This window comes from Malaya genurostris, chromosome 3 (assembly GCF_030247185.1).
Source record: "Malaya genurostris strain Urasoe2022 chromosome 3, Malgen_1.1, whole genome shotgun sequence".
NCBI classification, from domain to species: Eukaryota; Metazoa; Arthropoda; class Insecta; order Diptera; family Culicidae; genus Malaya; species Malaya genurostris.
This window is the reverse complement of record NC_080572.1, coordinates 14,731,226-14,803,314: the sequence shown is the minus strand read 5'-3', so window position 1 is coordinate 14,803,314 and position 72,089 is coordinate 14,731,226. Positions and strand designations below refer to the sequence as shown.

Below are 72,089 nucleotides of genomic sequence, written 5' to 3'. Positions count from 1 at the left end.
CGCAAGCCATCGAAGTTGAACCGTTCCGCTAGCATCTCTTGTATTGTACTGACGAAAAAATGAGTTAATTTTTCTTGCGACCGGAGCGACCTTTCTTTGGTTTTGGTGCCTTCTTGGGGCTTGATTTAGCTGTTTCCACTTTTGACGGTTTCGTTGATTTCTGCTTAGGAGATTCATCTTTCTCAGGTGCCACCTTTTCTTTTTTAGGCATAGTAGGACGTGACCGTTTCTTAATCATAGGTAGTTCAGTGTAATCCTGCGGTGCTTGTCGTTTTTTAAGCATAGTTGGTTTAGCAGTTTTGACTTTGAACCGTCCCATAGCTCCGGTGCCGCGAGTTCGAATAATGTGACCATCGTTGACACCATTCACCAAAGCTCTTCGGATGAATGGGCTCAGTTTGGTAGAATCAACCTTAAAGTTTTCCTCCATATAACGTTTGATAGCCGGCAATGTAGTTCCCTTCCGGTCGCGTAGAACATCCAGTGCCTCAACAATCATATCGTGCACAGGTGGTGTATCCAGATTTCGCTTGACCTTTGGTTTAGCCGTGCCATCCGCCGCTGCTGGCCTTCCTCTCTTCTTCTTTGTCTTTTCTGGTAAAGGTTCGCCTACATCCTCTGGTTTGGCGGCTTCTGCTTCTTTGATAGCTTCGGTCTCTGGCATTCCGATTTTAGTTTGCTGTACTGGAAGCGTTCGAATTTACTCACAAACTAATATTCCACTGGCCAGATGGTGGTAAACGCATGAGCGAAACAGGCATAGTACAAAGGATATTCCAAAAGGAGATCTGTGTTAGGGAACTTCAGACACTGCCTAACAGGAAACGTTGAAAATTTGGGAGAAATTTAGTGGGGATATTTTTCGGAAATGGACTCTTACATAGATGAAAGTGCAATTTTCGGACCTCAAGAAATGATTTATTTTGCTATTTTAATAAATATTAGGCTGAGTTAACATTATGGCAACTCAATCAAAAGAAGATCATATTCATAACTTTCACCTTGAAATAAATACATTAGGATGCATACATGTGATGTTTCCATGTTCGGCATTCATGTTAATTGATGATTGGACAGTTTCCGTTTGAATGGAGCCACAATATTTTAAGAAGAAGGCGCGGAGAAGTTCTTTGTACATTTAAGGAAAATAATGTGATATGCTTTGTACCATTCCATTTTGTATACGGTGCATTTGTATATTTTTCGAAAACGGAGAATGCGCATTTGCGTGCATTGAAGGTGATTTTTTATCAACACTAGCTTAAATACCAGGCTTTACAATGTGAGACGAATAACAGCTTCTTGTAGTAATCAATTTGATGCAATTTTATAAGTATTTTTTTTTTCATAAATACGTTTATTTCATAGGCAATATACATAAGTTTTTCTTCGCCGTGGCATCTACAATACATAGTACTTTAAACCTAATACATTTCGAATATCCTATTAGTATGTTGGTATTCATTAGTTAATCTAAACACTGTTTTTATCAAGCGAGTTGCTATTATAAATTACATTAAATGAAATACATTTATTTTGTACATGATCTTATAACTATTTCAGGTTTGTTTGTATCAGTTCATCACTTTTATTTAATATAAGATAGCTGGCTATTGGTTGAACTCATGGAAGAGAAAACAGTCTAACATAAAATAAAATTTAAATTGGAACTCCAATGGACTTAATGAAATAATAAAGAAGTTTCATGTAAGGAACGTCACGACAAGCAAGAATGTCGCGAACTGGGACATTGGATAGTCTACCTTGGGTACGCAAGGAATTTATTAGTTGAGATCTGACATCACGATACTCCACGCATGTCCAAACAATATGGTCAATATCGCGGTAACCTTCGCCACAAGCACAATGATTAGTCTCGGAAAGTCCAATTCGAAGAAGATGTGCATCTAACGTGTAGTGATTGGACATGAGTCTGGACATCACACGAATGAAATCTCTACTCACATCCAATCCCCTGAACCATGCCTTTGTCGATATTTTAGGAATAATTGAGTGCATCCACCGACCCAGATCATCTTTATCCCAAGAAGCTTGCCAGCTGGCAAGTGTTCTTTGGCGAGACGCGCTATAGAATTCATTGAAAGCAATTGGTCTCTCATAAATTTCACCCTCAATAGCACCACGTTTGGCTAAAATATCGGCTCTTTCATTGCCTGGAATGGAGCAATGAGCCGGGACCCAAACTATTGTGATTTGATAATTATTATTCAATATGACGTTCAGGCACTGTTTTATTTTGCCCAAGAAAAAAAGGTTCATTTTTGCCAGCAGCCTTTGAGCGAATGGCTTCAATTGCACTCAGACTATCTGTGAAAAGAAAATAATGGTTTGGAGATAATGTGACGATTATACTCAAACTATAATGAACTGCTGCTAACTCTGCTATATAAACAGATGCAGGTTCTTGAAGCCTAAAGGAGACCGAAACATTATTGTTGAACATACCAAACCCTGTCGCTTCTTCTATTTTTTTTTTATAAGTATGTTAATTTGAATTTGCGAAAGTAAAAACCTTCACTTCGTAGTGAAAAGCAGGAACGTTAGCAAATTTAAATTTAAAAAATCATACAGTTACATGGGCCAAGTGTCATAAACCTATTTTCATAGTGGAATCTAAAAGGAACCTTTTATTCTTTTTTTAAGACAGTTTAGTTTCATTCCACTAACCGCTCGAAAATGAAACTCATAGATTTTTTTTGTCATAAAGAAAAGAAAAAGATTTCTTTCAAACTTCATCTTTTAAACTAATTTTTATTTCCAATTTTATCCACTTTCAAATTGTTAAATGCTTTCAACCGAAGTTGAGTCCTTTTGTCGTGGGACGATCGAATTTTTCACATACTATAATCGAGCTCATGGTATATTCATTTTCATTGTATTCAATGAAGCGGTGCTCCAGAGCCGTAGCAATTCAGTTTTTCGTGGGGGGGCAAATTTTTTAGATTAAATTTAACGTATATTAAAAAAAAGCTGCATTACATGCGTATCAAACAATCTATATAGCAATTTGAGGCACCATATGCCTGCATATTGTACGCGACGAACGTCACTCACTGACAGCGTTTTCAAGTAAACCCTCTAAGATCACTCTGAGAGTGGTTTCGGATTCATTTCTGAGCGGGTTAAGCAGCCATGAAAATGACAGATCGTTTCATAAAAAACGATGCCATTCTCACAGCTATCGATACAGCAAATGAGATGGATTTGGAAAAGCTGCAGCCTTTGACCGAGTTAGGCATCAAATTGCCAAATGAAATTGAGCTAAAAATTGCCAAAGAATACATTGATAAAATTCGTGCAAAAAATGAGAAATTGAACAATTTGAAGAGGCCGATAGATAAAAAAATTAAGACTGTAATACTGACAGAGCTGTATAAGGTGTGCCAAGGAATGGAAAACGTATACAACCTTTTTGCAACCATTGAAACTTTTCCGTCCGGAACGGCAGTATGCGAATCATCATTTTCGGCATTGACACGGATCATGCGGCCTCAACGTATTAGCATGTCCACTGATAGATTAAACAATTTATCGTTTCTGGCATTCGAGCACAAGCGACTGGATTTTTTAGACGTGGACACAGTCCTTTTAAGATTCAACGAACAAAAAAATCGCAAAGTGCAATTATATTAAAAAAGTGGTTGAATATCATTGTTCAAAATAATAAAAGAACTGTGAACGCAGTATAAACTATACAAATAGATCTCTTTATTGCTTTTTATTTTATAATTCTTTAATTTTTTTCCTTTCTACTATCAATTTCATATACGAGAAAAATACGTGGTGAGGCGGAAACCGCGTGGTGGGGCAAAGCCCCCCCTTGCCCCCTAGGTTGCTACGGCTCTGATAAGATCATAGATAAAATGAATAAATTTTTTTCTTGATAGAATTGAGAAACATGATTGAATCCACAATATTGCCAATAACATTAAATAAACTTTTGTTGACATTTAATAGAAGGTTAATTTATTTCAATAATAAAATCAGCCGAAACAAATAAGTTTTTCGTTATCCAGATCTTTGAACCAAGTGCCATTTTTTCGTTATACAAAGCCGGCAGACAGAGGTCCATTGTTGAGCCATTTTTAATATGAGGAGTTGTAGCCCCGTTGGACTAGTTTTACTGGTGAATTTCCGAAATTTGTTCCACTTAATTGTTTAAACTAACACTTCGTATTTGTACAATACTTCTACTTTACGTAGAATCGTAACAAATTTTCTTTCTCTATTAGGGTTACACCTAATTTTCACACTATATTTGTATGAGAAAAAACAACAACAAACCGTTCGAGTAAACTGAACGATTATTTCGAGCAATATGCTGTTCAACAAACGCTCCACGACCAACAAAATACAATCGCTTGCTTAGTGGGAAGTTATCGAAAGATTCCTGCTTGTTTAAGGGGGGATAGGGTCTAAATGATGAACAAACATCATTTTTGCATCACTCGAGCAACATTTTGTAATTTTTTTGTAGAAAAATATTGAGAAATAAGTCGGTGATGAGGTATTTTTGAGAGCTCTTCCTTGAAATCATGATTTGCGGTGTCCACTGTATCTCAGCGCAGACAAATCAAAAGTGAACAAATCAAAGCTGCAAAGTTAGAATAAAAGTTTTTATAGATCCCAACGTATCTGTTTGATTTTTGATATTTTATTGAAGTTTTGTTGGTAGTTTAATGTCAAAACTACGATTTTTCACGAAAAAATCCGCCATTTTGTAACTCTAAAATCTCCCTAAAGAAAAGGAAAACGTTGGGGTCTGGTATTTTACATGTAGAACGTGTGTGCAAAATTTGAAAAATAATTGGGACAGTAATTTTTGAACGATGATGGACACGGACTTTCTAAACCTGCTTTTGAGAAAAACGCGTTTAAAGTTTTAAAGTTTGCAAAAATTATACTTTTTCTTTTGTATTTCATTATAATGCAACATTTCAAGAATGTTTTTTCAAGTTTTTAAGCCAATCGGAACAGAAATCTTGGGCCTGCGCGCCGAGCTCATCCTTCTTCGCAGTATGAGATAAAGAAAGATAAAAGCCCATGACTTGCTGAGATTTGTTCCGATAGGCTTGGAAATTTCACAGAATATTCTTGAAATGAGATGATTCTATAAGAAAATACAACGAAAAAAATAACTGATTTTTCAAAAGTGATAGACCCTACCCACCCCAATGACCCTTTTCACGTCTCACCTTTCCGCTCTATATCTTCACATCATTGCTCTCCCTTGAGTACTAAAGGGTGATTTTTTAAGAGCTTGAGAACTTTTTTAAACAATAAAACGCATAAAATTTGCAAAATCTCATCGGTTCTTTATTTTAAACGTTAGATTGGTACATGTTCTCTTCACTCCAAATGCGGCAATTTTGCTTATTTACGTAGCCATTCAACCAGAAATGAGCCTCATCGCTGAACAAAATTTGTCGATAAAAAAGCGGATTTTCCGAATGGACCACCTAAGACGCAGCCGCGGTCAACATTTAAATGAAATTATCTTCAAAAAGTAAATGTCATGTACCAATCTAACGTTTAAAATAAAGAACCGATGAGATTTTGCAAATTTTATGCGTTTTATTGTTTAAAAAAGTTCTCAAGCTCTTAAAAAATCACCCTTTAATTAGTTGTATCTTTTTATTTAGCCCTGGTTTTAACCTTGAGTACTATAATTCTAAAATTTTTATTATTGGCTTTTACAAAATAGTCTAGTTAGCGGAATGCCGCAAAGGGCAACATTTTAGAAATACACAAACTTACGGAATTGAAATTAAAATTTATAATCGAATGTTGATTTAAAGATACAAATCTTAAATATCTTATTTAACTAACCAATATATATAATCAACAGATAAAATATGGTTCTAATGATTATTTCTTAGTATATTTAAAAACTAGTTTTAATTCGACTGCGCGGGACATTCAAATAGAATCCCGTCGAAACAGCATTGATGTTGATTCCATAATTAGTGCGGCGTAGAGACTTTCTGAGGAGGCGGAGAGCTCGTGCGCGAACATTTATGTTTATTTGACAAAGAAGTGCTGAACAATCAACATTGTTCAACAAAATGTCGGTGATTAGCAATGCACGGGACAGATCACATCACACCTTCAGTGTATCGAGTCCGATGATTCCGTGGCTTTCATAACTCGGCAACTGATGAGGGTTATTTCATGGTAACTGGCGAAGAGCGAAACGAACAAGTCTGCGATTCGATTCTAAGATTTCCATTATGGTAAAGCCGAACAGTATTAGAGCGTTGAACGTGGTAAAGCGGGTCCCATACCGCCGAACAATATTCGAGCGAGAAGTAGAGAGACTTCAAACAGTAGATATCTGTGAAGTGCTTAGCAGTTCTCATTACAAATCCCAGGCAACGTGAAGCTTTTGCAACAATTAACGAAATATGTTGCTTGTAGTTCAGTTGTTCGTCAAGAAAAACCCCAAGACCCTTGGGACATGTTACTCTATCTATCGTGATTCCTCGGAGACAATAGTCGAAACGTATAGGTGTTCTTTTCCGTGTGACCGCGATAATTGAGCATTTACTGATATTTAATGTCATTCGGTCGACCTCACACCATTCTGAAAAAAATTCGAGTTAACTCTGGAGGGAAATGGCATCCTTTGTTGTTTTGATAATTTTAAATAGCTTAAGGTCGTCGGCAAATGATAATCGTGGGACACTCAGTAAAAATGTTCACGTCGTTGAAATACAGGAGGGAAATTAGTGGTCCGAGATGACTGCCTTGTGGAATGCCAGAAAACAGAAAATAATTCATTAGATACATTATCATCGATCTTAACCGCCAACCGTCGATTGCAGAGATACGATTCAGTCCACTGAAGAATACAGGAACCGAAGCCCAGTCGGTCCAGTTTGACGATATCGTTGTTGAATTACTGCGCTGTAAGATTTCACGAAATGCAGAATATATGCACAGTGAATTTCTAATTCTATATCTAGAATGTGTTGGAAAAACATTGCAATTCTGAAAGGATGTCATCACATTTATTTTTATTAGTGAACACAGATAAGAGCTGTTTTTACAGATTAATGGTAAATAATTATTTCGAATGATGACTCATATTTCCATATATATTGCGGCGGGACTCTTCTGACTTTGTCTGTAATTCTGGGTTCGGTAGTCGGAATCGGATCTAATTCAAAAATAACCCATGGAAAAATAACACCTTTAATTTGAATCTAAGTTTGTGAAAATCAGTTCGGTCATCGCCGAGAAAATCAAATGCATTTTTTCTGCACACACAGACATTTTGCGATCCTAACGAACTGATTCGAATGGTATATGAAACTCGGTTCTACGGACCCCGATTTTTACAGTGAAAGCATAGTATTTCTACGTGAGAAAGGGTAAACTTTCTGTTCAAAGTTGTGTGCGTTTCATCGTTGTTCCCTAACAATGGAATGCGGGCCAATCGAAAAAATAATTTCGTAAGAACTCATTACCTTACCTTTTATTCTGGTGAAACAAATCTAATTCTATGAGGTGTTTTTTTGCTAATATTGTTTATTGTTCTTTGTTTGTTGTAAACCTACACAAATAATAACAAATTAAAATTGACAAAACAAACTATTGTTTTGGATTATTTGAATGGGCCAATAAAAACTCACATAAAGAGTTAAAAATAATAGCACAATTTTGATTTCGTTTTTTATGTAAAAAACGTGATTAATCCACCTAGCAGTGAGATGATACCTTTTTTTTATCAATACGCATGTGTTTTTGCATGGATATTCTTAGGTGTTTTAGTTCTCATGACATTATTTTAATTATCGTCGTTTTAAACGGCAAATTGAGATTTTAATCACTCATTACCCTGTAATGCCGAAACTGCAAAACATATCGAATTTCAATCTTAGCGTGTGACAATCGATTGAACATTCCATGAGATGTCGAAGTAAGTTCCACTTTAGAGTTTTTCGTCATTATTTATGGTACTTCCAGAGCCGGTATTCAGGAATTAGCATAGCCCAAAATGATTCGAATGGCCATAAATTATTACGCCAAACAATTGACATGAAATTTATAAACTCATCATCTGTAATTCCAGAATCGGATAAAATTCACCGATTTTGTATGGGACCTTAAGTCCTGTAATATTTGTTTTTGAAGTTCGATTTGGTCTTTTTTGAGAAAATGATTGAGCTTTGAGAATCGATTCGATACTGGAACCGGAATTCTAAAATCGGTGTAGCCGAAATCAGTTAAATTCACCTGGGGAGTGTGTCAACATCTTTGAGAAATTGTAGTGCGAATTAAAATTTGGGGGTACATTCCGAATCCAAAAACGAATACCGCTCAAACTGAAATAAATTTATTTGGTAATCGACTATCCAAATCTGCAAACCCGATAAACCTGATTAATTTATGTGAAATGGACATTTTTATACTAATCACCCTGCATTTTCTAAACCAGAAGTCGGATCTGACTAAAAAGTATGAGGTTTTATAGGATTTTAAGACCTCTCATTTGAATCATAGATGATTCTTAGATTTCATTTGAATCTTAGATCGGTTCAGCCATCTACGAGATAAATTAATTGCATTATTTTAATTTCGTTTCACATATCATCCTGTGGTTCCGCAATCAGAAGTCGGATCCAAACGTAATTCAGGAACCTTGTTTGGGAGTATACGACTTTTCATATGAATCTGAGTTTGTAGAGAATGGTTTAACCATCTCCGAGAAAATTGAGTGAAATTATTTGTCACACACGCATTTGCTGATCTCGACGAACTGAGTCGTATGGTATATGGAAGTCATGTTCTTCCAGCATTTATTGCTGTAAATAGTTTAAATCAATATAATTATGGAATTACTTCCAACTCGATAATGCTGGTATCATCTGGTTTACATATGCCATATTCGAAAGATTATGTTGCCAAAAATGAACCGTGCTAAAATTGGTCCGAGGCAAATTGTCATAAAAAAGGATGCTGTGTTTCATGTTGCTCCCAAGCATTGCTTTTTCATACAGCGCTCAAAATTCCTTCTACTGGAATAAGGCTTACACAAAAATATCGATATCTCCGTTAAAAATGGACGGATTTTAACAATCTATGGCTTGTTGGATAGGTATTACCGAGTGAAATCTAAGTCTGGAAACATATTCTGTTTTCAAGGTCAAATGTGACAGATACTGTCAAAAAACTGAAAATTTTGACATAAAACTTCGTATAACTCAAAAAGTAAACATCCGATCTCAAAACCATTCAATAGCGTTCTGGGTGACGGGGAGACCTTTCATTTGCGACTAGTTTGATCAAAATCGGTCCAGCCATCTCTGAGATCTCGACCTCTTAGTTGACAACACACATACAGACACACACACATACACACACACACACACAGACATTTGCTCAGTTCGTCGAGCTGAATCGATTGGTATATGACATTCGGCCCTCCGGGCCTCGGAAAATTTTTCGAAAGTTTGAGCGAATTCTATACCTATTTTTTATATATATAAAAAAAGGTAAAACTAACCATTTACAAATTTATAGATTTCAAGGCATTGTAGGTTTATTATGCGGTTTTTTCACGTATCCCACACGTGAAAAGAGACCTCAGTGTAACAGTACACAAACGAAGGTACTTTGTATGCTTACCAAAATAATTAATTAAACCAGTAGTTTAATATTTCATTGTAAAAAACCACAGTCTTCAGCGGATTGGATACCCGTATAATGAAATCGATAAAGTATCCTAGCCGAAACGACAGCTACGGACTGTACTCAACTAGTGTCATTATACACAAATATACAGTACATAATATATATATATATATATATATATATATATATATATATATATATATATATATATATATATATATATATATATATATATATATATATATATATATATATATATATATATATATATATATATATATATATATATATATATATATATATATATATATATATATATATATATATATATATATATATATATATATATATATATATATATATATATATATATATATATATATATATATATATATATATATATATATATATATATATATATATATATATATATATATATATATATATATATATATATATATATATATATATATATATATATATATATATATATATATATATATATATATATATATATATATATATATATATATATATATATATATATATATATATATATATATATATATATATATATATATATATATATATATATATATATATATATATATATATATATATATATATATATATATATATATATATATATATATATATATATATATATATATATATATATATACGGTACAGTACGTATGCAACTGATGCGACTCGGCGTTTGAAAGTTGAAAACATATTCCAAGTACACTGATAAAAACCTCGTCATAACTTACATGAATATCAACCCAATATTTTCGCGATTTGTAACATGCCCATGTACAAATCATATGACGAATCAACTTTTTGTGCAAACTATTCAAATGAGCAAACACTTAATCGAAGTTTTCTGACTAACACTATTGGGAAATCACGTTGATTTATTTCCATACCCAAATATTAGAAACATTATACATCCGAAATTTTATTCGTGTAATCAGTAGTACCGAAAGCGATCGTTTTCCCCCTTATGCTTCAAATCATCAACCCTCGTCATTCTTAAAGAAAACACACATTAATGAATACGGAGAGCTATACAAAAATTTGCACCCCAAAAATAGGAAAGGATGCATTCCAAGAGCGGCGCCTTCGACCAGAGTTCCCAGCATACATGACCTGTGCAACATTATAGTTAGTATAGTATTAGTATAGGCATCGTTATTTAAATTTTGAAATTTGAAGCATTCTGCAGGATCTTTGAGAAATAAAATGTTCCGACCGTTCTAATAAAGTACAATAGTTATTCTACATCAGGTAAAACATTTCCGTGCGGTTAACATTTATTTCGACTTCTAATTTATGCTTACCGACGTACAAACAATATTTACCTGAATAGTCATCATTTGATATAAATCCTACCTGGACCAATACTAATAACAAGGAACAGAAGCGTCTCAATAGTTGAAGAATCATTAGGACAGCTTGACTTTATATTGTTTTTTTGTCGTTGCAATCAATACAACGCTTGGAACATTATTTTTTAACGCATGCAATATCATACTTTTCCATGTCGTTTGTATGCTTTTCATAAGATTTTTCGGGTAAGAAAAAATATTGAAAACAAGAAAACAAAAGTTGTAATAAAGTAAATCGGTAGACAATTAATTTTCCATTGTTCGTAACCATTGCATATAATAGCGAAAGTATATAGGTACATATGCATCAAATGCATAATGGCAACTCTGCATTTGGTACACAAAGGATATGTACAAAAGAATGGAGGGATTAAAAGGGAAGAGTGTGTGTGTGTGTCAATATATTCATCAGCCGTTAAAATTGTCTCGAAATAAGGGTCGATGTTTTCCCGCCATTCCACTCTGGTATAAAAAGATAACTCAAAGCCCTGACCTCCATCAGTTAGTGTTTGTACATTCGAGAGGAAAATCTTCGATTCGTTCTTATTGTGGCAAATGGCTCGTACAAAGCAGACCGCACGTAAATCCACCGGAGGTAAAGCACCTAGGAAGCAGTTGGCTACCAAGGCAGCACGTAAGAGCGCTCCGTCGACAGGAGGAGTTAAGAAACCCCATCGGTATCGGCCGGGAACTGTTGCTTTGCGTGAGATCCGTCGTTATCAGAAGTCGACCGAGCTGCTGATCCGCAAATTACCGTTCCAGCGCTTGGTGCGTGAGATCGCACAGGACTTCAAAACTGATTTGCGTTTCCAGAGTGCCGCTGTTGCCGCCCTACAGGAAGCCAGTGAAGCTTACCTTGTTGGATTGTTTGAGGATACCAATTTGTGCGCCATTCACGCCAAACGCGTCACCATCATGCCAAAGGACATCCAGCTGGCCCGGCGCATACGCGGCGAGCGTGCCTAAATTGAGAGTAAAGATACGTGTATTCACCATTATATAAACAAAAGGTCCTTTTCAGGACCAGCCAATGCATCAAAGAGTTAACTGATATTTCCTGCCTGATCAAATGGTTTAATTGTTGAAGTTATATTTACACGGAAAAACTATCAACGGAAATCCAGCAATAAAATTAGTTTGTCTTACTACTTAAAATTCTGTTTAACAATTCCCTCATATATTCTCGGTTAGTTTGAATGAATTTTGAAATGAAGAATATGAACAAAATATGCCCCTCGTTCCGTTCTTTTGCGTTGAAAATGTGTCGTGTCCGGGCCTTATAGGATACACGAAACAAGAGTAAAAACGATGAAAGATAGTTTCTCTCATCGATTTGATTTTTGAAGATGATAGGTAAGGCTCGACGGAAATCAAGTAAAGCAACGGCTACTTTTTATGACATGTGAAAGTATGTGTAAGGGAACTGACTATCAAAGAAAAATGGTAGAAGTGTTCAGATAAACACATCGGTTTTATATTTTGATGGAAAATAAAATTTGCATTCTGTATTCCGATCGAGTGATTTTTGTATAGAAAACTCGAATTCGATCGTGATGCAAAATCGAAGCGAAATTTTGAAAATCATAAAATTGGTTATATTGATAGAAAATTATTAAACAATTTGAGCAATTGACGTTCCTCGAAATTCACAATAGTTTTTGAGCTCTGCTTTTTGCACTTTGAACTTACTTACCTAGCAGCTATAGTCCTGGGGTGTTCTTTGTTGTATCAAGCATACGTCTTCACATAACTTGGTTCATGGCTGCTCGTCGCCATCCACTCAGGGCACGGATACTTTATAGATCGCTCTCCACTTGATCGATCCACCTTGCTCCCTGCGCTCCGCTTTTTCGTGTCCTAGCCGGAATGAATCTACAAGAACCATTTTCACTGGACTGTCGTCCAGTATCTTTATGACATACCCAGCTCATTGTAATCGTTTTATTCGGTTTCCCCTTTGTAATTCGTGGTTCATTCACCGTATCTACGTTCCGTCTTCCATCTGCACTCCGCAATAGATGGTGCGCAGCACCTTATTTTCGAAAACACTAAGGGTGCGTTGGTCCTCAGCCATCATAGCCCAGGTCGCCATAGAGAACAACCGGTCTAATGAGCGTTTAGTAGATGGTCAATTTCATGCGGTGGCATGCTGTACTCGATCGAAGGATTTGTCTGAGTTCAAAGTACGTACGATTTTCTCCCAAAATACGTCTCTGAATCTCTCTTCTGGTATCATTATCGGCGGTCATCAGTGAGCCCAAATACTTGAACTCGTCAACGACCATATTCCTCGTGATTTGACCACTATAAAAATGTGCAAAGCCTACTATGATAAAAGTTCATTTCAACAACTTTTTTCCCTTAAGAGATAGAAAAAACTATGTATTCTACAAAGTTTTCGAACTTCTAACGAGAAAAAACTTTGCCGAAGAAGCTATAGGTCTAACGCAAAAAGTTTCGGATATATGAAGCATTTTCGTTTGAAACCACTTAAAATCAGGTTTTTGTACATATTTTTTTACAACAATTTTCAGTGTCTACTATGTTCGAGACAATTACTAAGAACGTAAAATTACACATTTTTGTTGAAGGCTGTGCACGGTTCGGCCTATTCATTAAAAAGTTATTTAACATTTAAACTTTTTTATACACTAACTTTAACTACTAATAGGAAGCAGGGTCGCAGACCAAAAGGCACATACATATACTTTTTGGAAAGTTTAAATCAAGTAATATAAAGTTACAAAGTGTGTAGCGTGGACCTTTTAAATTGTGTAAACAAGACAACGAAATATAGAGTGCGATTCGATAATCTCGTACTTAGTACGGTGGCAGCGCTACTCATGGCGGAGCTTATATTCCTTCAGCCATTTTCAACACGCCAAGCTTCTTTTCCGTTGGTAGCACTAACTCCAACTGATGCGCGATTCTCGGCAATACGAACACTACGTAACTGTTCGAGATTGAGTCTCGGTGTTCGTGTGTGACGATGATTCTGCACCGTCGATAGTTTTGAGCGCAAAAAAAACCGCGACAAGATGAAGAATCATCTGTCGATGAGAACATGGTCGTTTTGGGTTTTCCGTTTGGTGATCAGGTGATCTTCAGGTGGTTTTGTGAATATATTTGCGAGGGAAGAGGTTGTTCCCGACTACCATTCCTCGGGAGGCTGCAAAGTTCACGCATCGTTGGCCGTCATCATGTGTTGCCGTATGCAGACTCTCCAGCCTGAGCACATAACTGTACATTGCCTCTTGGCCTACTTGAGCGTTTATATCCCCGATAACAAGTTTAAAATCCAACCGTGGACATCTGTCGTAGGTTTGCTCCAGCTGCGCGTAGAATGCTTCCTTTTCGTCATCGGGTCTCGTCTCATGTGGGCAGTGCACGTTGATGATGCTGTAATTGATGAAGCGGCCCTTAATCTTCAATACGCATATCCTGTCACTGATTGGCTACCTCCCAGACACGAGCTGGCGCATCTTTCCCAACACTACAAATCCCGTTCCTTACACGCTGGTTGTATCACAGCTCTGATAGAAGGTAGCCGCTCGTTGCCCGCTTTTTCACACCATCTGTTCCGTCCAACAAAGTCCAACGACATCGAAGCCGCGAATTTGAAGCTCATCATTCAGTATTCGGTCGTATCTTGAAAAGCCAAGCGATTTGCAGTTCCATGGGCAAACCTTCCAATCGTAGTCCATTGTTCGTCGCCTACATCGTTGCCGATTTTTCCAAGTCGTGTTTTTCTTTTGATTATACGTAACGTAACGTGTTTTCCGGGCGGCTTGTTAGGCCTGCACCAACCTCCTGTCTCCTGAGGGCAATCGTGTTAGCCCTGCTTAGAGTCCCACGCTGACACTAGGACGATAATCAGTAATGGAAATTTCATCAGATTTTTGACGATGTAGCCTATATATCGATAGTGTTTTTTTTTCGATTTATATAATGCCCCTACAGGAATGTAATACCAAGGCTTTGGTTTATATTGAACTGCTGGGTTACATAACAGTTCAACAGTCACGTACCTAGTGGGGGGCCCCGAGGGGCCTTGGCCCCTCCCGAAATCAAAAACAGATATATAATTATTTAGAAGGTCTCAGACATGCGTTACAGAAATAACAAGACAGTAAACGTAAAGAAATGTAATACAATAATATTTCTAGTGGAAAAGTTTAAAGTGTGTGTTAAAACACCCGTAAGAGGCACACCGGTAATTAGGTACATCAGAATCTTCAGTAAAATTATTTTTTCTTTTTTGGGCCCTTCCCGAAACGAAATCCTGAGTACGGGTCTAGGATGTTATCGATAACTATCTTTAAATTAAAGGGCGGGTAAGGTCTAACACTTTGGAAAAATCATTAATTATTTTCTTTATTTTCTTATAGTAAAATACTTCAAGAATATTCTGTGAAATTTTCATGCCTATTGGAATGATACTCCGGATGTTATAGTCCTTTATCTATGGCTATCTCATACTGCGAAGAAGCAAGAGCTCGTTTTTTTGCATAAATATCTGTTTATTAATCTTATTTTTGTGTATTACATCAACATTTTACAGTAAAAGTGTTTTGACCCTTTGGCCTTTCATCTTTGTTGTTCATACGATTCGTTATTAATAATAGGTGTTTTAGTTACTCTTGTTTTACATACTAATGTTTAATCATAATATTTATTTTAATTATTAATAAAATATCTACCTACTTATACGTACAAATTTTGAATTATTTGTATTTCAGAGATTGAGCACCTCTCTTCAAATTTTGTGCAGTATTGTTCGAATTTTTGTTCTAGTATATCCAGGGAGGCCATCTCATGTACTTCACTAGTCCTTGTCCAAGGGGGTAGATTTAGAATCATCTTTAAGATCTTACTTTGAATGCGCTGAAGCCTAAGTTTGTGTGTTCGTGCACAGCCCCGCCAAACAGGGACTGCGTATTCAATTGCGGGGTAGATGATTTGTTTATAGACAGCCATCTGATTCTTCAGGCACAGTTTAGATGTTCTACAAATCAGCGGATACAGAGACCTAATGAGTATGCTGCATTTTTGAACGATTTTGTCAACATGTGACCTGAATATCAGATGTCTGTCAAAGGTGAGTCCTAGTCGTCGGACCATTGGATGACCTCATCACCGAATCGTATTCGGCATTCGTCTGATGGAACAAGTTTTGGAGATCTTGAATGTGGAAACAAGATGACCTGAGTTTTTGCTGCATTGATCACAATTTTCCAGTTTGTAAAATATTCAGTTAGAGCGTCCAGACCTGTCTGTAGTTTATTCTTCAGAGCATTAATGACACGACCTTTGTAAAGACCCGGAAGAGGTGGGATGTCTGATGTAAAAATGTTGTATAGAATGGGACCTAGGATACTTCCCTGGGGTACACCAGCAGGAATAGTAAATCTTTCTGAAAGTGCATTATTCAGAGAAACCTGGAAAGCTCTATCTGCAAGATATTTTTTCATAATTTTAATAAGATACATGGGAAAATTATACCGATGCAGTTTAAACACCAGGCCATCGTGCCACACATTATCGAATGCCTTTTCAATATCCAATTTTGCCATGGCAGTCGTTTTGGACACTGATTTGTTTTGCTGGATGACGTTGTTAACCCTTGTGAGTTGGTGGATGGTGGATCTTCCTTTCCGGAACCCAAACTGTTCTTCCAGAAATATATCCTGTTCATCTGCGAAAGCAAGAATTCGCCTTTGTATTGACTTTTCAAACAGCTTGGATAGGGCAGAGAGTAAGCTGATGGGCCGATAGCTCTTGGAAAGGGAAGGATCTTTCCCCGGTTTCAAAACTGGAATAACTTTAGCTAACTTCCACTTTGAAGGGAAGTAACCAAGCTCCCAGCACCTGTTAAAAATTTTAGCTAAGAAGACAAATGAGCGAATACTCAAATGTTTCAGCTCAATGTTGAATGTGTTGTCGAAACCGGGGGCCTTCATATTTTTGGATTTTTTTCACAATAGCCATCAGCTCATTCGCAGTGACTCTACTTTTCTCAGGAACTAAGCTGTCTGATTGGTCAACCTCAGCTACTCTATCTGCAACGGCTCTTTCATGTGGACTAACAATGTTGAGTCCTAAATTGTGAGAACACACAAACTGCTGGCCTAGCGCATTTGCCTTCTCTACTGGGGTGATTAAAGGTATTCCTTCAGCTGCGTCCTGGGGTGGCAGCAGAGGAGGAATAGGTTTCGGTTTTTTCTTAAGCACCTTCGTTAAGGACCAAAAGGGCTTTGAATGTGAGAGAATTTATCGAAGCTTTTGATGGAAGTTCCTGTTGCGAAGCTCAGATATCCTTTCCTGGATTATCCTAGTTAACTTGTTATAAGAAGTCTTGCTATCTAGGATGCCAGTTCGTTGATACTGCCTCCGGTAGATATTTCGAAGTCGGATGAGTTTCTTGGTGACACTGTCAATTTGAAGAGAGGAACTCGGCATATGTTGTACTGGAACCGTCCTATCATGAGCAACTGTGATTGAATGCTAGAAGGAAGATAGGGCTGCATCGATTTCCATCGGGGAAATAAGTGGCAAATCGATATTAATAAGTTGGTCGACGATTTGTTGAAATTGGACCCAGTCGGTGCGATAATAGTTCCTCCGAGGTCGAATAGGCACTGTTTCTGGTGAAGATCCCAACGTAAATATTACTGGAAAGTGGTCAGAAGAGAGCTCGTTGAAGACAACCGGAGAGCTGTCTATGGCGATGTTGCTGATGAATATATCCAAAATGGAATGAACTCCCGATCTGGAAAGTCGCGTTGGTTGATCCGGAGCGAGGATGTTGTACTGTCCAGCTTCGTAATCTTCGGCAAGTACGAATCCGTTTCGATTCTGTCTTTTGTTTCCCCACAGCTCATGCGTTCAGGTCCCCAGCAATGATGAATTTGTTCTGTCGTCGAGTTTAGCCAGATCTCGCTTCAATGATGCACACGTACCATCTCGAAGATTTGTTTGTTTGGGGCAGTACGCTGCAATGATGATGATGGGTCCCATCGTCGTTGTAATCTCAATTCCGATGACTTCTATAAGTTGCAATTTAAAGGCTGACAGAAGCCTGTGCTGAATGGATCATTTAAAGGCAATGGCAACTCTCCCTCCTCTGGTAGTTGTTCTGTCGAGCCTGTTAATCCTGTAATTGGAAATAAAAATAGAAATTTCAGGTTTAAGATGAGTTTCAGTTAAAATAGCAATATCGGCATTCTTCTCTTGAAGAAAGTCGGACAATTCAGCAGTTTTGCTCCTGAGTGAGCAAGCATTCCAATTTACTATAATCAACTCATTATATTACATATTCGATGATGAATTTGCCTAAGGCGTTGATTTGATCTAACCGCGTTCTGCAGTTTCGTAGTTTTGTTGTCATTGTTTCAAAAATGACGATCAGTTGTTCAGCAGAGAATAAATCACCAGAGTCATCCTTTGCTTGTGGATGATTATTGCCCCATCCAGGAGGGATTTTCGAGGAAGATTCTTTTTGTGATCCAGCGGCTGAATCTTTTGGATTGCTGCGAGGAAGTGGCGGCAAATTCGGAATATCTCTCTTCGGTGGGAGCCGTGGGAAATTAACTTCATCCTTCTGTGGAACATTCTTGTGCGTTGATTGTTTGCGGGACGCCTGTTGTCGAATTTTTGTGAACTCAGCACGTTTGGGACACGATTTGCTAGTAGATGGATGGTCGCCATCACAGTTCACACATTTTACAGCGATTTCATCTAGTAGGCAATCGTTGGTATTGTGTGATTCGACACATTTCCCGCACCGACTTTTCATGTGGCAATTCCTCGCTCCATGGCCGTAGTTCAAACAGTTCGTGCACTGTGTGACATCCCGATGTACCGGTTTATACTTTTGCCATTTAATCCCGATTTAATCGTTTTCAGTTGACTCATGGTGATGGAGCCCTTCTCCAGATGAATCAGGTACAGTTGACCTCTAAACTTTTTGTCCGTATTATGTCGTTTCATTTTAAACACCATCATAGGCTTTAGTCCAACCTCCGACAGTGTCTGCTTTAGTTCGGCTTCCATCATGTCGGGTAGTCCTCGAAGTACAACCTTCATAGGTTTGTTGGCGGCAATATCGTGTGTGAAGTATTCTGCTTTTGTCTGCTTCAGATAACATTCCACTCCTTTGTAGTGGTTCAAAGCCGGAACAGTTATTATGTAGCCTTCAATACATAAACGGATTTTTGCCTGTAGTCCTTTGCTGATCAGTGTGTTGAAATCCGAGCGTAGAGTTGGTGCGAAGCCCTTCAGGTAGAAAGGCGGCATTTTTTCGTTCTTCTGCAAATCCTCTTCGACATCAACTGGCAGATCAGCGTATTGCTTGTTACTCAGCAAACGGTCGTTTACCTGTACCTCACTTGGCTTCAGACGCTTAGCATCCTTTGGATCCTTCTCGGATCTATGGCGCGTTTGACCCATAGCTTGGGTTGGTAGAAACTGCGAATAAAAGATAAAACAAAATCGAAATTAGTCGTAGTAGGTTATTCGTCTATCCACATCGAGTGTTAGATGACAAATTAGCAAGAGCTCGTTGCACAGGCCCAAGATTTCTACTTCGATTGATTTCAAAACTCGACAAAATATTTTTGAAATGTTTCATTATAATAAATTATAGAAAAAAATATGATTTTTTGAAAATGTTAGACCCTACGGGCTCCCTTGAGTAATAAATTGTTTCCATTGATTTTATAGACAAAAAATTTAAACGCGGTTTTCTAGAAAGCAGGTTTTGAAAGTCCGTGTGCATCGTCATTCAAAAACTACCTCACCATTTTTTTTTCAAATTTTGCACACACTTTCTATATATAAAAACCATACCCCAACGTTTTCCTTTTTGTTGTTTGTTACTTTGGGGAGGTTTTGCAGCTACAAAATGGCCGTTTTTTTCGTGAAAAATCGTAGTTTTCACTTTGAACAACCACCAAAATTAAAAAAAAATCAAACAGAAACGTTGGGATCCAGAAAAACTTCTACTCTAACTTTGCAGCTTTGATTTGTTCACTTCTGATTAATCTGCGCTAAGATACAGTGGACACCGCAAATCATGATTTTTAGCGTCCTCAAAAATACCTCTTCACCGACTTATTTCTCAATATTTTCCCACGAAAAAACTACAAAATGTTGCTCGAATGATGCTTTTTATTTTGTTGAACGATAGTTCAACATAAACATGGAAAAAATTCGCAAAAATGAAGATTTTGTTTATCGTTACGAGCTAATTCAATTTACGAACCCCCGGTTTAGTTAGTGAATGGTTGTTTGGGTGTACTATATCCTGACAACAGAATTTAAATTATCTTAAGATACTGGTTGAACGATGCTTATATGCCGAGATTGTTATAGTTTGTCCAGTTGTATTTAGCATGGTGAACACACTCATAGCAATATAATGAATATATCCTATTCACGATGATTGCTTTTTATATGAAATATATGACATGCGATGGATTATTTCAAACATAGACCAATTCCAAAATTAGACATTTAACATCAATACTTCTCCGCTGGTGCCTTCTCATACTTATTTCCTACAAAACCAAGAACATTAATTTTACTTTCTAGATTTTTATGTTTCTACCCAAGTAACCAAAAGTTCAGCTGAGAGAAAAATGGAAGAATTTGGCTTGATCGGGAATACTATGCTAACTGAAGGTAAATGCTAGATTTTTATTATTTATTTTAGAATATCTAGGAAAATTGTTTTTCTTCGTGTATCTATCCACAAATCAACCACAAATTAAATTGTGGAATACTGGTAGCTTTTTTTCGGAAAACTTTCAACAGAGTGATTTTTTTTTCATTTTTGTTTACTAACCGTCTAGAGAACACCGTAATATTTCCGTGATATATATATATATATATATATATATATATATATATATATATATATATATATATATATATATATATATATATATATATATATATATATATATATATATATATATATATATATATATATATATATTCGGTCGTGAATAACTAAGGTGAAAATACATCTATGTAACATTGAGCAAAATTTGTTTGGACACCGGCTAAGTAGTTTTTGAGTAATCGTAAGTAAAAGACTTATGCTTTGGAGAAAAATGCTGCTTCGTTCTAAAAATTCACTCTTTTCTTACTGTTAATAGATAAACGAAGAAAAAAAACACAAATTATTTAGTCCTTTCAATTTTTTTAAAAGCATATATAATTCCTGTATAACATTCTAATTAGTCAATTTTCAGGAATTATCCACACGTGAACCTTCAACGCGAGGCAACTAAATGAAGAGAAGCTTCTGGAATACATGGTTCAACTTTTAAGCAACGTGAATGTTTGCTCGGAACTGGTTCTGCACTTTGAAGTTGCCAAAATTTCATACGTACTTTTAAACAACGAAAAAGCTTACGCAGAACTTTCAAATTGTCAAAAGTTCTGCATTCACAATGTTTTAATTTTTTTCAGATATTGTGGAACTTTCGGTTGCTTGGGTATATGAGCACTACCTTTTTCCTTTGCTGCGGCGTCCTCCGCGACGACCACGCATTTTACGTTTCCGCTCTGCCACGGCGCGCCAGGCTCGCTGCAGTATTTTGGCGGCCCGTGTCTGCATAAAGGCGCGCACCAGTTCCTGTTGTGCCCTTAGCTCGTCGAGTCGCATCTCTTCAATGGCATCGTAATATCTATGAAGAAAATCAAAAGCTTTTTCCATAAGTCATGCCCTTATTTGATATCTGAAGTGTACTTTTTTTCTTGAGGGTCGAATACTGTCTGCTTCCATTGATCAAACTCTTTTTGACGCTCGTGAAAAGTATCTGCCAACGCTTTTAGTTCCTTTGTTCGTTCGCCAGCGTCCTTGTCGTATCGGTTTAGTAGCAGTTTCAGTTGTTGAGTCAATTGAGTCTTTTTCAAACGATTCTCTTTTTCTATACGCAGATCTTCCTCCAGAGTACTTTGGTATTGTTGAGTTCTGCGATTGGCGTCTTGCATGAGATTCTCATAGCGTTGGTCACTACTCTCAAAATAACGAAATAATTCCATATCGGAGATGTTGCTTAAAAAACAGAAGATTTATCTTACGAAATGGGTATAAGTTCAAGTGTTTTTCTTACATATAAGCATTGATTTGTTTTTTATTCTGCTCTTCTAACTGTTGGATCTCCGCTTGGTATTTCCTGATTATGGCAGCTTTTTCGTCAATTTCAGACTGAAAAGAGCTCTTTTTATCTTCCAGCACACGTTCGATTCTAGTGATATCCTTGATGTTGCGCTGATTCGTTTGCCACATTCGGTGCAGGATCTTTTCCTTTGCCAAATCTTTTTTAGCCGTCATCTTCATTTTTGTTATGGTAAACTTGCGGAACTCTCGAATGTTGGATAAAAACTTACGATATATCGCAGGCAGCTTCAAGAAATTAAAAATCCATTATTTGAAAAATAAAAATTTCGCGTTGGAGAAAATTTAAAATAATTTCATTATTTTATTAATTTGTGCAGAAGCCTTGAAAAATTGGAAAAAATTATACGTACCATTTTCAAGTGACCAAGGATAGCGCTATGAAGGTCCTTGTTAGATACCATTACAACTAACTCAATGAATTTAGTTGAGTGAAATTGAATGTCTTCCACCTGTGAATCAGAAAAGAAAATATAAGTAAAATAAACTAATCTTATAGTTTTCAACAAAAACTCACCTTTGCAACAGTTGGTACATTACTACCACCATCCATCGTGTGAATATATTTACACAATACCCGCAATGTGTCCTGCTCGTTAAGATCGAAGTGTCGTTGAATCAACTCCTGATTGCTACACATCATTGGTAAACAAAACAATATCTCCATAGTTTCTGACATCTCCTGCAAAATCAGCGTCACCCGGTTTATCTGAATATTGAATTCCACCTTCTGCTGACTCTCCGGATCGTACGAATCGTATTCCTCCTCACCATGTGCCATAATCTCGAGTCTTATTTTTTTGATCATATTCTTTATTGTTTCGATGTCTTCTTCCGAATCACCGGAAAACTGCTCTTCAATGGCTTCGGTCATTTTTCTTACTAAAATACGTCAAAGTTATCAACGCTACCCAGAAGTATCGATTAAACATTCATGGAATCAATATAACGAACTCTTAACTTCTTTTGAAAAGCTAGAGTCGTAGTAAGGTGAGGCGAGTGAGGTGACTGCCTCGGGCGCCAACAACCCGAGGGCCCGAAAACATGATGGAACAGGTAAAAATTTGTTGTACAATTAGTTTATCAAAACATGATTCATTAACACTTTTTTCCGGGACAACTGTTTAAATTAGATTAAGATTTATGCGCCGTTAGCCGTTCATGAGAACCAATTATTTTTGTCGGAGTTTTCTTGATTTTTCGCATTCGAAGTGCTGAACGATTTTGATCAAGGGTGATATTATGCATCCCAGTCGAATCGGTTTGTCCGTACTAGCGCTCGAACAAAAAATCTTTTGCTTCGAAATGAACTATACAGACCCAGCACCTTTCATCAGCAACATAAACAAACTAACGGTACTTTTCAATAAATTCTGAAACAATTTATCGAAACTATTTTTATTTTGAAACAATTTATCGAAAGTATCGGTAGAATATCCGAGACTCAGAAAAATAATATGAGGAATAAAAAGGGTTACTTCTACCTAAATGTTAAAAACATAAATTAGCAGTGATTTTAACAATAGTTGTATACATTTAGGGGTTTGTGCAAAAAGCGTATATTGTATTTCTATTTCTCCACGTTTTGCTTTCGGCTCATCAGTGCTTAAGGCCATCGTCCAAGTACCATGCGCGCGGGTGGTTTTGGGAAATTTTCGATGGAAAATTTGAAAAATTTGCTAAAACCAAAAACATACAGGCAAAACTGGCTGAAAAATCCGGAGAATTTTCCGAGTGTTATCAAAAAAAGCTCTGAAAAATGAGTGTTTTTGTGATCTTTTACAATTATTACACACATTCAAACTGAAACGGATATTCTTCAGATCATTGCAAAATTGATCTTATTCTGTGTAAAACTTAGAAAACTTCCCAAAACTAACATTATTCCGTTTATAAATTAATCGTCAAAATGCAACGAAACCGGTTATATGAAGTTCGTTGATTTTCCATGACAAGCGTTCCAAAAATATGTCTGAATGTAATCCTTGCAGCCAGAAAAAGGTTAATTCGAGAAAAAATTATCATGTCATCGCATTATTTCCAAATAATTGTGAAAGTTCACAAAAACACTCATTTTTCATAGCTGTTTTTGATAACACTCGAAAAATCCTCCGAATTTTTCAGCCAATTTTGCCCTGGAGATAGATAAAAGTTTTACAAAGGTCTGTATGTTTTAGGTTTCAGCAAATTTTTAAAGATTTCCATCGAAAAATTCCTAAAACCACCACCTATCTCCAGGGCAAAATTGGCTGAAAAATTCGGAGGATTTTTCGAGTGTTATCAAAAACAGCTCTGAAAAATGGTACTTGAAAAGCATAGCGCGGCGCATGGTACTTGAAAAGCAAAGTCTTGACATTACATTCCTTTTGGGGAATTTGGCCTTTCTGTTTCGACAGACTTCGTAGCCGATTCTCAGTGTACAGAATCATTGCACGGCTAGTACTATGGATCCTACTGACACTAAAAATCCTTCCAGGTCGGGGCTCGAACATACGACAACTGGCTTGTAAGACCAGCGTCCTATGCATTGAATCGCCAACCCGGGACAATGGTACTTGAACGATGGCCTTAACGCAGTTCAAATTAAACTGCCATCGCCACCTAGCTGTTCAAATTTAACCAAAGCAAAATTATTATAGGATTATATTCTTTTTGTGAAATTTGACCTTTCTGTTTCAACAGACTTCGCAACCGATTCTTAGCGTACAGAATCATTGCTTGGCTAGTACTACGATCTTACTAATACTTATGAATCCTTTCAGGTCGGGGCTCGGACATACTACCTTGAAAAAAGCTCCCGGAATTTATTCTGAAAATAAAAATATAAAATTATTAATCGAAATCGATATTTTCTCCTTCCAAGTACTCTCCATCGACTGCAACACACTTATGCTAGCGCTTGGTCCAATCCTCGAAACATTTTTTACATTCAGTTTTCGGAATGGCCATCTGAACCATCTGCGATTTTTCCATAATCTCATCTGGGCTGCTGAAACGCGGTTTCTTGAGTCGACCGAATAGGTAAAAGTCGCAGGGAGCCAAATCAGGTGAATTCGATGGTAGCTGAATGGTATTCGTTTCGTTTTTAGCCAAATGTTCACGGATAACGATGACATTGTATGACGGTGCATTATTGTGATGTTGTTTGTTCACAAATCTGGTTTTTTCGGCTTCATGTAAAGGTCTCATAATGACCAATAATACTCTTTGTTGACGGTCTGACCTTGTGGACGGAATTCTTGGTACACAACATCCTTCTCGGTTTTCGATGCCGATGGCCTACCGCTTCTCTCATTATCATTAACAGACTCACGGCCACTTCTGAAATGTTCGTGTCACTGATGAACGACAGTTTTCTTTAGAGTATCGTTTCCGAAACACTCTTCTAACATTTGCAATGTCGTCGCACCATTGAAACCCGTTTTATGACGCAAAATTTAACGCAAACTTGTAGTTGCAAATTCAATTCCATTTTGAATCGCACAATCGAAGATGTACTAAATACAGCGTAACTTTTACAAATGTCCAGGTATCAAACTGAAAATTTGATAGAATATCAAAGATATATGTGGTAGCCTGAAAACAAAATTAATCGGGTAACTGAGAGTGGCACACGGTGGTGATTCCGAAAACTTTTGATCAAGGTAGTATGTATAATCTCTAAATGATGATGAATAATAGAAAAAATCCCAAGTGCAAATGACAGTTTCTCTTTGTTTACTTTCTCTTTTGATTATTACGGTCCAATCGGCAATTCTTCCATCTAACAATTCACCTAGAATTAAGACTAAAACCGTCTAAAAACTCCCGATCTACACTGTAGAATGTATTGGAGATTACCGGAATATGCCGTAATAATTGAAAGAGAAAGTAAACAAAGAGAAACATGAAGAAATAGAATAGTTGTGAAGTGTACATCAACAGTTCGAACAAACCAAAAGAACTAGCCCTTGTAGTGTTTTATGCTATGAACATATAACATATGACAAAGTAATAATTCGAATATGTTTAAGTTTTAATACACTTTAGTGAATCTCAATACCGATGAAACGGTAAACGTTACAAAGTTGGTTCCGAAGGGCAAAAGTCTCGATGGGTTAACTTTCGTGTCGTTTAAAGTTGGTATCGGTCTACATTTGAAGGACACAACACTGTAATTACCGATCGATTTCAATTCTCAGCTGCCTACCAAAAATACTCGAGAGCATGATATCCTGTACGAGTCAGTGCATCCCATAATTGCCGAAGAACAACACGGGTTTGTAAGAAAACGTTCGACTACCACAAATCTTATGTGCTACATTTCTAATGTGATTGATCACATGGAGAGTCCAAGCCTTCGACATTGTCCCTGGCCGTTTTGTCGTCGAGAAATTAAATAGACTCGGATTTCCGGATTGGCTGACACGGTGGATTTGGACCTACTTAACTGGACGTAGTGCTTTCGTGCGTATCGTCCATACAATATCTTCTCTGTTCGAAATATCTTCAGGTGTCCCTCAAGGAAGCCATCTTGGTCCACTGCTTTTTGTTCTATTTATCAACGACCTCTGCGAAGTAATAAAATCTCCAAATTTGCTGTATGCAAAAGATCTGAAAATCTTTCACTGTATAGAATCTAACTCGGATTGTTACGTCCTTCAATCTGACATCGACTCATTTATTCCCTGGGGCAACATGAATGGTATGGAGGTTAACTACCGGAAATGTAATGTCATAACTTTCCCTCGTTTGTGTTCTTCGATTGCTTTCGACTATAAAATCTCATCTTAGAATATGCCGATCAAGTATGGTCACCATATCACAGCGTACATATCAAGAGAATTGAAAGCGTGCAAAGGTGTTTTATACGCTATGCTTTAAGTCTGTTACCTTAGTCCGATCCAGTTCATCTTCGTTTCTACGAAGATCGTTGTCGACTTATTCAACTGCCAACACTGGAAAGCAGAAGAAAAACCTTGCAGCGTCTTCCAATTTTCGACATATTAAGCAACACCATTGACTGCGCAGAACTGCTGGAGAAATTACAATTTCATGCTCCACTGAGACGAACCCGTCGTACGGAACTCTTTCGATTTACAATTCACTGCACCCAATATGGACAAAGCAACCTACTGGATGTTTGTTGCCGTTTATTCAATGATGTTTATGACAATTTTGATTTTAATTTGTCTGAAAATGCGATACAATTTATCGAATACCATGTATAAATAGCAGAGTTTTGTAAATAAATCATCAATGGCTACATGTTCACTGGATGACAGCTCACTTATAGCAAATGCAATTGGTTCAAAGTATATTCATGGCGCATGTGTTCTGGGTTACAGGAATTATAACGTTTTATAGATAAGTGTAATATGCATAAAGGGAAAGGCCATGTCGGCCATTTTGATGTTCTCCTGTAGTAAATGGCATCAAACAAATTTCAAACGCAACGTTTTGACACAACGAAGCTGATTTATATCAAAATCATGATGAATAGTAAGAAAATTATGTATCACGCAGACTTTTAACTGGAATATGATCTAAAAATGATTTTCAGTAGGCTTTTGTGGAGTTTATAGTTTCATTGCGAGAATTATGATGTGACATTCAGGACTGCTACAAGTATTCACTTAAATTAAATTGTTACTTGCTATAACCTTACAGAAAATAATATAATGTATGTTTCTATGGTGTTTAAAAAAAAATGGCGGGTCGAATATTTTATACCGTTTTCGTTTTTGAACCTACAAGCGGGCGACTCTAATTTCGAGTAAAACGAACACGTGGTACGCGCCCTGAACAACAACTCATAAAAAAAAGAAAAAATAAACAAACTCGCATGAATGTCGTGGTGCCACCCGAGAAAATTTTCAGAGCGAAACTACGCGATTAGAGTCAGATCTATAGCGATCCCAGGTTGCTAATGGCGTTTTCGTTTTTAATTTGCACTACACCGGTGCAGTGCTACACTGAGGCATGCATAAACGAACAAAACTGACGAAAACATAAACAGTAACCATTGACTACAATAAACGATTCCATTGCACAGAGCTACACCAAACTTTTGATGAGTGCTACACCAGTGGTATCGGTGCAGAAAAAGGCGGGTGGGTAATGTCAGAGACATAACTGGATGTCGTGAATACGAAAACAAATGACATGTTCCTTAACACTTCCGAATATCAAATAGTTGATCAATTGTATGAATTATGCAAGCATTCCCCTTTTCCACATTTTTCGCAAAAACAAAGAAGGCTTCACTTGATCTCGATTACTGTGAATTTCACACAGCGAAAAGTGCAAGAATCTAACCAAACTGTTCTACATTTGCACTAAACTGAGGATATTTTCTTTCGATTTGCGAACAACACATCCTAATAGTTCTTCAGAAAACTTTTAGAGCCATTAGAACGGCTGATTTTTTATAATGCTTTCCAACGTTGCTTTTTCATCCATCGAAATGACTGGCAGCTGTGACGTAATCGCTCTTGTCGAAAGCGAAACTAGCTGTGCAGACGACACAAAACACATCTGCTCGCAGTGGCGATAGAATCCAAACTGATTCAATTTTTGTCGTGAATACGACTTACTTTACTATGGGGTGCCTTTTCAAAATTTACCCTCTGAGAGAGTGATAAGTTTTTGATCGTGAATATCTCTTGTTGTATCTAACGAATCAACATAATTTTTGCTACACGCCATCGGAAATATGATCACAATTTTATGATAAAATCATCAGTTGTGTGACATAATCTCAAATAATTCAAAATTAAACTTTTCTGAAATGTTTGGTATAAACGAGTATCAAAGGGGATAATCTATAAGGCGCGTTTGCCTTGCTCGTATTTTTAAAGCTCATAGCTCAGTGATCTGTGAAAGGATTTATATAATCTAACTACCAATAGAATCTATATTTTTAAACTTAAACGTGTATAGCAAAAGCATTGAAGTATTTCAATAGTACACTATTGAAAAACCTGTCTCATTTGACCCATGTCAACACCAACCAATCAGAACGCGTTCTGAGGAAGACAACAAAATATCTGCTGCTGTACAACAAATCGTTCGAGAAAAAAGTTCCGAACAGTGCTTAATATAGTAGTGAGTTCCGCAATTTGGTCCTTCTGAATGCTAGAAACGAATCCCTACAGCATATTGATAGGTTTTTTCAAAAAATATGCAAATCCGAAATGAAATAATCGACATTAAAATTCTGTATGCGGCTATTTTTATAGCCGTTAGGACCACCCAATAGTGAAAAGGCTACAAACGAAATCACGTAAAAAGAAAGCTTCTAACAAAAATTGGATCAGTTTGGATTCTATTGACACTGCGAGCAGATGTATTTTGTGTCGTTTGCAAAGGTAGTTTCGCTTCCGACAAGAGCGATTGCGTCACAGCTGCCAGTCATTTGCATTGATGAAAAAACAACGGTGGCTTGAAGGTAAATATCCCCAATCTAGAACGGTTTGGTTAGATTTGTGCACTTTTCGCTGTGTGAAATTCACAGTAATCGAGATCAAGTAAAGGCTTCTTTATTTTTGCTAAAAATGTTCCAGAGTTTAATGTCGTAGAGAATTACGCAATTTGACCCTTCTGAATGCTAGAAACGAATCCCTATAGCATATTGATAGTTTCGTTCAATAAATTAGGCCTATTGTATCATTGATCAACCCAGCGAATTAATGTTTTCTTTATTGGAAGAAAATAATCGGTTGTAAACGCTACACCTACACCAACCATATCAGTATCGCACCCACGTACAACAGTTCAGCCTGGAATTAGATAACGGAAGTCAGCGGCATCCATCGGAATTCGAATTCAACTCATCACTCTCCATCACAAACGCTTTCATAAAAGGTTCTTTTCAGAGCCACCATTATTTGATTATAAAGCACTATACTGGTTATTTAATAATATTTGTCAAATTCTACATACAATTTCATACAAGTGATCAACTAATTTATATTCGGAAGTGTTAAGGAACATGTCAGTTGTTTTCGTATTCACGACATCCAGTTATGTCTCTGACATTACCCACCCGCCTTTTGTTAAGAGATTTCCTTTTATGTGATTTCGTTTGTAGCTTTTTCACTAATGGGCGGTCCTAACGGCTATAAAAATAGCCGCATATAGAATTTCAATGTCGATTATTTCATTTCGGATTTGCATAATTTATTGAAAGAGACTATCAATATGCTGTAGGGATTCGTTTCTAGCATTCAGAAGGACCAAATTGAGGAACTCACTACGATATTCACCACTTTTGGAAACATTTTTCTTGAACGATTTGTTGTACAGCAGCAGCTATTTTCTTCTCTTCCTCAGAACGCGTTCTGATTGGCTGGTGTTGACATGGGTCAAATGAGATAGGTTTTTCAATAGTGTACTATTGAAATACTTCAATGCTCTTGCTATACACGTTTAAGTTGAAAAATTTCGATTCTATTGGTAGTTAGATTATATAAATCCTTCCACAGATCACTGAGCTATGAGCTTTCAAAATACGAGAAAGGCAAACGCGCCATATGAATTATCCTCTTTGATACTCGTTTATACCAAACATTTCAGAAAAGTTTAATTTTGAACTATTTGAGATTATGTCACACAACTGAAAATTTTATCATAAAATTGTGATCATATTTCCGATGGCATGTAGCAAAAATTATGTTGATTCGTTAGATACAACAAGAGATATTCACGATCAAAAACTTATCACTCTCTCAGAGGGTAAATTTTGAAAAGGCACCCCATAGTAAAGTAAGTCGTATTCACGACAAAAGTGTAGCACTGGTGTAGTGCAATTGGCAAAAACGAACGGTTTCAGTGCAGCTTTCGCTACACCGGTGTAGTGCAATTTAAAAACGAAAACGACATAAAACGAACATCTCAAAAGTTGTTTAAGCGACTCTGGCCCAGCTCTCGGGCTGCTCTGATCAATAAACGAAAACGGTATTAGAGTTTGCCTCGGGCGCCGGAAACGCTCACTACGGATCTGTGGAAAGCGCAATCAATTCGACTGTTTCCACAGAAACTTTGCGCTGTTTGTGTTACCAAACACTGAAAAAGGTTTAGCATGCATGAATCATTTTAGTGCTTCTCAGTCTGTGTCTATCGTTTACTGAACAAGCACAAATTGTTATATTTTAATGCGAAGCATCTGTGTAGTATCATAAGAAAGCAACATGGGGAAGAAAAAAGGAGGTAACAAGAACAAATTGTCCAAAATGTCCGAGGAAGAACGGGCACGGTATCTTCAACATCGGGCCGACATGGAAGAAGAAGCTCGCCGTCGAAAGCAGCAATTGATTGCAACTTTCATGAAGGTAGTACGATTGCACTAGAATAAATACGAACAATTGTAGGTTTAACGTATGACACAAAACCTTGGACAAAACGCATTTTCAAGGATCACATAGAAGGAATCCAGGTTATGTTTAATAAATACAGTAAATTCAAATTCTGTCTTAAGAACAAATTATTAGTTTACAAGAAAATCTGCAGACCATGCTTTATGAAGTACCAATTTGGTCAAGTTGTTTTTCCACAAGGAAGAAAACGCTTAGAAGGATTCAGAATAAAATTCTAATAATGATTTTGAATTGTCCTTTCTGGATTAGTACAACTGGGAAGTTACACAGACTCACAAATATAGAACCATTAGATGTAATGTCATATACTATTGTGAGCAAATTCCGACAAAAATCGATGCTATCCTCAATTGATTGATTACTATGCTCTGGTAATGGAAGCTTCTGAAGTTATAATATTGAACTGAGCAGAATGCTTCATTGCTTCTTATTTTATCGTTTGTTTATTATGGAGCCATTATTGTTTGTATGTTTCAAATAATAGAAACATTATGATTTGGGATCGAAAAAATGCGATAGTCAAACTTGCATGAAACATCAAAGGAATTTATTGATGCATAGTATAGAAAAATGCAACGGGAAACTGGTATTAGCTTTTAGGTTCGTTGGTTGTTTTAACGTTCATATGTATTTTTTATTACTAACAATTTTTGGCACAAGCAACGGTATTAGTGTAGGAAACGGTTACTTACTTTCTTAGTCAATAAAAATTTAAATAGGAAACACCACACATTTGTATTTAAAATCATAATCAAAGCCAAATTTTTCCAATCTCATTATAAGCACATTTAATTAAACATTAAACATGAACAGTTTGATCCATCAAATCCATACAATTCCACTGTATTTTATTTATTTGTATAAATATTTTACAGAGCCTGCCTGGGTTCGATACCAAATTGCACCCATATTAAAACATCTATAAAATCGATTCTTAATCCTACGTTACTTATTCTGTTTCGCTTATTGACCTAATGATGGTTTTCAGACAAACCGCAAAGATTGATTAAAAAATCGGAAAAAAACATTGTGTGCAAATCCGGATACGGATTTTGTAATGCAAAAATCATTATCAAAAGCAATTTTTTTGCAAGAACTGAACAAAAAAATTTGTATAGTATCCGACTCTACTAATGAGATAACTCTTGGCACAATAGCCCTAGTTTTAATGCAGGAATATCAAGTCATCACAATGAAAATGCGATTTACGATTCTTGTAATAGTATATATTCATGTATACACATGCAGTAGTAGTTCTGCATACATTCATTTGTATGAATTGGGAAATACGTCACTTACATGAGTGAAGGTTACATATCATTTAAAATTTTTAACATGAAATGTTTCAAGTGCAATTAATTTCTATCCGATTCCTTTAGAACAAATTGAAACGCGAAGATGCTTTCTCTCGGCTTAATTTGGCGAAAATCAACCAGGAATGGCGTAGCATATTGCGTAACATCAAGTGCAAGGAGCTGCGTAACGAAATCGAACTGGTCGAAAAGATGTGCAAAGAGTGCATTGAAAACAAAAACAGCATCATTCGGCGACTACTGTGCGATCTTGATGAATCAGAGGAAATTTACGCAACAATGCTACATTCTCACATGGAAAAGATTCAGAAAATTCTCAACATCCATAACGATCGGTTGCAGTTCTTGAACCAGTTGTACGAAATCGAAAAGAAGGAAATTATTGCTAACTATGACCAGGAAATAACCAACTACAAGAGAAAAAAGTTTGGTTTACAAAAGGATTTAGAATGTGTATTCTACGGATTGGCTGAACGAGCGGGACTTGAGCGGAAACAGACAGAAGAAAATCACATGTCGAAAAAGGATGAATTGAAAAATTCGGTGGGTGTTGTGTCAAGAGACATTATTTATATTGCATAACGAATATTATTCCGTGCAGCTATGAGAGACATTTTAATGGTGTTTTTTATTTAACAGTATATTTAATAAGGCACACTGCTTTAGCTCTAAGATGCTGACGGCAACATTTTAATGGTTGTAGTGTATTTGAAGGTGCTACAAGAAACTTACACATTAAAATATGATAGTTTCGTTTTCCCAGTCGTTGCAATTGGCTTGACTTCGATCTGCCAAGCACGAAACGAACCTCAAAGCGAAATCGCACTTATCTTTCAATTGATTATCCATGCTTATCATGTGGAAACATTCCTGTATTGAATCGATATAAAAATCTCGCAACTCGGAGTTTCTCATATCCTTAGTTATCACGTGCAGAACTTTATGCTTATCCGGAAAGCCATCGTTGTTAGTCATTTTCATCTCTTGGAAAAAACATTGCATAAAACAAGCACGATCACGGTTGGCACTATCACCAGAATTATTTCCGTTGGATTTCATAAACCTGTTCCTGTCTTGGTTGTACCGATCGGTTTGTTGATAACCATAACGACCCTGTGGATCATCGTCGTAAAACTGCCGCTTATATCGTCCATTCCGGTTTATTCCATCGTTATTTCGATTTCTCATACCGTATGCGTGGTTCTCATTTCCGTTTCTTCCATTCGCTTGTTGATTGCGGCCAGCATTTCGAATATCGCCGGTATTGCGTTCCCTGTCGTTTCTGTTTATACCACCACCATATCCCTTTTGATTGGAATCGCGTCTTCTTGCTTCGTTCTCACCTTGTTCTTCGCTAGTCATTTCCGAATGCGGTGAATCGTAGTCATTGTACTCATAACCGGTGGTAGTTTTGTTTTCTGAATCATCTGTACCTATACGATTCATGCAAATTCGTATTACTCTCCGAACCTCCTCACTAGTCGGACCCTCCTCGGTGCGACACTTTAGAGTCAAACTTTCCTGCAATAGACACAGTAGATTAACCAGAAATGGCACAAGAATAAATTGATGGCTTCTCATGATTGTCGGTTGGCTAACGGTAATCCATCATGGACCTTTTCACAAAGCTAACTGTCAGAGCGTTCCATGGACTTAACATTATATAGCATCGAATCATGATCTATATAGTCATCTGTGTACCTACAATAAATGTTGATGTACGTTTCCTTCCTATTATTATAAACAAACGGGTGTCACTCAAACAGATCGACCTGACACGTTGTCTCTCATAGCATGCATTTCAAGTTTAGTTTTTTCCGACCTGAATCAATCAAATGTACATGTTCGCTTTTCTCAACAGATGATACTTAAGCTGGAGATAATTACCAAGGAACGTGAGAGACATATGGAAAAATTATGGAAGGAGTTCCAAAAGGTTCTTAGTACATATCTCCGCAACACGGAGGAATATCGAAATGAGTACAGCAAACTGCGTGATCAGGATGTCAACGATACCAAAAATATTCAGAGCCACTACGGTGAGGTCACTCGATTAGTAGAATTGATTGGAACCTTACGACAGAAATTAGTTACCATCAAGGATGAGCATGAGTTCAACATAAGGCAGCTTCAAAAATCTAAAGTTGAACTGCAGGATCGAGTCAGAAACATCAAACAAGAGATGGAGATGGGATTGAAAATGGACGAAACTAGACTGAAACAGTTGGCAGTTCACAGTAACGGGGCCATCAGGCATCTGCAAAATTTATTGAAACGAGGTAACGCTATTCTACAGATTGCCAAGTTCTGTAAAAAGTTTGAAACTGAGAATGAAAGTTTGCTGCCCTTCGTTCACAGTGCTGTGAAGCGGCAAATGTTTGAGATTGACGAGGTTGAACTCAAAGAGCCTATAACGGATTTTGAAATATTTAAAAAGGACACCTTCGGAATGGCAAAAATGTTTGAGAATTTTTGGATGAGATTCAACAAAGCTAAAATCGATTGCGCTTGCTTGCAGGAGGAGAAACAACAACTACTAGAGGAAAACGAACGACTTAAAAATCAACTGAAGGAGTATTTGATTACTGTAAACATTAACAATGGAGGTTTATTGGAATCCAATGAAACGCTAGTGGCCAAAAGACCGAGCTCAATGAAGGTAGAGAAAGTGATGCATATCGATCTGAAAATCAAAGCCGTTAGATATAATAAAAGCGGTCAACGTAGACCAGTTACCTGCATCGAGGGTAATTTGAGTAATGCCATACGAACTGATAGATTGTTAGAACTTCGAAGCAAACCATCGGAGTTATACTCGTTGATTCAGCAGTCTACGTAAAATGCGATCCGAGTCGCAATTTATTCATGGAAATGCATTTATGATAGCAAGCAACTGATATTATCACCATATATATAAAAATGTTTTCGAATACGAAGTGTTATGGTGTTTCTTTTCAACTCCACATTGCATTGCAGCACACTGATCAGCAGTAAACTACAACAAATATTACTAGAAATAGCACGTTTTTCTTACACGTTAGGGAAAAATAATTTGTTCCTATGCGTAACGAGGATTATAATTTAAGATATAAGCTATTCAGCAAATTTACTGGCACTGTGCATTGTAGCGAAGTCGAACATCAGCGTGGAACAGCCATGATAACAGGTCGATCGGAAGCCACAAACGATTGGGTTCGACGAATCATAAAGTCCGGAGTTTTTCTAAAGGTCGGAGCCATCGCCTGCAATGAATGCAAATAGTGAAATTAGTATATATATATATATATATATATATATATATATATATATATATATATATATATATATATATATATATATATATATATATATATATATATATATATATATATATATATATATATATATATATATATATATATATATATATATATATATATATATATATATATCCAATGCAGTAATATTTAAATTTTTAAATGCAATTGTGTTTTTGGATTTTACTAATCAAACAACAAAAGAAAATCTATCAATCGATTGAGGAGTTTACACAAACCTGTAATTTGGCTTCGACTATGCCTTTATTATCTTCGGACAGTTGAATTTTCTGTCGAGCTTGCTTCAATTCCCGATCCAGTTTTTTACGTTCCTCCTCTAGCTGACGTAACTTTTGTTCTGCTTCCTTGAAACGTTTTTCATTCTCCTGTTGTTTTTGCTCAAACTCAATCCGTTTCTGTCGCTCTTGCTCCAGTAAAACCATCTGTTCTGCTTGAAGGCTCTCGAGTTCCTCTCGCTTGTCCCACTCTTCCGCTAGAACACGTGCCTGCAATGCCCGAACAATTTCCTCGTCTCGTTTAGCTTGAATCTCATCCTCGAGCATCTTTTCCAGACAGAGTTTAACATCTTCCAGTTCGGCGACTCGACGAGAGTCTTCCCTTGCAACTTCCTGAAACTGTCGAGCTTGTGTTTCCGCAGCTAATCGGGCAATTTTTTCTTGTTCCAGTTGAACATTCGTCTCCAGTAGCTGCTTTAAATGAATACTACGCAGGTGTTCTTCCTCTTGCTGCTTTCTCAGATCAAGTTCTCTTTGCTGCTTTCTTCGATTAACCGTGTCTCGTTGGAAACCCTCGCGACCAGTGGAATAGGTTATGGCAAGTTGTAAAGCCGATATCCACTGAAGTCGTGTTCTGTGATCTTGTGCTCCCAACTCATAAGTTCGATCTCCGGAAACTAGAGTGAATTTTTGAATTCTTTCAGTTTTCCCTGAGGAGGAAATACTTGGCTTCACCATGAATTTTGAGTCTAGAGCGATTGTTCCGCAAACCTCCTTATCAGTGTGATGTTTGTAGTATGACAACTCACATGGTTGTAGAACAAAAAAGTATTCTCTAAACGTTGGTAGGACATACCCTCTCCTGAACAGACATCCCTTCTTAATCACATCCATAATCAAGGTTTGGTAGATATCGCGAATAGCTTCGCAGATGGATGCAACATAATCGTTCACTTTATTGTAGTCTTTGAATCTCAACATCTCCAAAAATTCGCAGAAGTCCAACCCTTTGTCCGACTTTTTCAAATAGTCGTATTTCTCTTCGTTGTTGTAGTCCAATCCGAGTGAATTTAGCAACTGTTTGACGACAATTAATGCTTCCGACGGATGAATTTTCACTGTCAGCTGATTGTTGCTCATATCATCGGTGTATAGATCCGCCATCAGGCAAAAAATGCGGAACAGCTGGTAAACAGCGTCTCCTTTGAAATAGGCATCATCGACGTCGAAGTTTTTGTGGCAGACTAACCAACAGACCTACAAACCAACAAAAAACATAAATTTTCTGGGGTGCAAAGATGTCACGGGAAACGAAAACAAACCTCGTCGATTTTGGTTTCATAATTTCGTAGCGCCGATAGAGGTAGTTCGTTAGAAACAGAAGAAAAGACCTCTTGGCCAAGATAGTACAGATAGTGGTCAAAATTCAGTATCGCTGTCGATCGGTAATGATCCAGTCCACGTTCCACTCCGTAAAGATCCAGTAGAGTGGCAATATTTGCTGTGAGAACCTGTTATGGGAAATAATGAAAAAAATCTTAAAATGGATGAATTGTTTCATAAGATGAAACAAAGGTATTTTTAAATGAATGGAAGATTAGATTGAATAAATTACGAGAGATGCAAACAACGATACACTTAATGAAAATGGTAGATGAATAGATGAAAACTCCTGACAATTACATATAACTTATTTGACATTTCATTTGGCGTACCTTGAGCTTCGACTTCCCCACGAATCCTGAAGCATCTTGTTGAAGAGCACTGAACGCGTGCCAGATACTGTTGGTGACGTTCTTCAGCAGCGTTGTCATTGTGATTTGTTCTTTTGCGCGTGCTCATGAAATTTACTACAATTCACTGCCTTTTCAGTATGATCGCACTGATCATATACGTCAAAATTATACTACTCATCGTACACTGCACCATAAAAACAGGACTGGGATTATCACTGTTATGGAAATTCAGCACAATAAAGCCTTATTGGGTAGCTTTTTATATTTTTTCTAGCTAAATTTTATCACATCATCGCCTTGTTCATGAAACCTGATTGCGCCGCTAATTCAAGAGAACACATTTAAAATAGAATGCAGTAAAATTCACATCACTCTGTTGAAACATTTTTCTCGATACTGTTCGTTAGACCTGACTTGGACCATAAGCGCATGAAAATTTACTGAATGGTAGGAGTTAACGCATTTCACTGCTGTAGTATTCGCTGACCTCACTTACTCATTCATAAAGGTTTTACTATCGAAGAGGTCTCTACGAGAGCTTGTAATTATCTGATATACGAGCGCTTACAAAGTAACGAGCGAAGAATGTTCTCATGGTAAACAGTGTGTTTTGTTTGCTAATATATCCATATTTGCATTCTGTTGCTGAGTTGTTTCTTGGAGTTGCACGTTTCTTATGTCAGTTTTTTTTATGTATGAGCGCAAACATTAACACCAATATTGATCGTTTACATCTTCTCGGGTTGCAAGTGAATCATCGTGAAGCGTTGCCGTAGTAGAGGTTTGCTCTATATGTCTATAAACCATAGTTTTAATGCAGTGTCGTCAGTCAATCTAGTTTGCATAATTGAATTCTGTATTTGTTCGTAACAGTAAAAAACAGCACAGCGCGTCATTACATTTATTAAGGTTATATCTTAAAACTTTGACGTCATGCAGTACGAACTTTGATTGGTTTACATGGACTAGTAGGTCTGAACCATAAAAAGAGAGAGAGAACTGTTGTTGTTATTGTCATTATGACAATATTACGCACCATATTAAAACGTCTTGTAAGTTATGTGAAATCTCATTCTCGTTCTTGGTCAGATCAAGTAATTAATTTTTTGCGGAATTTGGCATCGCGTAAATCCGAACTATCCGCACTTCAAGTTGGGAAAATGTTTGAATGTGATGAGATCAACTGTTACCAACGTAATAAAAGATTTCGGAGATCGCTTTTCGATAGCCTGGAAGACTGGATCGAGAGGAAACCTAAACCGGAGGCCGATAAAACATCGGAAAAAGTGGCCAGTTGTTTACATGAAGGTATGATCGTGGTAGCTGTACATGAAGATACTGACGAAGTTTGACTACGGGGTACAGGATAATGGAAAGTTACGTCAAGACATCCCCTACCTGGATACTGGACAAAAGTGACATGAATTTTAAAGCAGATCAAGCTGACGATGTCGAATATCTTGTGTGGTAATTTATTTATTTAAAAACGTATGTAGCTTATGTTCTAGCAACATAGGCTTGTTGCTAGTTTGTTTTGGTTGGATTTGGCATCTTGCCATAACGAAACAAAGTACCTGTAATGGCATGCAGTGAACACGTTGAGGTGGTGCCCAGGGAACGGCTCACGCTAGTGCTCCACGTAAGAAAAAACTATCGAGTAAACGTTAAGCGAAAGCGTTGTCAGAGAGTTACAGTTCAACTGCAAACTGACGTTTTGTACCGAGGAAAGTTGCTGAAGAGGTTGTAAAAAATGCAAACGAAAAGCCCGGATTTCGCATCCATTAAATAGAAAACGTATTCACTCACTTTTTTCTTTATCGCGAAATTGCAGCCAAATTGTCGAACTGTGAATAAACGAAATCTTGTTTATAGAAAATGGCTGAGCTGACCTAACTTTAATCCTAATAATATAAGTTTTTTTTCACATTCCATAATTTGGAAGGCATTGTACAAGATTCATTCAAAATTACTCCAAATTTCAATCCAAACTACAAATAAAACTTGCATGTTCACAAACTACAGTTGTGCTAGTAAAAAGTAATACGAGGTCTGTTCAAAAAGTACCCGGAATTCTCATTTTTCTAAAAAATTTTTTATTTATTCGTCTACATCTATATGGTCCCCTTCAAAGTAATCCCCCTAGATATAATACACTTATGCCAGCGTTTTTTCCAGTCTTCGAAACACCCCTGATAGTCACTTTTTGTAATGCTCTGTAGCACTCTCAGCGATTCTGCCTTTATCTCTTCAATTGATGAAAAACGCTGTCCTTTCATGGGTCTCTTCAACTTTGGGAACAGGAAAAAATCACACGGAGCGATATCTGATGAATAAGGAGTTTGGGGCATGATAAAGCGATGGTAATGCGTTTGTTTTTTTGATCAAAATTCAGCAGTTTTGGAACGAATTTTGCTGCCACTCGTTTCATGCCCAAAACATTTGAAAAAATATGATGGCATGAGCCAACTGATATGCCAACTTTATCAGCAACTTCTCTAATAGTGATTCGGCGATCATCCATAATCATATTTTCCACTTTTCCCACATTTTCATCGATTATTGACGTGCTGGGTCGACCGGAGCGTTCGTCGTCTTCAACGTCTTCGCGGCCATCTTGGAAACGCTTATACCACTCGTAAGCACTTGTTTTTTTCATAGCAGACTCACCGTAGGCTCTCTGTAACATTTCGCACACTTGGTTACACTTTATTTCATTTTTCACGCAAAATTGATAATAAATTCTTTGACTCTTCAATTCTTCCATTGTTTAAACTAACAAAAATCGCCGAGCTCAAAAAAACACGTCTACACCAGCCGCTACAAGACAGAATGTAAACAATGAATACAGCTGAAAATTTCACCATACATTAGGGACATATGTACCAACACAATAAAAAAAATTTGTCCACCGGACTCTCCAGACGCGCGCAATTAAAAAATTCCGGGAACTTTTTGAACAGACCTCGTATTTTCTTTGCAATTTTTCACAAGAATCATATAAATTTATTTAACATTTTCATAATAAAAAATAATTTTCTATGAGAAATACGTGATATTCGTCAAAAGGACAATTAAATACAAGTTATTGAGTGGTTTTTGAAGAGAATTTTTTTTTTACATTTCTATGTTCAAAACTACAAAAATTTTCACGAGTTTTTTTTTCCAATTTTTCTAGAAATTTAACAACTGGCGATTTGTACCGAAGAAATTTGTTGAAGAGGTTATGCAAAATGCAATTGGAAGGAGTCAAACGAAAAGTCCGGATTTTCGCATCTATTAAATTGAAAACGTATTCACTCACTTTTTTCTTTATCGCGGAATTACAGAAATTGAAATAAAACGGCTCTTTACGTGCCTGAATGTGAAGGAATAATTCTATCTAGTAGAATTAAACTTTTCTTTCTTGGCGATTGTGGTTCAATTGATACCAATATTCAAAAGGATTAGGATGCAATAGAACTTCTTAGAAAAATAAAAAAATCGTCTAATACGTCTTATAAGGTACTAATGGAATTAAAACCTATGTGATCAGAACAGAAACAAATTGAAACAGTTTTACAATTACTTCTTTTAAGAATAGTTTCAATGCCATGTACAGAAACTAACCAAATGCGAATATTAATTTTACGCAATGATACACGAAAAAATTGACACTGGATAAAGGTGTAGAAAAGTGTGTCACACATGACTTCAAATAATTACTCAATCCGCGAACCTCTGACGAGCTCAAGCTGAGTGATCGAGCTCGTTCAATGTTTGCTTATATCGATTTATGGCCAGACCAACTTTTCTCCTGATAGTAAATTGTTAGCTTCGCTACGGACCGTACTGGGCGAACAGGTCAGCAGGTAGTGGTGGGTTTCCTTCCAATTATACTGCCTTAGCGTTTGCCTTCCGATCAACTCAACCTCATTGGAATCGCATTCGACGCGTTGGTGTTAATGCCTCTCGCCATATTCGCGACAAGAAAAAGTGGTTTTCTAATTATTTAGAAACTGGCCTGGACATAGAAGCGGCTGGCCGTAAAATGTTGGTTTTTCAAGAATGACAGACATGTGTCTAAACTGTGAAATAGAGACTAGGTAAGTAGCTCTGATGTATCTTAGAACATAAAATTTATTATCCACGCCCATTTATTAGAGTTTTGACAATTCATTCACCATAGTTGTCTTGTTTTATAGTGTTTGCTATTTAAATTTGTGCATGTGGCTATAAAAAAATTCCGCACTCGATTCAACAGCAGCAACAGCACTCTTTCTGGCAGATTTGACGGTTGTTGTATTTAGTTAACAAGAGTTGATACTGAACTGGGATGTCTTAATCGGAATCTACTGAACGAGAATAGAGCAACTATTAATTATGAAAGGTATTTAAAGTTAAGAAAATATTAGATACGACATAAAATTAAAATACGATGATTATGATATGTTTAATAAAAATATTGATAGTTTCAATCAGAGATGTAACCATTTTAAGCCACAAACGAGTGTAACTAGTAGAATAGTTTATAGGGTTACTGTTCCAAAGCCCTGTAACCTTAAGATGGTATGCACTCTTAGGCTGTGAACCATTTCGCAGTTAATTTTAACTTTTGGTTGAAATCTGACACTTGAGTGATTATTTGGTGTCGAGTAGTTAAATTTAACTAAAACTGCGGCCCATTTCAAAATTTGACGGACGGAAAGTTATTTTGGTTTATTTTCCGCTGGAAATAATTTCAACTAAAGAATTAATATTAGAATTTTTATTTCAAGATTTTTTTCAGTGTCGGAAAATAACCATGCTCTAGAGCAGGGTCATTTTTGACAACATCAAATTAACCGCTCGAGTGTCAGATTTTAACCAAAAGTTAAAATTATTCGTGAAATGGTACAGCCTTAATATTCAATAATTTATAATATTTCAGATCAATTCTTTCATAAATCTAGTTTTGAGTGTGTGCGTGTAAATGACAGTGTCACTCAGAGCAAATTTGAGGGTTCTAAAGTACATTTATTACACATTTGTTGTGGGCTATTTGATTCATTGTTTCTTAGATTAAAAGTAATTTGCATTTTTAGAATGTATGCACAAGTTTTGACTCCACGAAATAGATTTATACAAAAATGACTTGACTTGAAATATTATTGATTTTCATAAATCATGGAAACTTTCGCAAAGTCCGAATTTATTTCAAGACGATTAGTTGTAATTCTTATTTTTATTCAAACATTCACGCTTTTTTCAATCCAAGATGGCGACTCTCTTTATTGACAAATAGGATTTGAAAATCGATGTTGTAAGTCATGCTAAAAATAGTCTGCATCTCAAAATTTCATGAGCATGTGGTAGTAGACAATACTATACACAAACCATTGTGTACCCACGTCGACCTTGCACTATTGTTTTTGACATTACCCACCGTTAGTTTTGTTATTAAACGTCAGAATGAAACGACTCGTTAAATCGTTCGTTCAAATTAATCAGAGTAGCTTAAGTATCGCATCGAATATCGATATGGACAGCTTAGCTGACGCTTGCTTTGATCGTGTCTTTCGGCAAAACTGGTTGTCAGGAGCAAGCGTTGGATTTTGTTTGTTTATTGCTACCTCCGAGTCCACTAGTATATACACCAATCGCGATCATGGGAGGGCCACCTAGTTGAATGAAAAAGGGGGCACCACTACACCACGAGCTTTTCAGACCGATTCATATAAACTATGTACGTTGATTCGCGTCAGTTAATGAATGTCACAAGGAGAAATGTGCGAGGGTGTTTGCTTAGGAGTCCCAACATCTCACGTTAGACATCGAAGGTGTTGATTGGGATTGGTCAAACTGACGATCCAAATATGGATCTGCAGAACATTCAGTAAGGTTCGAAGTAATCGACTTATTTTGGCCAACGACCGATACGATCATGATCGTGACTCATTTGATGCTTGCCATTTATTTACAAGCACACGAGTATGGAACTGAGGCAACAAGAGTTGGGTGCCCTTAAGAGGAAGTACACGGCTTGAGGAAGAGATACTGCTCACCAGGAACGACCTTGACCGTCGCCAAGTAGTTTATTCGGGCGAGAAGACGCAATAGAGCAAAGTGAAAAATATCTTTATGCCCATATATGCAACGTGGGGCAATATTATCGTGCTAAAGTTCCCGCCGGAAGCTCGGCTGAGTTGGGTGCACGTACCGTACGACAATGTCATGGGTAGTGTTGTTGAGCTCTGTTTCGTTTTAGTATGACAGACAAATTACTATGTCACGACTTCGGTTTATTGTTCCGTTGATTATTTATGGTAATTGTATAATGGGTTGTAATGTTGGAGGAAATTGAATGAATGAAATTGACGATTCGTAATAATGCGAGAAGAAGTGAATGGATGCATTTTTTGTGTCTCAAACAAATCTATCACTTTTTTAGACTAGCCAAAAACTGTAGTAAATTTAGACTGCACGAAGAATTTTCTTTAGCGGATCGAGTTTCATGTTTTAAAGTATTTTTTTCCATCCAAACCGGTTAGAATGTTCAAGATTTAAGTACCTGGATAAAACAAACAAATAACCATCCATTTATGGAAGGTGGTTGTCATGTTTATCCGCAAAGTTAAGATGGTTGACAGTTAGACCCAGCTGTCGTAGTTTGATTTTCTGAAACTATGATCATAGATGGCTTTGTACTTGTGTGTTTTCATATCTAGTTAGTGTTGATTAGGCATTACTGAAAGGAACGACATAGTAATCCAAACTACGCTGGTGTTATAGAAAATGCAATATTGAATAAATGGTTGAAACTACCATGAATAATAATTATGCTACTCCGATAAAATAATGATTGTTGTCTTTACTGTTTTGCTTGCTGAATACAAGGATGTTTTTTAGGTCAACATAACTGGTAATGTATGGTGAGATGCCGCTCTGAGAGAGTTACCGCATTTTTGAGTTTGTAGTTATAGAAATAATCTATAATAATCATGCAATGAAAGTATATCAAGATTGAATCAATATGGAATTGCTTTTGATTGACATGTAATAAATTGTTAGTTTAATTCCACAATAAAAACAGTCGGAACAAATTTTTTTTTTTTCATTTGACTAGACAACAATTTTGATTCAAATCAAACAGAGAACATGGTTGATGTTGAAGGGAGAAAAAAGTTCTATAGTATTGTAGCTAGAAATTATCATAAATAAAATTTGAAAATCTACAAACAGTTTTGTTTTTTTAAACATGATCCATTTCTCTGCGTGTACTACCCATTTAACTTGAATGCCTTATACAGCAGTCACAGGAGCACAGGTTTTTGTTTGGCTTCATTTTCGTTCAATTGACTCAAACGTAAGATTGCATGCACTTCCGGTAAAACCCTCAACGGGTGAACACGTTGTATAGTGTTAGTGCGGTAAAAATTTGAGTATTTCGCGAGAAAGAAATGATTTTCACCTGTACTTTGGCGACTCCACGTTGTCACGCAGCGAGGTTTTTACTTGTAGTCCAGTGAAAAAAAGACTATAAACGAAAATTAACTGGCCATATAACCTAAGTTGCTGTGCCATCAATCAGTATCATCTTAAGTGAGGTGAGGTGACCCAGTAGTGAAGAAGAAGACGATTGCATGAGAGATTAATCAACCAGCTTTAATTCAAAAAAGTCTTTGTTTCTATAATCAACATTTGAATGGAATAGTTTTTTCGATGAACGTATCATATGTCAAAATGTCTAATCGTCATCAAATTTACGACACAGAAAAGAACGAAATTTTCAAAACAGAGTTTTTAACTATTTGAGCTTGTAGGCCTGGCATTAGATGGCCACAAAACCTTTTAACGACTGTGACGGTCTCCGAGTTCGGCTCTGTAAATAAATTGTCAAAAACTCCATCGGAACTTACATCGATATCAAATGAAATGTTAATGAGAAAGCCATCATTACACCACAAGGTGGATTAAAACGGGTTTTCTGTTTGAGAAGGCTATCAGCTAAGTCATTCACAAACTATGATTTATATGAAAGGCAATCTGGTCCCATTGAACGATATTCAATTTTATCCGGATCGGATGACCGGTTCTGGAATCACAGGGTGATAAGTGAAAAAATTATTATTTAAAAGCATGTAAAAGGCAGTAAATTTCTTGAAATTGATCGGTTAATAGTCAGAAATTCCCACATTTTTCGGTTAGTAGTCAAAAACTCCCACATTTAACTCTCATCGATTTATCAGAGATGGTTAACTAAAATTCAAATGAAAAGTCTTTTGGTTACCATCACCTGTTATTGGTTACGATCGTAAAATCGATACGACGTTATTCAGTATAAAGGCGTATATCACAGCTCACTTTTAGTATCGTTTCAATCCAAAATTGTTGAATATTTTTTTATTAAATGAATAATTTATTTAGTGATCCGGTTTCTTTTTTTAGTCTTTTGAAATTCTGATCATTATATTTCGATATGAAGCAATGGAAGAACTCATTTTTTCAATTAACCAACTTTATCATGAGTTTTGCAAATGAAAATTAAACCTCATAACTGATTTTGTTATTATATTGTTATCATAAGTTTTAACTTTCAGCTGTTTTCATTTGTTAATCCTTTTAGGAATACACAAATTGTTATACATATCAACTGTTGATATACTTGTGTTTTGATTTTGTTATGTGCATGTGATCGGGTATGGTTCCGATATTTTCGGTGATATTCACGCTAGGCTATCGAAACTGTACAATATTTGATTTAATCCGCCACTATTTCGGCGCTTTCTCGGGGTATCGAAGTTGGTTTGAATTCTATTGGATCGAAGTTTATTTAACCTAACTTTATGGTAATCGGTTTATATTTGTCCCTCCACAAGAATCGAATGAGAAAATAAATAAAGAAAAAAAAAGTTGTTTACATGCAAAAGGGCTTCAGCAATTTGTAACCGAATACCAATTTCCAGAAATGTACAGAATTAGTTTTATAAACTTTTTATTCATATGGCACACAATTAAGCATTAATCAACATGAATTATTCATTTTTACTCATCAGTTCCGTTTCTGCTGAGATGAAATACTTCGTGTTTTATCTGCGAAATTCGATTGGATTACCATGGTACTAGAATTCAAAGCATATCGAGTTCAAAGCTTTGTTTGCAGCAAGAAAACAAAACGTGACTTCATTACACTCAGTTTATGTCATTCCGGTTCGCCTCGCCATAAAACTCTACTCATTGGATATTCATATGACATATCGTATAAATAAGACTGCTCCTATGCCCAATGTGAGTAATCAGTTCACATTGCTGGTCAAGACAATCTATAAAAAATGAATGACCAGACCAGTACAGAATCTTCACAAACAGCTTCGTACAAACACGAAAAGTTACTGAATGATAAATGTACTCAGTTCTGACACGCAAGCTCTGTCTGTTATTTTTTTTACAAAACATTCAGAAGCTGTTAATGTTGTGAATTTAGTGACTGCCAATGATCACACCCGGTTTGTGGATGTACAAAAATTCATCACCCGCGTATGTGTCGGTGACCAAAAAGGAAGTTGGCACCGTACGAGATGCGAATGCCGACTTGTTGGCGACTGCCGGTATTTATCGTATTCGATCCAGCATCAGAGACGGCAAAGTGCTACAAAATAAACGGTCCGCTGCGATCGCACATCGAGCGATCACGGATACGTTGAGCGGAGAGTTCAACGGAACGGTTTGAGGTTGCACAAACCGCACGGTGGGTCCTTGAAATTCTCAACACTCTTGGCAGCTGAAGTTCATTGAAACGTCATCAACGCAAAGAAGCGATTGACCTCTTGCGTCGATTTCAGTGAAGTATAGAGGTATAGTGTGCAATTTGATGCATGATTGTTGACATTCTGTTAAGTTTCTACATCACCAGAACGGATCTTCAGGGTCATAAGAAAATAATTAAAACTGAAATTAGAATATAGCAGTAATCCTTTTCTGTACAAATGTGAGTAGTTGATAAAACAATAAATTCCTAAATATAACATCTTTGATCACTTCGAAAATAAAATATAATAAAGAACTAATTAATAACGCTCTCAAATAAATATCTACAAGCGAGCAATATGAACATTGTATCGCGAGCTATGGTATATTTTGTCTACGATTTTGTCAGGTCATAGTGATAAGATAAAGGTTGTTCTTCCTATCAAACTCAACTTTATGTAAGTTCCGATGAAAAAGAATTTCTCTACAGATTGTTAACTCCCTATAACGGCAATAGACTTCCGGGTAAAGGCTTCTACTTTATCTATTTGAATTATGCAAACAAGCGACCGAGCATATCGCAACATACCTTGAACCTTTAGATCCACTTATTTTATTGAAAACGTCAGATAGGTAAACACATCCACTTAGGATTGAAATAGAAAAGAATGTAAACGCAGTTGCGTTTCCATAGCCAAACAGTAGCTGTTCCAAAAATTCAGTGAATAGTTCTGTTAACACGAACAGTGCAATCTAAAAACACACTTGTTTGACGGTACCGACATAAGAGAACAAAGCCCGATCATTCGTTAACATTATGTTTTACACACGATTTAACACATAAGGTCACTTGGATCCAATGTAGAATAAATAATCTGTATCATGAAACAAACACTTGATTCGACCAGATACTTCAAATCCTTTAACTTTACGCTACCTTTAAAGCCACAAAAAATAAGCTTGCGCACGCGGTCGAACCTGAAACGATACTAAACCAAAACGTTGAGCGGTAAACTTTTGAGTCATCCAAAACCATTCACCGTGCGTCGACCGATTACAACGGAGAGCCAACACCGAGAGCGTCCACAAACAATTACGACAAGCGCGGTTTGTGCCGACAAAGACCTTATCGAGCAGCAACCTTAGTGGTGCTTAAAAATAAAAGGATTTGATTTGTCGCTTCCATGATCCAATATTTTTTCGTAAGTACGTAAGTCAAAAAATAGCTTTTTGCGGAATTAATTATTAAATTTAAAACGATAGGCATACTGAGTATTGTGTGTGTTTAACATATCCCAAGTCCAACTATCTGACAGAAATAATATTTCCACGTGTTAGGTTTAACTTCAATTCTGAAATCAGGTATCGAATTCCGACGACCCATTTTGTGTACAGAACAAAGAAGCTTCCATGGTCATCATAGTACGATATTACATGCATCTGAACGTCTCTCTGATGTATGGTCATATGAATAGAATCATTTGCACTCTAACAAATATTTTGACTCATACGACGTGCTTTGTAGTATTTCCGGATTCTGAGTTCGAATTTGAAGCATATAATTTTTCTCTCCCAGCTTTTTTCTCACAACATTCTCCAAATGATCGAGTTCTGAAAATTAATATTTTTGACCTAATTAACAATATCTTAGCTGTCAAATTTAACTGAATTGTTCAAATAATGCGCTTAACTATTCAGAGCATTCGCTTTGCATCCTTACATTGTACGATTGGAAAAAAGCTTAAAGTGTGGAATATACTGACCAATAAATGAATAAAACAATATTATTACTCAATAAATCGAAAGCAATAATGTTTCAATTTCTCTTCGGCAAATCATGTGCATTGTTTTGTTTTTCGCCATCCCTAGCCTGTCGATATCCATACAATGCACTGTTGAATCATAAGCAAGTTTATTCGTCATTCACCTGGGTGCATACAGACGACGTGAGACCGGTAGAGCAGAGACACTTTCTGTCTCGACGATAAGTAGGATGTAGAATAACAACGTAGCTTTTTTGGGGTCTACAACGAATCACGTAAACGCAGGTAGAACTAGACGGACTTCATTTGGGTTAAAATCGAAATGCGTGGTTAGTATGTGAGAACAGGTTACTTAGTAAGGGGGTTAGGGTTCCTTCCGAGCTAGCTACTCGGTAAGAAAAAACGTTCAACGGAAGTCCTTCGTTGGTCCAATACGTTCCACAGTTGGTCCAACGAATGACCCCATTTCTCAGTGGGTATAGGTGTACATTTTCGAAAGATTTCGAAAATAATTTATTCTACACAGTTAAATAACAATGTTGTATGAATGAACTGTATCAGATTACCTTGCTGATAAAACTTTGCATGTTGGTATCATGTACAATGTATTTAAATGAATTCATAAAAAATTCGCTTAACTTATAACTCATGTGACATTCATTTAAAATGCACATTAAAGCGATAAGATACATATTTCTCGCTAGATTATGTGTGAATTTCATGTGAATGCCACATTCTTTCCCAAGTAGACTTCAATTAAATCACGATTGACCGAATCAAGTGTTTTTTCACATACATTCGTGCTGCACTCATTTCCACTAGAAAACGAAGACCCTGAGCCTTTTAAGTCCCAGATATAGATTACTATGAAAATGAAAAATTGAAACGTCCAACCATCGTATATCTAAACTTTTAGGCGTATGGTAACAGACAAAGTTCTTAGTTGAAATGGTTCCTTCGGCCAATCTTCAATAAAGATAAAACAAAAGTCATTAGTTTGATGACGCATAGACATCCGAATGAACAAATAAAAATGAAACTGAATCAATAATTGTTGGGAAACCTCGTATCGGTATTCATATCGTTACTCTTTGCTCGGAGATCATCTGTTACTTTGTTTCTACTGAAGCGAACATTTTATATCTGTTATGTCCCTATATAACAGAAATATATTTTTATAGCTAAACGAAACGTCAATTTCACATGCTATAACATAGGATTCCGCAGACCAACATTAAAAGAAACATGCGGCCGGACACCAGCTGGAGACTAGATCTCACAGAGTTGCTGTAAAGCACTGTAACAAATAACTAATTTATCCTAGTTTTCAAATAGTTATAAAAAATGCCCTTGGCATCGTAGAACTAATGTAATGTGCCTTGATAAACGGGCGTACGTTATTTGGCCGAATTTTGTTTGGCATAAATTTGTTTGGCATAAATTTTGATTGGCATAAATTTGTTTGGCGGATTGTCTTTTGGCATAAAATAAAAAGACATACTGTATCATTTGGCATAATTGTTGTTTGGCATAATTTCAATTATGCATATTTACTTTAGATTCGATTTGTTTCTGGAGTACTTTGAGAAGCTGAAATACATAACGGCCGAAAACACTTGGATTACAGGTTTTCCGATTTGTGGTTGGACGACTCGTACTACGTTACCTCGTTGCCTTGAAATCGTGGTGGTAAAAAAAAACTAGAAAATAAATTGAAAAGGTTCCTAGCATTGAATAAACCGGGAAAACGAGTGGATTACAAGTTTGTGTGCGGGGGCCGCCGATCCGATGCCTGATTCCGATTGAAATTATGCCAAATGAAACAGTATGTATTTTTATTCTATGCCAAATTATGCGAAATAGATTTATACCTAACAAAAGTTATGCCAAACAAATTTATGCCAAACAAAATTCGCCCAAACAGATTTCGGCCAAATAACGTACAACCTGATAAACATACCTTCAAAAACATAGGTTCGTTTGGCTCCCTAAGAAGTATTCGCCGGTCTGTTACTATGAGATTCTGTACTAGGGATGGAAATAAGCAAATTTTTGGAGTCACAGTAAATAAAGATAGTCAGTATTATCTTTTCAAAACACATATTGATTGTATATATTATAATGAATTTTAAAAATAATGATTTTTGATACGATAAACGTTGATACGTTTGATACGGAATAAACATTTCAACAAAGTTAGGCTCGTTTTTATGCTACTCTAAGTTCACTAAACAGGTTTGAATTTCCGGTTATAGAATGATATAAGTGACGTTAATGTTAAAACTGATAACCGCTCAATTTCTCGGATGTGGATTATCCGATATCAATAATTTTAGGCTCGTTAGGTGAGTTCTTTTCGTCGGTCGCATCGAAATACTTCGTGATGTAATTGAAATTTATTCAGCAATACCGTCGTGGTGAAGTAATATCATCAATAAAAACCGCTAATAATATTAACATACTTGCTGTGATGAATAATAATTATAATGATAAGAAAAACATGCCCAATCACAAAGCGTGATATGCAGCTGATTAATATTACCCTGTTTAGCTTAAATATCATACACAGAAGTAAAACAAAGTCTTTTGTCGCTATAATCACTATTTGGTGTGATATATTTTTTACTAATTATGCATTGCGTATTGCTATTGCGCGGTAAAAAATTGAAATTAACATTATCAATGTGATTACGATCCAAAGTTATTATTTTCATAAAACCTTCACCTAGCATTCATTTCCTCTGTAACTAATTCATAGAAAAAGATAATAAAACATTTCCAAATAATAATTTCAAAAGAAAGTGTTATAGCTGAATCTGCGATTATACGAATTCCGCAAACAATTTTCTGGTATTTGTGCGAAACAAACTTTGCTTTGTTTACAGTAGTATATTTTCTCTACCAAAGAGAATATTTCTCGGTTGATTTTCCAGAAGGCCGTAACAGCAAGTGACAGTTTCTCTTTGTTCACTCTTTCTTTCGATTATTGTGATGTGATCTAAAAAGATTTTCTTGGATTTCACAGTTCTGTTTGGAAGTCGATCGTTTCGAGCATCATTCTATGCAAAGAGTTAAGTGATAAACGTGTAAACTGCTTGGTAATTAATAGAAGAGAAAGTAAACAAAGAGAAACTGTCACTTGCTGTTACGGCCTTCTGGAAAATCAACCGAGATTTGTACTCTTTGTCACGGGAGTGCATGATAGGGAAACTTATGCAAATGGCTACCATTGCCAGTGGAATAAATATTCATTATATTGCAAAAAATGGTTTCATTTATGACACTTGGTCAACTGTTTTAACATAGATATTGAATATTAATTGTTTGTCGATGTGTTAAAACCCAAAATATTGATGACGCGCACGTTTCCAATAAGTACAATGATGAACTCCACCATAAATATCGAGTAGCACACAAGTTTTTGAGTATATATATAGTAGGTTCAAACAAACTTGAATTCTATATTTCAGTTTAGATCACTGAATACAAATCTTTGGCTAAAACTGTTGGAGAGAAAAACTTCAACAAATTGTAGCCAGACACAAACGTAATTTTTCTGTTTCATTGTGACTGATGTGCGGGCTGGATCAAATAAAATATCCGTTTCTGAGAACTTATTTGGCAATTCTCAGTAAGTCACATAAGCTCCGTCTCTTACGCTTTTCAGTTTACATAGCAGTTATAATGCACGTTACTATGTCCCCAACTTGTTCCATGAATTTGTTTCATATAAGTTACTGTCATTGAAGTGTAATAACGTGTGCTGCCTGTGTTACTCATGTGTGATTTTCTTCCTCAATGCTCAAAGCTGATCGAATCGTCCAGTGATTTGATCTTACAGGAATCAGTGATAATAGTAGCTCAAAGTCACTACCGATTTTGTGATGGAAGATCAGTATTGATTTTGATCGATGTGATTCAAAGATCACTAATCAACTGATCTTAAAAAGATTAGATCAGTAGTGATCTTTATTGGGAAAGATCACAAGCAATCATCTCCGCTAGTGATTACGATTTGAAGATTTTTTTATCTTGATTTTTCCAGCCCTGATTCAAGAGTATCTACGAAGATAACAGTTTCACTGCCTGTAAAGAAACATTTCTGAAATTTACAAATGGACAATTTTCCCCAATTTGAGCACCCTCATGCATTTAAATTGCCAAAAATCATTGATGTACATGGTCCTTTTAATATTCCCATCACTAAACTTTCCAAAGATAAAAAAATTTCCACTTTCCACGATTTTAAAAGTCTCATTGACACGCGTCATCATTAGTTAAAAATTCGTGTAGGATTACTGTTGGCACTAATTTTCACACACCTCATCGGGATCAACGATTTTAGACGTAAATCAATCGGTACTAATGCCTGATCTTGCTCATATGTGATTTTCTTTCACAATGCTCAAAGCTGATCGAATAGTCCAGTGATTTGATTCGAAAGATCAGTATTGATTTTGATCGATGTGATTCAAAAATCAACTGATCTTGAAAATATAAGATCAGTAGTGATCTTTATTGGTCAAGATCACAAGCAAGATCATCGTCGCTAGTGACTACGATTTAATGATTTATTTTTATCTTGATATTTCCAGCCTTAATTCAAGAGTATCTTCGAAGTTAACAATTTTACTGCCTGTAAAGTTCAAGAATTCTGCAGGATCTTTTACATATGGGTATCGTTTTAAATTAGATGCAAAAACTTGAAAAACTGATGCCTAAACTATTCGTTGAATCAAACTCATCATATTTTTTGAATATATTCCTATGGTTTTATATTTGACGTAGAAGATAATTTGAAATGTTGAGTTATATAAAGCAAAGTCTGGGCATTACATTCCTTTTGTGGAATTTGGCCTTTCTGTTTCAACAGACTTCGCAGCCGATTCTCAGTGTACAGAGTCATTGCATGGCTAGTACTATGGATCCTACTGACACTAAGAATTCCTTCCAGGTCGGGGCTCGAACATACGACAACTGGCTTGTAAGACCAGCGTCCCATGCATTGAACCGCCAACCCGGGACCGTTCATTTATTTGCCAGTTTCATGTTTTCAATTGGCACCGAAGTGCCATGTCTTTTCTGACGTGCCGAACGAAAACGTTTAATTTGAACTGCTCTGCACTGACGAGTCTAATGTTGTTTTTCATTGAAACCACTCGTGGAGTGTTTTACCCTATTCGTGCACTTTTCGTGCAGTCGAGGAATCAAAACAGGTGCACTGTGTTTCATTGATTTTTACCGCACGAAAAAAATGCACTTCCGTGGCAATTCGCGGGCAACTATTTTGCATCCGTTTTCTTTTCCAAACAGCAAGCGTGCAAACCAAACTTTACAAAACCGTTTCATCGACCGAGTGTCAGGGCAAAATACTGGTACCGAGCGAGTGGAATCCATGAAAAACGACATAAGACGAAACGTAAAGAAAAGTAAAAACGGTTATGTGCCCTAAGCACAAACTTAGGATAACCCCTAAATGACAAATAAAACTATTTTTGAATTAAAATTTGAATCAAATAGAACTCTCTTTGAATTAAATTTAGTGTGGTAATGCATACAGGATTTAAATACATTGAGATATAGATTCCAATTAGAAAATTTTATCCAATTGAATCAAAAAATTATTTGATTGCAATGCTTGTTATAGTACGTTAAATGTATTTGAATCAAATACACGAAAACGAAGCCGGCTCACTATTATATGTAATTCCTGCACTGGAACCCGAGAACCGGTATAATCTTAGTCGGTTCGTACGGCCACCAACTAACATGACGTACAAACTCTACTAGTTTTTATTCAAATTTGGAAGTTTTTAACGATTTTGTCATCGTACTCCAAACGACGGTTTAAATTTTTGTTGTATCCAAAAATATGCAGTAATTTTTGGTAGGACCATTAGACCTAACCTTTCATTTTATCCTAAGATTGGGAATATCGGTTTTGCAAACTCTGAGAAAAGTGAGTGAGATCCACATTTGAGCATATGACTATTTTCTCCCGTCGGTAATCGAGAACCAGGAACCAGGATAGCCATAATAGGTTTGTTAAGCTGCCTACTGATAATGGCTATCGATTTGTGTAGTTTTAAGACCAGTTTAGATTTTTTGAGTATTTTGCTACACCGGTTTAAGTGACGGTGTAGAATATTTAACATATTTAACCTTATAACTCCGGAACCGGAAGTCGGATCCGGATTAAATTCAGGAATTCCGTACCTTTCATTTGAATCTAATGTCGTTTTCGTTTTTAAATTGCACTACACCGGTGTAGCGAAAGCTGCATTGAAACCGTTCGTTTTTGCCAATTGCACTACACCAGTGCTACACTTTTTCTGCCCCGATACCACTGGTGTAGCACTCATTAAAAGTTTGGTGTAGCTCTGTGCAATGGAATCGTTTATTGTAGTCAATGGTTACTGTTTATGTTTTCGTCATTTTTGTTCGTTTATTCATGCCTCAGTGTAGCACTGCACCGGTGTATTGCAAATCAAAAACGAAAACGCCATAAGTTTGTGGAAATCGGTCAAACCATCGCTGAGAAAAGTGAGTGAGATCCACTTTGGAATATATGACCACCGCCAGCTATCTCTGTTAAAATTGAGCGCGTAAAAATACAACACGTTTTGTCGGTTACGTCACTTATATAATCATATCTCCGGAGCCAAAAGTCACAGTCATTTGATCTTTAAACTTGATCAATGGCCTAACAGTAGCTTTCAAACGAGTATAAGTTTGTTAAAATCTCCAAGAAAATTGAGTGCGTAAAAATATAACGCGTTTTGTCGGTTACGTCACTTATACAATCATATCTCCGGAACCAAAAGTCACAGCCATTTCATATTTGAACTTGATCAATGGCCCGACAGTAGCTGGAGTGGGGGGAGAGTGTGTAAAAAAAATTAGTAAATTATTTTTTATTTTTCTTGTCGAGATCAGAAATTCATTGCACAGGTGACCAAAAGAGTGGAGTTAGAATACGGGAGGGGAGAATACGTATTCTTAACAAAGTGAGGTAACATCTGAAGTGACGAAAAAATCATACAAACAATGTGCATTTTTTATGTCGAACCAAGATGATGGAAATAAGTTTGCGACAACATTTGTATTGACTGAATCGTCATAGTACGAATGTAGTTATGATGATAAACAGCCTTTCGTTATAAAATAATCACTATCACAATCTTCAGCGAATATGTGGAAATAATGATGTCATAAGAATTTTTATAGCGGGGAAAGAGTAGCAATTGCTTATAACCATGGGAGCCTAAGGTATTGTAGATCGGATGTGACGAGAAACGGTTATTCAAATACGTTACAAGCACACGCAGAGAATTATATATAAGACTTAAATATTTTACGATATGGATTTAAATTAAAAAATTTAATTGAATCCAATCAAAAATTTATTCGATCCGAATGCTTGTAACAATACATTAAATGTATGTGAATCAATTATGTCCTGGTATAGATCCAAATTTAAAATTATGTTCAAGCAAATTTGCAAGCAATTTGACTTGAATCCAACTGAATAAATATACTGAGTTTTAGCTTCAAATTCTGGAATATTGTCATTAAATCAAACATAGCTACTAGTAGATTTTAAGATAATAACACTGCAAAGAATAATAAAACTGAACGTGTTCGAGGAAGTAATAAGTTTCGAAACAGTTGATGAATCTGTACTGTCTGCACTATTGAAATCATACTATAGTAGGTAAGGTATATTATGAATTAGTCATGTAAAGAGAACTTATATTTGAAATCATTTAGGAAAATGGTTTCACTGTAAATTTATTGAATATTATTGAACGAAAGGATGTAGAGGAGTTAATACCACATGCTATGTCAATTCCGCATCCATACTTGGCTGAGCGTGAAAAATGCATTGATTACATTGAGAATTGGAGGAACACCTAAGTAAGCTAATTAAAGTCGTCAAATGGTGAGATAACTAAGTCCTCACAAGTTCCTATCTCATGCCTCCCCGAGCGTCTATGATGACATTTGGTCAATAGAACGGCGTCGACTGGGTGCTATCGCCTTCTACGTTAGTAGCAGAATGAGAGGGTGCGAAATGGATTGTAGTTTGAAGCCCATCCTAAAGTGCTATATCATAGTATATTGCAACATGTTGTTTGTTGCATTATTTGTTATATATTGAATTGAATTATATTACATTGTATTATATATTGTTGTCGTTGTTATTATTATTATTATTATTATTATTATTATTAAAAAAGAAATATTATATTTCCTGCAAAACTGCGACGAAAGCAGAGCATAACTTACACTGCGAAAGCAACTGTTATAGATTGTATCATAGCATATTATTTCATATATTATCTTATTATATTATATTATATTATGCTCTGTTATATTGCATTTTGAGTGAAGCTACTTTTGTTATTGTGAAAAAAATGGAAAAAAAGGAATTTCGTGTGTTAATGAAACACTACTTTTTGATGAAAAAAAGTGCCGCCGATACCAAAAAATGGCTTGATGAGTGTTATCCAGACTCTGCACCGGGCGAAGCAACAATTCGTAAGTGGTTTGCAAAATTTCGTACTGGTCATATGAGCACCGAAGACGATGAACGCAGTGGACGTCCAAAAGAGGCTGTTACCGATGAAAACGTGAAAAAAATCCACAAAATGATTTTCAATGACCGTAAAGTGAAGTTGATCGAGATAGCTGACACCCTAAAGATATCAAAGGAACGTGTTGGACATATTATTCACGAATATTTGGATATGAGAAAGCTTTGTGCAAAATGGGTGCCGCGTGAGCTCACAATCGATCAAAAACAGCAACGAATTGATGATTCTGAGCAGTGTTTGGAGCTGTTATATCGAAATAAAACCGATTTTTTTCGTCAGCTAAGTGGACTGCACGCGATGAACCGAACCCAAAACATGGAAAGACTCAACAATCGGCCGGTAAGGTTATGGCGTCTGTATTTTGGGATTCGCAAGGTATAATTTTCATCGACTACCTTAAAAAGGGAAAAACCATCAACAGTGACTATTATATAGCGTTATTAGAGCGTTTGAAGGACGAAATTTCTAAAAAACGGCCTCATTTGAAGAAGAAAAAAGTTTTGTTTCATCAAGACAATGCACCGTGTCACAAATCGATGAAAACCATGCCGAAATCGAACGAATTGAGCTTCGAATTGCTCCCTCATCCACCGTATTCTCCAGATTTGGCCCCCAGTGACTTTTTCCTGTTCTCAGACCTCAAGAGAATGCTCGCTGTTAAAAAATTTAGAAGCAATGAAGAGGTAATCGCTGAAACTGAGGCCTATTTTGAGGCAAATGACAAATCGTACTACAAAAATGGTATCGAAAAGTTGGAAGATCGCTATAATCGCTGTATCGCCTCTGATGGCAATTATGTTGAATAATAAAAACGAATTTTAGCAAAAAAATGTGTGTTTCTATTAAACGATACGAACTTTTCAGCCGAACTGTTATATTGTATTTTATTATATTATAATTTTTAAATTATTTTATATTATATTAAATTATATTATATTATATAATATTATATTATATTATATTATATTATATTATATTATATTGTATTATGCTCAAGTATATCGAAAACGGGGAGGGGCAGGGAGTGCATCAGGGTATCTTACAAGTGAATGACTGGATTATGGAGTGGATTGCAAACCTGAGTCACGCGGGGGAAGCTTTGTGTTTCTCCCTGAAGGTCTGAAATGAGTAAGACGCACCCTTCTAACCAAGGATGGCTTTTATCGTATCAAATAACGTTCACTGGCAACTCTTCAACGATTGAATCACTGCCATCAAAGAGAAACGGAAATCATCGCAACAACAAAAACCTGGGGTGGAATCATGTAAGGTGATAAGTGACTATCACCTAGTGATGATTAAGTGGTGATCACCAAAGGTTTAGGAATCATGTAAGGTGATCACCTTCCTATCACCAGTCTGGTGATTGGGCTAACTTCACTACTTCTGTTTAAATGTCAACACCCCGGCAGTGTTGTCCTCACCGACATCGACGCTGGTACATATCTCTTCAGGAGTATCCGATACATGTTCAACTTACGTGGCAGCTGGAGCCTTTCTGCTTTCCTACGAGGGTCTCTTCGATATGTACTACGTGAGCATTTCAGGTGAGTGGCTTTTTTTCTTTCGTGTTGTACTTTTTTGTGTATAATTCTTTCATAAATCATTCAAGATTCGACATTTATTTGGGAATTGATATTTGAAGACTAGAAACGAGCCACTACGTTCGGAGGAATTCTATTTTTACAAAGCTCGCTTTTTGGGACATATCCGTACTTGCATTGCACTGTTATGATGATCCAGAGGAACTTGCAAAAATCTGGAACGAAGTTCGAGCAGTTGGCTATGCTTAGAGCTTAATCGTAAACTGTTGTATAACGTTGTCAACCGTAGCATATTACATAGTCAATCAACGAATCGAAATCTATTGCATGAATCCCTAATATGACGAAACTTAATCTATTGCATGAATCCCTAATATGACGAGTGCAATCAAGCTACTGGTTCAGATGTGTGATTTACAAGTTAAGTAACGAATACATTCACTAAATTGTCATTAAATTATTAAATTAGATTTTTCATACGATACCGGATCTAAAATTATCCTCGTTGATCTACGGCTTTCATGTAAATTAAAATATACTTTTTAGGGGTAATCTACTGGAACTGAAGTCGAGCAGAGATATATCGAATGCGCTTGGTGGTGTAAGAGGATTCGCGTTATGCTATTCACATTTAAATACGTCATGTTGCAATTGGCATAGATATCGTTATTATATGTGATTACGTTAAAATAAAATATCCCTGAATCTACAGTCGAGCTGATGGACAAAGTTTTTAACGTTTACTGCTATATGAAATAAATTAAAATTTAAGTCTGGTGCTATTTTATACTTAGTTTAGTTATTACCGTAAGGGCATAGTAATGGTTCTATACTTGTGAGTCAATTCATCTACTATTAACTGCTTCCAAACATGTTATGGTCTTACTACCCATACTTGCATATCAGTCCCTATTAATGAATTTTGCGCTTAATGGAACTGTTGTGCAAGTACTTTGCATATGGGCAGGGCCGCCGAGAGAAAATTTGGGAAAAGTCCGTGCCCGGGGGTATTCCTCCCTTGTATGTCTCTATGACACAATAAATTTTAGTTGGTTTATCTTTTCTGAAACAGTTGAAGGAAGTAGCAATCTTTTCAACAGAATATGATAAAAATAGAATCATTAAAATTTAAACAGACATGTTTAAGATATTCAAATTTTTGAGAAAGTCGCATGATTTACTTTTTTCGTATTGCTGGGCTTAGTGACATGTATAACTAAACTTTACATAAATAGTCAAATTTATTCACTATTTCTTAAAACTCATTACCTATTTGCACCTCTTCTACTTGAACGTAATAAAGTACACTTAGGCAGAAAATATAGGAATTTTCATTACGATATCGCATGGTTTTTCGCCACAAGAATATCGCATGCAAATCATAAGACCGCCTTATGTAGTCAAGAAAATTGAAATAATCAGGCAAAATGAGTATTGAAAATCATGAGGCAAATCTTATGATTTTCAATACTATCAAATATCACACAATGTTCCTAAAAACTTCGTTTCAATTTTATAAGGCTTTTTAATAAAATTTTACATTTTCGTCACTTCAAAAGGTTTATGATTTGCATACGATATTCTTGTGACTAAATACAATACGATATCATTATGAAAATCATCATATTTTATTTACTGATGGTGGTACAAATATATAGGATATAGGATTTCAAAGAACACATTGTGCATTTTAAAAACAAATCGAAATCGGAAGCATGTGTGTAAGCTTATTCCGATGAATATAACAAAAAAAAATCAATTTGATTTTATAGACAAATATTACGAATGCACCATTATCAAATCAACAAACCGCATTAGATTGGTTTTCAATTTGTTGAAGATCGAGTATAATGTTATTTATCCTATTTTAAACCACTGTTATATCCCAACCAATTCAGAAATAACTCTCCTCTTCGCAATACGAATTTGTCACAACAGAAATCAAATAACAACTTTGAGTATTCTTAACGAATACTATCAAACGAATTTCTAAAGGTCTTGTTTTTAATCATTAACGTCAATATCCTCGATCAGATAATCATTCCTCAAGTTTCACTTCTCTTTAAAAACAAGTTGCTATTAAAAGTGATAACTTGGTAGCTATCACCTTCATCTTGACAGGAAGGTGATCAATTCGTGGTGACAATCACCTTACGTGATTCCAATATTTGAACGTGATGTTAGCCCCCTTTGCAGTGGTGACAAAACTGGGTGATTATCACCTTACATGATACTAAATTTTTAAAAATGATAGTCACCTGGTGATAATCACCTTACGTGATTCCACCCCTGGCATGGCTCATTTAACACGTTGACTGCCAACCTACGAGATAACTCGTATATTCTGGTCGTATGAGAATGGTCGTGGCAGTCAACGTGTTAACATAGAATCTACACCAGTGCGAGAGCGAATTTCTCTCGATGACATTTCTGAGAATCAAAGGTTAGCACGCTGCTCTGGGGATCCTCTCTAAAGCAACAAACGGTCGCTTATTCTCGTTTCGCGATCCGATTCTATACTGGCAGTTGATAATTGCGATAGAATCATTTTACTATTGCCGCTTATTCTAACTATGTGCATATAACCTTTATATAAGTTGTGTCTATGAAATGGCGAAATTCTTTATTATATGGCCGAATGTTCTTGCTGGAAGGCGCCGGGTCCTCAAAACCCATTTTGGCCTTTTTAACAGCAATTATATGAAAGCTATCTGATAATCAAATTCGGATCTACTGTAAGTCTACCAGCATACATTGGCAATGCCTTGAACTGATGGTGGCTCCACACATACATACATACATACATACAACACCTAAGTAAGCTAATCAAAGTTCAAATAAACAAAATTTTATTTTATCCAGAATCTACCACTTTTGAATGAATCCATATCATCTCGTATTTCCAATTTATCAAGAGTAGTAAAAATAGACAAAAAATGATGCAAACAAATTTCAAGAAAGTGTAATTTTATTGCATATAAATTTAATTTATGTTTTTTTAAATGAATTAATATATATTTATATATATATATATATATATATATATATATATATATATATATATATATATATATATATATATATATATATATATATATATATATATATATATATATATATATATATATATATATATATTATATCTAGCTATCATTGAATCTACACACAATCGCACGGAAGCCTGATTGTTGAAACAAAACTTATTTGCTTTGGATCAAATAACAATTGTATTTTATTCCAAGTGAATTCGTGATTTCGAATTAGAAACACAATATATTTGAATTTAAAATAAATTGTATTTGTTTTAATGCGCTAAGAAACGAAAATTATTTGCTTTATTTGAAGTAATATGAAATTTATTTGAATCAAAGGAAAATGAAAATAGGCGCTGATTCATAATAAAATATCTTTGAATTCAAAGCGCGGTTTAAATTTAAATTTATTTTTTCTGAGTGCACTTTAAATTTGATAAGTATCTGACGAGGAAAACAGATTGGAAAAATTACTTGCGAATGCAGCTATGTAATGAAAGTCGTGAAAATGTTACCGCAGAGACTGGTCTCGAATTGATAGATAGCTCTCACTTCCGGTTTAACTCTCAACAAACGGTTTTGCTGATCTCGGTATATTTGTTGTTTACTGACAAGTTCAGTATAATATACCAAATTTCGGCAAAAGAACGCTCTTTACCGAGATATCAGCATATTACTTCAACGATTTTCGGAAAAGAGCATGTGAATTACTGAATGATCAGTAAAATGTTGTGTTGCCCCGTCTAATTCGGCATTTCATTTTGCCGAGCTCGAGAAACAGTTTTAAGTATGCAGATGATAGAAGAAGAAGAAGATAGCTCCTATCCGGCTAAATTGTTTTGTCAATCAAACTACTCTGGATGTGCATTTGCCGAATGAATTTCAAATGCAGTAATCTTGGAATAGCGTTTTTCGAAAAATACCGTTACCACTCGCAGTTAAATAATTAGTAATATATAATAATATATGTATTTCGTTCGAAACCGATTGTTTCGATTGAATCCGAAATTTTGCATTCTGTATCTCGATCGAGCTATCTATAAAAATCCATCACACGATCGAATTACAGAATGCAAAGTTTTACATTCAGTTGAAGTACATAATAGAGGTGAAAGTATCACTCAATCGAATTACAGAATGCAAATTTTCACACTCGATCGAAATACAGAACAGTGGTGACAGAATGGAACTACAACAGTTCAACAAATTTAAAAACCGACGTAACAACTACTCGTTGTTATATCAACTATGAAATGTAGTCCAATGAGAGTGAGAGTGAATCATTATCAATGATTGGTTAGGAATGCTTAGAAATAAGAAAGAAAAACACACCTATGTTGTTCCACTTACGGTTTTATCAATGGCATGCAATATATTATATTTGTTTTAGTACTCGCTTGCTTCAATTTCATTGAAATCGAATGTTTATACTATTATTTTTGCATAAAATTTTTGCTTAAATCATTGTCGGACTTAAGTGTGGACTAGGTTTATTTTTTATAAGTCTGTTGAGATACGCCGTAGATGTCTCTCAAACTGATAAAAAGTTACTATGTAATTGCTCATACGATGTAAGTCTTAATTCTATTTCTATAACCATAGGGTCGTGCTTCACCATGACACTCAAATGATTTATTTTTGGCACGCTCAACAAGCGTAATGCTATTTAGTATTTTTTTCATTCATTTAACATTTAAACTGAAACACCGACCACATATCTGAAAAGGTGTGCTTATTTTATTAGGGCCATCGTCCAAGTACTATACGCGCGGGTGGTTTAAGGAAATTTTGAAAAATTTGCCAAAATAAAAAACATACAGACCTTTGAAAATCTTTGATCTATCTGCAGGGCAAAAATGGCTGGAAAATTTGAAGGATTTTCCGAGTTTTATCAAAAATAGCTTTGGAAAATGAGTGTTTTTGTGATCTTTCACAATTATTACATACATTCAAATCTCCAAATTTTTCAGTTATTTTTGCCATGCAGATAGTTTTTCAAAGGACTGTATGTTTTTGGTTTTGGTAAATTCTTCAAAATTTCCATCGAAAATTTCCTAAAACCACCCGCGCGCATGGTGCTTGGACAATGGCCTTAATATCGTACTTTGTGCCTCAGTGGTAGAGTATTTAAAATACAATCACACGTTCACGTGCAGCATACGAAACATATAGCCAGGAATGTAATTGATCTATGTTTGTATTGTACCAAAGTCCTTTTTGCAACATCATTTTTTTTCGATTCAAATCATAGGTAAACATTTGATTTAATTTACTGATGACTGCTCAACTAATATGAATTTTAAATTGTTCGACAGCTTACCTCGTAAGGTTAATTTAAAACGTACACGCAAAGAAATGAAATTAAACATTCTTAACAAAAGTTGAATTGATGTTATTGGCTACATTTGTTATAATTTGATTTTCCTGAAATCTATGTATTTGTTTAAATTTGATTTTAGTGAAAAATAAAAGCAATGTATTTGTTGGCTCAATCATGTTTTACAGTTATATCAAGAAAAAAATTGGATCATTTCATCTATGATGTTATTTGTGTGGAGATACAATCAAGTTTATTGTTTGAATAAACCGTATCAGTTTTATTCCTTATAAACCAGAGATTTTTTTCTCTCCCGCTGATAATCAAAACAGTTTGCACGTGTTTTAGAAGAAAAATTTATGTGTTTCTTTCGTTTCCTTGGGGCTTTTCAATAACTCAAGTGTATTAAATAACGTCTTTTACAGAAATTAATTGCTGCAGGATCTCTATCATGACCAGACTGATGAAGCACTGATTCATTGTATACAATAAAAAAATAATATACCAGGAGCTTGATTGTGGCCTTTGAAAAATTCTATCGTCCCATGACAAAAGATTTTAATTTATCATTTATTTCAACTGCCAAGTGTAATACTTCATTTATATAAGTTTCATTTCATTTTAAACTGATTTTGCAAGTTTCATTTACTAAGAAATTGTTTGCCAAGAAATTGACAGGAACGCTCACGTAAAATATTTATTTTTATCAAAAAATTTATTGAAACAAACTAATCCACTGAGAAAAACCAAATATCTAGTTATGTAGTTTCAAGTAACAATAATTGATATATAAAATCAATTTTTTTATCGCTATTTCAATAAAAAAAATCGTAGCGTGAAACGAAAATCTAGTTACTTTTGCAATATTTTTCTCTGCGTGTACAAGCCGGCACATATAAACCATCCTGGATAGCATACAACAAGACTACTTTTAAACAAATAATTGTTTGACTTAATTTAACATCACATTTCTGTAGTCAGTCTGTTTGGAAACGGGACATGATTACATCATTCGAATGTTCAAATAACTTTATATGTTTTGATCATTTGAAGCGCATTTCGATAGTAAAACAACTGTTTTACAAACTAACTTATTCTGATAGTGAATCAAAAATTTTAAGCTAATTTATGGACTACGGACTGAGTGTGGAATAGAGAAACGCTTATAAAAAGGTGTATGAAAAACAATCACCACAGTATGTAAACTTAGAGATAATTAGAAATGACAATTTGTTGCAACATTATAAAGAATAAATAACTCACGAATTACATTTAAATACCAAGACTTTGCAGCAAAATATATTGGAACAACGTAAACATCAAAATCGGTTATGTGCCCTAGCCCAAAATTTGGCTAATCCCTAAATGAATATATTGGAACAATTTAGAAGATTAATAAAAAGTGACAATAATTCAAGTTCAATCAGTATAATAGTGGTTTAATCGATGGAAAACAGATACTTTGGCTATTTAAAAAATCATAGTTGTTTATAAAAATATTTAAATTATAAAATTATGGCTCTGTTATTCCAAGGCGCTGCTGAATGATCATATACTAATATTTCGAACACCAAAAGATGCGATGTATCCCTCACACAAACAAACAAATTATTACAGTATTACAATCTTATCGAGAATATAATGCGTTAAATTATCAAAGACTACACTCGCAATGTCCTGAACGTTATAACTGATTACAACGTAATCCACTCATTCTAGTATTTTTATGAAAACTTGTATTTCTACAAAACGCAGTCAGCGGCAAACAGAACACTTTATGCTTAACCAAACTCGCTAAGCTCCCAAGTAGTGCCAATCGATGCTGCATTTCCGCTTTGATCAACACTGCAATGATTGACACGCTCTGACGTATGGCGGCAGCTGAAGTTGATGAAAATGATATACTAGTCAGTCGGGAAATTTTAAGTCGAGTAACGTTGCCAAAATCGATAGTAGTGGTTACTTTACAGCAATCTACGTGGGTAACTGCCGTCGTATTATGAGACGTATTTAGACAACTATTACAGCTACTATGGATATCATCTTTGCTATGGATTATAGTAGTACTAATAGTATCAGTAGATAATGATGAAGGAGTGGTAAAATCGTTGTGACAATTATTCATGGACCTAACCAGAGGGCCCCACGGTACAAGTGAAAGTTTAACTTGAGCCGAATGTTATATCAGCAGCAGTTGTCTCCGGGTTGAAGTTTCACCAAGCAGCTGCTGGGAATGTTGATTTCTATGGTGATAATCATAACCATTTTTCAAAATGTTCTCATGGCATATGAGCTCTTGATGTTGCTCAGTGATATGTAGATTGAGCTGCATCTTGGCCCTGCATTCTAATTCCGGGGGCAACCTTTGTCATCTAGCACTGGATCCACAAGGACTGTTTAAGTTATTTTGAGCAGCAGCCGTGCTTGCGCCTGCAGTTGTAGCCGCATTTCTGTGATGGTGATGATGGTGGTGGTTATGGTTATTACGACGATGACGATGTCCGCCCCTGTGGTGGTGATATGAATGGGCAGGCTGCGGTGACTCGGCCACATCGGCTTCACCAGTATTGACCGTACCTGCTGCAAGATGGTTCCGAGCTCGAACAGCTCGATTATTGTGATTGTGAGAATGTCGACTACCGCCGGATCCGGCTCCAGAGTGCCGAGAGCTGTTTCCCCGATCATGATGCTGGGAGACTGTCGTTGATCCGCTGTGGTGCTTGAATATCTGGGGCACTGATAGCACAGTTGTACCGTCCAATGTGTTGCCATCGTTTACAACGTTGTGCGAGATTTTGGAGGACTGAAAATAGAGTAAATTATGTACAAAACTGATTAAAAGTTATTCGTTTCCATTTACTTTATACAATCTTTTATGACATGATGTCCATTAACTAGTACTAGTTGGTTTACTCTAAAACAGTTCAAAACGCACTAACCTCGTTGGCATTTTCCGTTTCGATTGCAATAACATTTCCTTCTTTGGCATCTAAATCTATTATTCCTCCTCGACTTTTCTGGTGCAAATATAATCGCGTCATCTGAGCTTGCAGTGACTTAAGCTCGTCTGTTAATTCGAATCGGGGCGCATTAACTAACTCGACGGGAGGCTGACATTTTGTTAGAGGTTCTACCTCCAAATCGATCGGCTCCCTGCAAACTGGACAAAGTGCCTGGTATGGTTTGGCCTCCTTCTGCTTCCATACCGGCATTTTGGCCAGCTCTTCGTCATAGTTTCGCTTTGAAGCATTTAAATGACACGCCAAGCAGTGACTGTGCAAATAATGATAGCAGGAGGTTTTGGTAAACTCGTCTCCTTCCTGGAAGCCGTACAAGCAAATAACGCACTGCCCAGATGGTACGTTACTTTCGGTTAAATGTTCTCTGATAATATCAATGAGATCAAATACAACCGGTTGACCTAAGCATTCGTCGAGTTTCTGTCTCACGGCTGTTTCGATACTGTTGATTATCTGGTCATCTAAACCACGTGGATTCTTCAATTTTATATTCGGTTTTACTGCCGGATAACCAGAAACCGGCAGTACTTGCAATGTGATACACACGTATTGGCTGTCCAATTCATCGCCTACCGTGGGAAACACGGTGGTCTCGATCAGCTCCGGAAAACCACTGAAAAATAGGGAAACGTTATCTAATTTTTAAAATATACCATAAGTTACCACTCCAGCTTACATTCAAAGGCCCGACTCAAAAAAATAATAAGAGGAAGTTTTCAGACATATTCTAACTATTAGTATGTAAAACTCAATTAAATGCAATATTTAGCCAAGAAAGACATCTGACAATTCTTTTTCATCAACGATTTGGCATAGCATTACCCCATGTACATGAACATATCGGATACCACATTGCAAAGTAACTGGAAAGTCTGGTATTCACAATTGAATGAATGTTCATTAACTCGATTAAAAGTGTACCCTATGAAACTACCAAAATCTATAACCTGCGATAATATATTTAGATTATTTCTCCCATAACAGAATATTTTCCAGCAACTACCAAATTAAACAAAAAAATCCTTATTGTTCTACGTTTCTATTCTACCTATACGTTGAACTTGAGCAATTTTTTTTTCAGATAAACTTGAGGTTCGCTTGAAAGCAGAAAGACATGGAGGTAGTATTTGTAGTATTTAGGTTTATTCGTTTCATGATTGTAATAAGAAGACAATCTGAAAAGTTTTGAATGAGATAGAAACTGATTTTGTATGGACTAATCCATACTGAAACCTTGAAGTGTATTCTATATTATTAAAGAATTTTATTGATATATTGATCCCTATAAAGTTAAAATATACCACAGCTGTAGGCATTTTATCATTCAGAGATTACGCAAGGAAATTAAATTTTCACCTAAGAAATCACATAGTGATATGTATAAAACATCACATTTCGTGTCTGTTGTTGCAGTTCAGCAATCGATATTTTGCTTGGGGAAATCAGAACAGCCATAACAATATGCTAACAGGACTTACCTGTCATTTCTGGAAATAGCAACGTCTTCCATCAGGATCGCCTCAAGCGACTCCACCTCATCGATTAATCTTTAGGAAAAAAAATCGTAATTAGAATTTATCATTCAGAAATGTTTTTCTTATGGTTACACACACATTCAATAAACGACAGGACATTTTTGGCTTTAATGGAAAATTCAACTACCTTAAAGATAGAAGATACTTACGCGTCCATTTGCTTTCTTCTTTTGGTTGCAAGCTTGAATATGTTATATTTATAATCACTAATGTAAGAACCTTTATTAGAAAAAACTCTTGATTTAGGTCTATAGAAATAGATCGAAAAAAAATCAATTTTCCACACCTATAGTTTTCCGATACACACAGCCTATGACGGCAGTACGAGATGAAAACACGTCTTCCTTTTAATTTTAAATAAGCAGGGATGCTAGGTCATTTTTTAAAAAATCTGCAATCAAGCCAAAAAACCAGACCGCTGTCGGGCCGCTATTTTCTTGTCACCACCACTTTTTACGTAAAGCCGAAAACAACGAAGAAGTGTGTAAACATAAATAAAAGTTTGTTTGACTATAATTGTGATATCGTTATGAAATGTGCGGTGCCAAATTGTAATACTGACTCTCACAATCGATGATGTGTTGTATTTTTCTTCATTTTATTTACTTTGCTCTCACTGACTTGCTACTTTTGAAAGCTCTAAACGTCCGCGATGTTGGCTAATATCAACGTTGCCAGGATACCGATTTCCCTGTATTTATACAGATTTTTGATACCAATTGGCACATTGTCGCAAAGCTGATTTACTGGTAGCGACACCTGCCAATGAAAAATGGAACCAAGAAAAGGAGGATTCTTTCGGAAATTTTCATCAGCGCTGCCAACTATACCGATTTCTCGGTATTTATACCGATTTTTGGACTCGATACCGGAATACAGATATGCTCTCTCAAAATACCGATATTTCAATTTTCATACAGATAAATACCGATTTTCAGTTTTTGTGTTGGAATCCATAGGGGTACACCGGTCGAGCGACCAGTTTCCGCACTAAATCGATGTTTGATTTTTCGAGAAAGTTATTGTACAGATAAATTTTTCCGCCAAATACAGTTTTTTGGAAAAAACAGTTGACAGCACTGATTTTCATATCGGCAGCAGTGATTTGCAACATTTTTATCGTTTACTACTTTTTTTTCGTGTAAACTACTATTAAACAGGCAAAATTTTCAGAAGTGTCTGCAATTGGGTAAGGTTAGGTTTTTTCGGATCAAAATTTTTTTAAACAAAAACCAGTGTAATGTTAATTTCTCGAGTACTAGAATGTATAGCGATCGAGTACTATTTATTTTGGATACTTTATTTGTTATTTCGAGGCATTTGAAAAATGGTATCAAACCAAGTTTAATCACAAACGAATTTCCAGACATGACAGTCACGATCTTTTTTTGGCGCACATCTACGGTCCTCCGTGAAACTAAATTGGTTGCACTGCTGAGTTCCCATCATCACATTCATAATAAAAATGTCAAACCGTGAGAACCCTTTCGATTCGTTAGCTCATTTATATATATATATATATATATATATATATATATATATATATATATATATATATATATATATATATATATATATATATATATATATATATATATATATATATATATATATATATATATATATATATTGAGATTTTATGGCACACTTTGGTTGAAATGATAACAATGCAATTAATCTCGCGCTCCACCAAGCGGTGAGTGTGGTCATTTTTGAAAGTACCGGGAACGAACCAGATTTTTTTAAATATTAGTAAGGACATACATGTCTTTATTATTTATACCATGTTCACATTAGCGCTTATATCACTTGATATACCGAGATGATATGCATATCACGTGGGAGTGTTTACATATGATCGAAATGATATCGTTTGACAATCAAATTGTTATATTGAATGTTCCCATTAGGAGTAAGATCACTAATATTGCTTTTCTCTCCTACAATTCAATCAATAATTGAAGTGTTGCAATTAATGGTTTCCGAACCCCAGTCTTCGTTGAAAAATTTGATATTATAATGATTGTTTATTGTCACTCTCAAAATGACGTTCATAAATGAGTGCGTTCAATGCCATTATCCGTGTTGCTAGTTGCGATTTTTGACAACTCGATATGATCTCGTACATAATATCCCGGATATCATGCCAAAATGGTGAAACGCGTTGACATAAAATTGTATGGGATATCAAGTGATATCGCACATGATATCATCGGATATCAAGTATATCCGTATATCACATGATATCAGCGCTAATGTGAACATACTATTATCTTTGGTTTAATACTCTATTCTGAATAAACGGTAGATTTCGCTCAATGAACCAAGATCAACATTACCACCTCAGAGTAGAAACTTTTTCTTCAACTTTTACTATGATTTTTCAAATGAATTAGCCCATTTTCA

The 72,089-nt window shown here is 36.0% G+C and overlaps 7 protein-coding genes across 13 annotated transcripts; 2 read left to right on the top strand and 5 right to left on the bottom strand.

Annotated features, from left to right (window-relative positions):
• Window positions 1–64: 64 nt before the first annotated feature.
• Window positions 65–664, bottom strand: LOC131439019 (histone H1A, sperm-like). The gene has a single exon (XM_058609500.1). It carries the CDS (start codon window positions 662–664, stop codon window positions 65–67), a length of 600 nt encoding a protein of 199 aa, XP_058465483.1.
• A 10,913-nt stretch (window positions 665–11,577) lies between these two features.
• On the top strand, window positions 11,578–12,277 carry LOC131435816 (histone H3.3A-like). The gene has a single exon (XM_058604031.1). The coding sequence runs from the start codon at window positions 11,604–11,606 to the stop codon at window positions 12,012–12,014; it is 411 nt and encodes a 136-aa protein (XP_058460014.1). The 5' UTR covers window positions 11,578–11,603; the 3' UTR covers window positions 12,015–12,277.
• A 7,939-nt stretch (window positions 12,278–20,216) lies between these two features.
• Window positions 20,217–23,236, bottom strand: LOC131437356 (myosin-13-like). 2 transcript variants are annotated; one of them, XM_058606634.1, is made up of 6 exons: window positions 22,754–23,235; window positions 22,590–22,688; window positions 22,172–22,464; window positions 21,805–22,113; window positions 21,566–21,742; window positions 20,217–20,605 (listed from the first exon to the last, which is right to left on the bottom strand). In XM_058606634.1, exons 1-6 carry the CDS (start codon window positions 23,108–23,110, stop codon window positions 20,599–20,601), a joined length of 1,242 nt encoding a protein of 413 aa, XP_058462617.1. In that variant the 5' UTR covers window positions 23,111–23,235; the 3' UTR covers window positions 20,217–20,598. The 2 variants fall into 2 exon arrangements, with proteins under 2 accessions (XP_058462617.1, XP_058462618.1); XM_058606635.1 differs by lacking the exon at window positions 20,217–20,605 and having other exon boundaries at window positions 21,132–21,742; window positions 22,754–23,236.
• An 8,055-nt stretch (window positions 23,237–31,291) lies between these two features.
• On the top strand, window positions 31,292–35,746 carry LOC131434853 (dynein regulatory complex subunit 2). Its single transcript, XM_058602060.1, has 3 exons — window positions 31,292–31,547; window positions 32,972–33,448; window positions 34,767–35,746. Exons 1-3 carry the CDS (start codon window positions 31,407–31,409, stop codon window positions 35,742–35,744), a joined length of 1,596 nt encoding a protein of 531 aa, XP_058458043.1. The 5' UTR covers window positions 31,292–31,406; the 3' UTR covers window positions 35,745–35,746.
• On the bottom strand, window positions 33,454–34,801 carry LOC131434854 (general odorant-binding protein 71). Its single transcript, XM_058602061.1, has one exon. It carries the CDS (start codon window positions 34,484–34,486, stop codon window positions 33,641–33,643), a length of 846 nt encoding a protein of 281 aa, XP_058458044.1. The 5' UTR covers window positions 34,487–34,801; the 3' UTR covers window positions 33,454–33,640.
• Window positions 35,747–35,827: 81 nt separating the features above from the next.
• LOC131434852 (differentially expressed in FDCP 6-like) lies at window positions 35,828–48,943 on the bottom strand. Of its 4 annotated transcripts, none has more exons than XM_058602059.1 (5): window positions 48,813–48,943; window positions 38,153–38,495; window positions 37,760–37,948; window positions 36,441–37,694; window positions 35,828–36,147 (listed from the first exon to the last, which is right to left on the bottom strand). In XM_058602059.1, the coding sequence occupies exons 2-5, from the start codon at window positions 38,249–38,251 to the stop codon at window positions 36,046–36,048; spliced, it is 1,644 nt and encodes a 547-aa protein (XP_058458042.1). In that variant the 5' UTR covers window positions 38,252–38,495; window positions 48,813–48,943; the 3' UTR covers window positions 35,828–36,045. The 4 variants fall into 4 exon arrangements, with proteins under 4 accessions (XP_058458042.1, XP_058458041.1, XP_058458040.1 ...); XM_058602058.1 differs by having other exon boundaries at window positions 38,153–38,969; window positions 48,465–48,848; XM_058602057.1 differs by having other exon boundaries at window positions 48,465–48,848.
• A 15,203-nt stretch (window positions 48,944–64,146) lies between these two features.
• LOC131435736 (E3 ubiquitin-protein ligase RNF25) lies at window positions 64,147–70,077 on the bottom strand. Of its 3 annotated transcripts, none has more exons than XM_058603905.1 (5): window positions 69,970–70,077; window positions 69,833–69,902; window positions 69,627–69,695; window positions 68,068–68,761; window positions 64,147–67,931 (listed from the first exon to the last, which is right to left on the bottom strand). In XM_058603905.1, exons 2-5 carry the CDS (start codon window positions 69,838–69,840, stop codon window positions 67,497–67,499), a joined length of 1,206 nt encoding a protein of 401 aa, XP_058459888.1. In that variant the 5' UTR covers window positions 69,841–69,902; window positions 69,970–70,077; the 3' UTR covers window positions 64,147–67,496. The 3 variants fall into 3 exon arrangements, with proteins under 3 accessions (XP_058459888.1, XP_058459891.1, XP_058459889.1); XM_058603908.1 differs by having other exon boundaries at window positions 69,833–69,889; window positions 69,970–70,061; XM_058603906.1 differs by having other exon boundaries at window positions 69,833–69,919; window positions 69,970–70,022.
• Window positions 70,078–72,089: the final 2,012 nt, after the last annotated feature.

Coding starts and splice junctions, on each gene's coding strand:
- LOC131439019 (XM_058609500.1), bottom strand. CDS start 664: ATGCCAGAGACCGAAGCTATCAAAGAAGCAGAAGCCGCCAAACCAGAG.
- LOC131435816 (XM_058604031.1), top strand. CDS start 11,604: ATGGCTCGTACAAAGCAGACCGCACGTAAATCCACCGGAGGTAAAGCA.
- LOC131437356 (XM_058606634.1), bottom strand. CDS start 23,110: ATGACCGAAGCCATTGAAGAGCAGTTTTCCGGTGATTCGGAAGAAGAC. Junction 22,465..22,589: donor TCCTTGGTCACTTGAAAATG/GTACGTATAATT, acceptor AATTTCTTGAAG/CTGCCTGCGATATATCGTAA. Junction 21,743..21,804: donor TTCGACCCTCAAGAAAAAAA/GTACACTTCAGA, acceptor TTTTCTTCATAG/ATATTACGATGCCATTGAAG.
- LOC131434853 (XM_058602060.1), top strand. CDS start 31,407: ATGGGGAAGAAAAAAGGAGGTAACAAGAACAAATTGTCCAAAATGTCC. Junction 31,548..32,971: donor TGATTGCAACTTTCATGAAG/GTAGTACGATTG, acceptor CGATTCCTTTAG/AACAAATTGAAACGCGAAGA. Junction 33,449..34,766: donor AGGATGAATTGAAAAATTCG/GTGGGTGTTGTG, acceptor TTTTCTCAACAG/ATGATACTTAAGCTGGAGAT.
- LOC131434854 (XM_058602061.1), bottom strand. CDS start 34,486: ATGAGAAGCCATCAATTTATTCTTGTGCCATTTCTGGTTAATCTACTG.
- LOC131434852 (XM_058602059.1), bottom strand. CDS start 38,251: ATGACAACGCTGCTGAAGAACGTCACCAACAGTATCTGGCACGCGTTC. Junction 37,949..38,152: donor TGGGGAAGTCGAAGCTCAAG/GTACGCCAAATG, acceptor TTCCCATAACAG/GTTCTCACAGCAAATATTGC. Junction 36,148..36,440: donor TAGTCGAAGCCAAATTACAG/GTTTGTGTAAAC, acceptor CATTCATTGCAG/GCGATGGCTCCGACCTTTAG.
- LOC131435736 (XM_058603905.1), bottom strand. Junction 68,762..69,626: donor GCTATTTCCAGAAATGACAG/GTAAGTCCTGTT, acceptor CCTATTTTTCAG/TGGTTTTCCGGAGCTGATCG. Junction 67,932..68,067: donor AAACGGAAAATGCCAACGAG/GTTAGTGCGTTT, acceptor CTCTATTTTCAG/TCCTCCAAAATCTCGCACAA.